Consider the following 59850-nt stretch of genomic DNA (forward strand, 5'->3'; position numbering starts at 1 on the left):
TTAAAAATTTAGAGAGAGAAAGTATCAATTTTTTTAGAGAGATGAACTATATCAAAATTTTAGAGAGATAAATTATTTCAAATTTTAATTTTTAGAGAGAGAAAGTATGCTATAATATTAAAGAGAAAAATGAACCACAAACTTTTAGAGAGATAAACTATATCAAAATTTTAGATAGAAAAACTATCATATTTTAGAGATAAAAGTACATGCAAATTTTTAGAGAGAGAAACTATCTCAATTTTTTAGAGAGCAACTATTTCAAAAATTTTAAAGAGAGAAACAATCTCATATTTTAATTTTTAGAGAGAGAAACTATATCAAATTTTAGAGAGAGTACTGAAAAGTTTTAGAAACAGAAACTATATCAAATTTTAGAGAAAGTACTGAAAAGTTTTAGAAACAGAAACTATCTCAAAAAACTTTAGAGAGAGAAACTATATCAAATTTTAAGTTTTAGAGAGAGAAAATATTCTTAAAACTATAGAGAGAAAGTATTCTTAAACTTTTAGAGAGGAACTATTATAAATTTTAGAAAGAGAAATGGCCAAAAAAAAATTAGAGAGAAACTATCTTGAATTTTGAGTTTTAAAGAGAAACAATCTCGAATTTTGACTTTTAGAAAGATAAAATATATTTAAATTTTAGAAATAAAAATTATATCAAATTTTAAAGAGAGAAACTAACTAAAAAAATTTAGAGAGAGAAACTATCACGAAATTTTTGGAGAGATAAACTATCGCAAAATTTATGTTTCAGAGAGACAAAATATATTAAAATTTTCAAGCAATAAGTTATATCAAATTTTAAATAGATAAAGTATTTAAAATTTTTAGAGAGAGAAACTATCGCAACAAAATTTAGAGAGAGAAACTATCTCAAAATTTAAGTTTTAGAGAGAGAAACTATCTCAAATTTTAAACTTTAGATAGAGAAAGTATATCAAAATCTACAAAGACTATATCAAATTTTAAAGAGAAACTATTTCAAAATTTTAGAGAGAGAAAACATCTTAAAATTTAATAGAGTAACTTATCAAATTTTAGAAAGAGAAAGTACATAAAAAATTTTAGAAAAATAAACTATCGCAAAAATTTTAGAAATAAATAAATTATCTCAAATTTTAGCTTTTAGAAAAAGAAAATATCTTAAAATTTGAGAGAAAAACTATATCATATTTTAGAGAGAGAAACTACTTAAAAATGCTTAGAGAGAGAAACTATCTCAAAATTATTAAAGAGCGGAACTATCTAAAGTTTAAAGTTTGAGAGAGAGAGGATCTTAAAATTTTAGAAAGATAAACTATATTAAATTTTAGAGAGAGTAAATAATTTAAAAATTTTAGAGAGAAATTATCTCAAAATTTTTAGATAAACAATTTCAAATTTTAAATTTTGGATAGAAAGTATATTAAATTTTAGAGAGACAAACCATATCAAATTTTAGAGAGAGAAACCATCTCAAAATTTTTATGGATATATTATCTTAAAATTTGATTTTTAGAGAGAGAAAATATATAAAAATTTTAGAGAGAAAAACTGTATTAAGTTTTATTACCAAAAAAAATGGACACAGGAGATATTTCAAAGAATCCATAAATTTTGTGTAGTTTATTCAAACAGGAGATTTGAGGAATCCCCAACAAAAATCCTTGATATTGAAAATCCATAGATTTCTTTGGATTTCAAATATCAAAGATTCCTAATTTCTCCCTATCCAAACGGCCCAAGGATATCTATGATCACGAATTAATTAGAGTTATTCTAATTTGAAAAATGAGACAATAAGGCATATATGGATGCTACAGGGCTGATTTCCCCATAAATAAAATGCAAAACCATAATCTAGGGTGAATTTGATTCATCCAAATTGTTTCTTCTCTCTTTAACTCCTTAAAGTTAGATTTCTCATTTCAAAGCAAACAGCAAATGTTTTTGCTTAAATAAAGGGAGGTATTTATATTGATACTTATAAATAGGAAACAACAGCAAAGTCTAGAATGCTGTTTGAAGTGAAAAGATTTCCTCGTACCCAGGCAGGATACTATCCATTTCCTCGTTCTGGCAAAACACATGCTATGCATATTTTTTGGTTCTCAAATTTTGGGACGTAATCTTTGTAACCTATAGAATAATTTCAATAAGAAAAATTTGGAAATAAACTCTAAATATACTAGCAAAAACTTATGCTTCAAGATTAAATAGAGATCGTCTAATTTTTGAAAGGCTAGATTTAAGTGTCACAAAAGTTAAAATTCAAATTTTTTTTTAAAAATAATCATCTAATAATTATTATCTGTTTGTCGAAAATTTAGAATAAAAAAAAACTCCTAAGCAGGTGTTTTGAGTGAGGGAAGAGATATGCAATATGTTCCCTAGGGAGCATAGTGTATGCGTTATTGCTTGAATCACAAAAGATATCTTGATATTATTCTCAAGAGGTTAAAAATGAAAAATCATAAAAAGAATTCCACTAGAGTTTAAAATGGATTAAAATTATGGGTAAATATCGCCGTACCCCCCATTTTTGCTACCTATTTCTTAAAAGACTCAAGGATCTAAACTATTTTTTAGAGTATAAAGTCTTCATATTTTTTATCTTCTAACCCCTTAAACCCTTTTGACAATATATTATTAACCTCAACGACTTATAAAATGACTCCCCTCCATAAATACCTAACGTCTATTTAACGAAATTGACTTATGCCTTCTCTCTCTCTAAACTTCGTCTCTCACTCCTCTCTATTTAAACTTCGTCTCTCTCCCCCTTTCTCTCTCTAAACTTTGTCTCTCTCGCCCCTCTCTCTCTCCCAAATGCTTAAATCGTAGAGACCCTTCTACATCTCCTTTCGCCCTCTCTCTCCCTTCCAAGCTCTAATCTGATTTTCTCAAAATAAAAACCTCCAACTTCTCTGCACCTTTTAATCGGAAGTTACTCTTGTTCAAATCAACTAACTGAACCCTAGTTCTCAGATCAGCTCTAACTTCTCTCGACTCAAAACAATCTTCTTCTTTAGCAGTAATTTGTCTTTTTCTTTCAATTGTTCAATCGGACTTCGTTTAGAAATCTTTGGGGTAGGTTTTTGGAGCTGAAATTTTGGAACAAATTATGGAAAGAGAATGGGGATTTGGTCTAAATTTTGGTATTTTAATGCAATTTTTGGGCCTATTTGAAGAAAATGGACTGAAATTTTGTTTGCAATTCAAGCATGAAGTTCGGAATTTTTTACACGAAAAGGTCTCACGAGTTTAGGCTACATTTTGAGAATTTCAGTCCAAATTTTCTTGACACTTCCACATTTTTCTTTTTTATTTTTCAGAAATTCTCCTCCATTTTTTGACACACTTTAGTTGAGTTCACCAAAATTTGTAGAATTAAATTGCAGATTTTGATTGAAAATTCTAAGATTCTTATCTATATTTTTCCATCAATCTCAATTTGGAATATAGTGCCATTACGCAAGTTTCAGTTTTTGCAAACGATTGAAACTTATTATATCTGAAATTTGAAATTGAGAAGCAAAAATACAAAAGTTTAAGATAATGATACGTTTGATGGCTTTTTTCCGTTAATTCACCATTTTTCTTCCTTATAAATGTTTGGATTAAATTTTGTTGCGTCTCTCATATGATACTTTCTCTCTGTAAAAGCTTTTGATGGCTGCTCATTGCGAGTAACCCATGTTAGTTATAACCTTGAAGGAACATTGAAGGACTTTGGAGAAAGTGTGAAACTCATCTCACTTCAAATGATCTACTTGAGGAATCAATCGGCAGCATCTCAATAACATCCTATGATCAAGCCCAAACCGATGATCATTCAAGATCATAGGAACATCCTAGATAGAGAAACGATAGGAGGGTGAATCTCTTCTATTTGGGTATTAGAGAGAGAGACAGAGATGCCGAAGGGTCTATGCAATTTGGACGTTCGAAAGAGAGATGGACTTTAAAGAGAGAAAGACAGAGGGAGGGACTGAGTTTAGAGAGAGAGAGAGAGCATAAGTTAACGGGGTTAAATAGAAGTTGGGTTTCGAGGGATGGGAGTTATTTCATAAGTGGTTGAAGTCAATAATATACGGTAAAAAATATAGACACTTTGTGCTTTTAAAAATAATTTAAATCTTTAAGTCTCCAAAAAAATAAGCAGCAAAAAGAAGGGGTATGGAGATATTTACCCAAAAATTATCTAAAAGGATTGTCTAGTAAATGGGAGCAAGAAAGCCAAATTTTCCATATGAGTGTATGTTGTGCAATATACCATGCGAGAGGTGAGCAATATTTTGAGCCTCATCAGCAGATTTTAAAGTAATCTTAACTTAGCCTATTGGAAAGCAATTAAAAGAACCCAAGTTTTTCTAAGGTTTTTCAAAGAAGGTAAACAATATATTGTTGCATATCTCTCTCTATCTCCCCTGTTTTTCAAATAAGGTAAACCCTAAATCGAATGACGAACTCTACGAAGTGGAAGAAGAAACCCAGAAGGTAAACCCTAAATAGAAAGGGCAAATGAAGCGTTTCAGCAGCTAAATCGAAAGGGCCAAATGAAGCATTTAGTCTGATGAGGTATTTGTAAGACAAATGATTTTCTTTACTCATTATTTTCTTTTCAAAATCATACTGAACACTGTATTTGCTTGATGCACACAGTATTTTCTTGCTGCACACAATTTTTGTAGGGCATTGAAATCATGCTGCATAGAGTATTTTTCTTGCAAAATAACCACTGAAATATGCATCATGTTGAAGTTAAAAAAAAAAAACATGCATTTCATTTTCGGATTTTTCTTTATGGAAATAATTTGTTCTTTTAGAAACTAGATAGATTAGGAAAATAGTTGTTTTTCTTTCTAAAAAATGACAAGTAAAAAAAAAAACACCTTTTTTTTAGTTCCTCATAAAAAGCACGTTTTTAACGGAATTATGAAAAAACCGTGTTTTTTTGCAAACTTTTCAAAAAGGCGGTGTTTAAAACGTTTTTAAGAAAATCTCCGATTTTTTTGAAAAAATCGACGACTAATCGACGAATTGCTAACTATGATGCAGGCTGGCTGCATAGAAACCCTTTCCCAAAAAAAAAAAAAAAATTACTGAAAAAAATATGGTCATAAAGGTTATATCCAACAGTAGGAAAAACCTTTATTGACCATTTATAACATTATGTGCCCAAAGTTAGAGATGATGGCATGTAGATCTGTCTATGGAACATCATGCACCACCATTCCAAGTGGAGATTTTCAATCTCCACCTAAAGAGAAATTGTGCACATTTTATTAATCTTTATAAAATAAATAATAATTTACGTATGTAATATATTTTCTTCAAAGGAATTTTTTTTTTTTTTTAACTAGTTACTTGGATAAGAACAACCACGAATGGATCCTAAGGGCGTATTTCTCAGGGGATAACAATGTGATTGTAAGAGAGATGAAAAACTTTCTTCTCTTTTTTATTGGTAAATAAGATATGAAAAACTAGCCATATCTTCTTGTGAAGGTGACGAAAGAAAGCCTTATAAGCATCCAACTTTTGAATAATCTAATAAACGAAAGTTCTACCAAATAGCCTTTGGTGATAGTATTGTTGGACTTCGTGAGATCTCGGACTCCATTCACACTAAAAAGAATTGGGGTGCAAATCCTCGTTGACTTACTACTTTTTTTCACCAAAAGTAGGGCCCAAATCCCTAATAACTTATCACTTTTTTAGAAAAAGCGCTGGGTTTGTGATGGTAGCATCACTTTTTTCACCAAAGGTAGGGACCCAATCCCCAATGACTTATCACTTTTTTAGAAAAGGGTTTGGGATTGTGGTGGTAGCATCCCCACACTCAGTTACCACATCATGGTATCCATTCCAACTAATTACCCTAAAAAAATACTCAAATAATAATAATGTTAAAAAAACACTCAAATAATGATAATATTAATTTTTATGAGCTTGTCAATTGCAATGGATTGGCTATGGCTAAATGTTTTTTTTTCATTCTCACCACGGTAAGTTGTGATTGTCATATTATTTTATTAAGTGAAGGCCCGGCTTCTTACAAGTGGTAAGAAGCCCAATTCTTAAACCTTCTTGTAATGAAGGTTATGGTGGGTTTTTATGTGTTTTAACACTTTATCTTTAGGAGCCAACTGCAATGCATGCCTATTGTTTTGAAATAAATACATATGTGACCTTTTATTGGGGAATACATTTTATTTTTATTTTTTTTATTTTTTTTATTTTTTTTCACCACTTTCTTTTAGCAAAAAATTACTTACTAGTGGGCCATCAACATTATGAAAAGTACATGAATCATTATCACTTTTTTCTAAACCATTTTCCCATCAATATATTTAAATAAAATAAATATCATGCATTCTATAAAATTGCATGATCCATGTCATATATTTCACAATGATATGTCAAATAATATCAAGTAGATAAATACTACCAAATATAAATAAGATAAGATTCATATCAATTCAAATTAATCATATCTAACAAAAATACTACAAAATAGATAAAGCCATGGTCAATATATCCCTTCGAAGCTTGACCACATGCCACAAATCAAACTAACATTAAACAAACATGCTACAAAATAGATAAAGCCATGGTCAATATATCGCTTCCAAGTTTGACCACATGCCACAAATCAAACTAACATTGTTTTAAAAACAAACCAAAGAATCCAAAGAGGGTGGGGCGTGCCACCCTTTTGTGGCACATATGGGCCCCCACCCACATGTCACATGGTGGGCTCATGTGCACTATAGGCCCCCATGGAATATTATAAAAAAAATATTATCTTTAAAATTGAATAAAACAATTTAAAATATATATTTGAATTTTTATAACTTTGTAATAACAATAACTGTATTTTTGTACGTCCAAAAATCACAAATAAAATATTGAGATATTCATAAAAATTCAAACTAAAATCATTTCAATAATAAAATGAACACAACTAAATTAATATGATGGAAAAATTATCTATATGGTTTAAGAATCAACAATCATGGGGCACTCCACCTTCAACTATGGACTCTATACCACACTTGCTTTATCAGACCACCCAGTGTTTCACACGCCCCACAGTACAAGCAGAGGCTCATTAGCGGGTCACCAAAGTCAGGTCGATGAATCAAGGGGTCGCAATCCCAGTCTGTGGATTACAAGTCCTTCCCTAGAGACGAGTCAAGGTCACCATGACCTGATGCGACCACAACTCTATGGCGCATAAGGGTATCTCTCGCACATGCATACTCTTCACCCAAAGGTGGATATCTGGCTTTCCTGAACGATCTATTAATATGCATGTCATGTGATAGAACATGGATGAGGCTTTGGCCCCCGTCTCAGTAGGCCAACATCAAACACAAGGGTCACACAATCCCTCAGCTCACTTATCCGGGCATGTTCTCCGACCTCATCAAGGGCTAACCCATAAACCCTCATCGGTTTGTTTTTCATGTCCAGGTAACATAGGTTTTTCTCAACCGACTGGCCTAGATCGTTAAGCACATATCAGTATAAGCAAACCATCATTTGCTTAGTATAGTCCACTGAGTTCATGTTATATTATATCATTTCATTTTACAAGCACTCATAAGGCTTTTAAATGACACATAAACCCGACATGTTTGACACGTCCTTCTTAATGGTGGCAATGGCCCTGGTTATCGACCTGAACATGACCTAGTTTGGTTCCAGTTACACTGCCAACATGGCGTGATCGGGCCAAGCCAGCTGGAGACCGATAAGGCCCAAAACTGCCCAGGCATGGCCTGAAAAACAATTATGAAAAGCCACGCTCAACCCACCCCAAAATAGTGACAGTGAAGCCCGGCCCGGCCCATTTAAAAGCCTTTTTTTTTTTTTTTTTTTGAGATTGTATACAATAAGACCATTTAACTTTGATACAAGGTGATCACAATTACTTTCAACTATCCGATGTGAAATTTGATAGTGTGGGTGTGTCACAAAGTTCAAGAAAATTTCTTTTGAAGTTTAAACTTGACTATAAGAATGAATGCAACTATCCAATTTCACATCCAATGGTCAAGATTAATTGTTTCCACTTTGTATCAAAAGTAAATGGTATCATTGTATACTTTTCCTTCTTTTTTTAACTCTATCGTCAAACTTTTCTTGATAGTAGGCCAAAAAAAAAAACATGTGCTAAAAACATTTTAAAAGACAGAATGGGTTTTAGAGAGATTTAGATTTTTAGAAAGAGAAAGAGACATTAGGTTTCTATAGAGAGAGAGAGAATGACTTTTAAAGAGAAAGAGACATTTGGGTTTTTAAAGAGAGAGAGAGAGAGAATGGGTTTCTAGAAAGGGCAAATAGGTTTTTAGAAAGAGAGGGATTCGGTTTCTAAAGCCATATTGAGTTTTTAGAGATAGAAAGAGAGATTGGGTTTTTCGAGAGAGAGAGAGAGAGAGGTTTGGTTTTTAGAGATAATGAGTCTTAGAGGGAAAGAAATAGTGAGTTTCTAGAGAGAGATTGAGTTTTTAGAGAGAGAGTGGATTTTAAGAGAGATAAAAAGAGATTGGGTTTTTAGAGAGAGAAAAAATGGGTTTTTAGAGAGAAAAAGAGACATTGGGTTTTTAGAGAAAGAAAAAAAGACATTGGGTTTTTAAAGAGAGAGAATGGGTTTTAAGATAAAGAAAGATTAGATTGCATTTTTAGAAAAAGAAAAAGATATTGGGTTTCAGGAGAGAGAGAGAGAGAGGTTGGGTTTTTAGAAAGAGAGAATGAAGTTTTAGAGAGAGAAAAAGAGATCTGGTTGTTAGATAAAGAAAGAGAGACTGGGTTTCTAAAAAGGAAGATAATGAGATTTTAGAGAGAAAAAGAGAGATTGGGTCTCTAGAGAGAGAACAGGTTTTTACATAGAAAAAAAGATATTGGGTTTCTCTCTTATTGGGTTTCTACAAAGAGAGAATGGGTTTTGAATTTTCTAAAAAATATTTTTTCCTTTATTTATTTATTTATTTGACTTACTACAAACAAGAAAAATTTAACATACAAAACCTAGATCCACACCCGGATAGGGTCGACCCGACCCAGTTGCCACCCCTAATCCTTCCTACCATTTCAACAACCAAGAAACACCAACTATGAGTTTTGTTGCTCTATAAATACCTTAGAGTTGGAAGGGGTTTTGATGCTTTTCACACGGCTGCTTCTCATTTCAAAAGTAAAAACCTCACTTGTTCAGTGTTCGGTTTACCGGTCTGTACATAAATTTTTCCAAGTTCTTTTTCGAACTTTATGAGTATATTTCTAAGTGCCTGGTGGTTATTTTGGATTTTTGTTCATTTCAAAAAATATGAGCTCTTTGCTCAACTCTTTTGGGTTTTTTCATTTAAATTTCTATAACGTTGCAACCTTAAACAATCCAATTAAGGTCAACCTCCAAATTTTATCATAACATGTAATTTTGTTGTAAAAAATTCTTAGGATTATCTTAAAATCTATTTTCATATCTAATTAGAAAATTTTAAATTTCAAAAATGGTTAAAATCAAGTAGATCTATAAATATATGAAAATCTTGAAAATGGACAGTCTAGATAGTGTGTTGCAAGATGCACTATTTTTTGGATTCAAATACTTTTTTTTTCTCATATCCATACATCTCGATGCGAGATGATCAATTAGAAGATTTTTCAAAATTAGAACAACATTTTCGATAGATTTTATAGGTGCATCTGTAATTTTACATTTTAAGGTTGCGACATTATATGAACTTTTCCCTTTAAAAAAATATGAGCTTTTTGCTCAAGTTAACAATATTCCTTCTTTTTTCATGCAATTTTAAAGGCTCGTTTGAGTCGTGGGGTAAACAAAACCACGGTTAAAAACGTGCAATTTTCACCACGAATAAGATGAAAGTCATATCAAGAAGTTAAATAATACTCCGGCTGTCAAGGTATATCCCTCGAAACTTACCGTTCAAGGGCCAAGGCCAACAGCTCTAATGTTAGAGGAGTTAGTATGTTCTTAAGATAATGTAAATTTTGATGAATAACTTCGGCCAATATGGCTTTGGTTGAAATTAAAGGCATGTTTGTTATGTAAAAGTTACAGTTTTCGATAACTGCAGTACTTCCTGCGTTTGTTACACAAGAATTCAGGGTTTTTATGAAAGCTGCTCTTCTAGAACAATGTCAATTCCCGATTTTTTTTTTTTTTTTCTTTCCTTCTTTTTTAATGTAGTAAGCCATGGAAGAAACAGCTCTAAACTTGGTCTTTCGCAGCCCCCTCAGGAACAGACACGCTCTAAGAGTCACATAACAACATCAAAGCTTTATATTCTAGCAATTTCTCTAAACAAAAAAACCATCATCACTTTTGAAATGCTATAAAATGCCTATGCCAACTTCAAGAATCACAAAAAACCAGTAACCTTGATAAAAATGGTGAGGTGATTCCAAGATTTCAAAAGTTCATATAAAAAAGATCTGAAGAATATCAAACGTAAGAAGATATAAAAAAGAACACTTATTTTTAGCACAAGGAGATCATAATCATGTTGTCTTTCAAATTTCAAATTTGATGGTTGTGAGTGTCATCGACTAGTGTATGACTTATTAGACTTAGTTCCAAAAAAAAAAAAAAATTGAATTTCATGACACACCGTAAAGCATCCACATGTAATACCTATGCATAATTATGATCTCTTTATAAGAAAGACAAAAAGCCTCCGAGTAGACAATCAGATAAATACACACTTCTTTGCATTTTGGCATTAGCTTTTGTCGATACCTCTTTTGGCCCAACCTTATAAAGAACTAATAGGCCCAATGGGCCATAAACGTCATGTCTGAAGCCCATATCCAAGTGGGAGGAACATGGAGCAACGAATCTAGAAAGAGTAAGTACACTCACGTTTCAAAAACAGGGGTATATTATAGCCTCCATGTGAGCAGTAAAAGTTGACAATTGAGCTGAGAATTAATATATTAATATTTTGAAAAGCCAAATTAGGTAAAGGCAACAGACTTTTTCATTGATTAAAATTTTTAAAAGATCGTGGAGCAAGCTGTACATTTGTTCCATTATGTGAAGGAAAAGTTTGTGCAAGGTTGCAACCCTAAAATGTAGAATTAAGGTGCTCCTCAAAACTCCATAAAAAAAAGTTGTTTTGATGTTGGAAAACCCTCTAATTGATCATCTCAATATCGAGATATATGAATATATAATAAATAAATAAAGATTTTGAATCTTAAAAATAGTGCATCTTGCAACGCATTATCTAAACCTTCCATTTTCAAGATTTTCATGTATTTATAGATCTACTTGATTTGAACCATTTTTAGAGTTTAAAACTCCATATTTAGATATGAAAATGGATTATAAGGCCATCTTAAGAATTTTTATCACCAAAGTTATATCTTATGATAAAATTTGGAGCTCCACCTTACTTGGATTATTGAAGGTGGCAACCTTATACAAACCACACCCTTATGTGAAACTCTAGCTAGGATTATGTTTAGGAAAACGTTTATATAAGGTCTCAACCTTATACAGGCAAGGTGTACTTAAAAAACCATAGGTGAAGGTTGTTTCAAGGCTAAAAAACCCTCAAATCGATCATCGACCTCAAGATTCATAGACATGAAAAAAAAAAGGGATTCTAGTCCTAAAAATAGTTCATTTTCTAGCATATTATATGTACCGTCTATTTTCAAGATTTTCAAGTGTTTATATATTTATTTGATCGCTACCATTTCTAGAACTCTAAATTTCATAATTGGGGGAAACAATAGATTTTCATATCATGTGGCAACGAAACTGCATTTTCGGCATAGTTTTAAGACATACCTTACTTCAATAGTATAAGGTTCATACCTTATACAAACCGCACCCTTATTTTTTGTACTTACAAACTTTAAAGATGTGACTTATTCAACCTAATGATCAACGTGAAAGAAAAGAAAAAAGAAGAGAAAACTCATACACACATCACATGTGGCTAGAAAAAATTATATCATGAAATTGAATCAACTTTTGGATGATCGAATCTGTGTTTATGAACTAAAAATAAAAATCCAAATGGACTATTTTCGAAAATACCCTCTTTTGGTGATCCTAAGTGAACCAACCATAAAATCTTACAACTCTTTCTTAGTGAATATATAATCCAAAGAGGTTATAGGTGTAAACCTTACACTATTGGAGTAAGGTGCCCATCAAAAATCCTCTGGAAGAGAGTGCTCCAATGATGGAAAATACCTCAATTGATCATCTCAAACTCGAGATGTATAAAAATGAAGAAAATAAATTTTTCTTAAAAAGTAGTACATATTGTAACAAGTTATCTAAACCATATATTTTTAAGATTTTAAAATATTTATAGATTTGTTCAATCTGTATACTTTTTAAAATTTAAAACTTTATAACAAAGACGAAAATTTCAAGCTATCATAAGGTTTTGATACCGAAACTCCATCTTCAAACAGAATCTTGAAGTGCAACTTACTTCTAGAGTACAAGAAAGGGCCCTTATATAAAGGGTATAGTTTGTATAAGGTTGCAACCTTAAACAATCTAATTAAGGCGCACCTCTAAATCTTATTATAAATGTAACTTTGATATAAAAAATTCTTAGCATGGCTTGAGAATCTATTTTTATTTTTAATTATAAAATTTTAAACTATAAACCTTGTTCAAATCAAGCAAGTTTATAACTACATGAAAATCTTGAAAATGAACAATTCAGATAATGTGTTGCAAGATAATATTTTTTGCGGACTCGAAATGTTTTTTTCTTTTCATATTCATACATCTCGATGTCGAGATGGTCAATTAAAGGTTCTTTAACATCCAAACAATCTTTGATGGATTTTTGAGGTATATATATATATATATATATATATATATATATATATATATCTTATATGTGCTCGTGACCATATTATACTATAGGGTGTAGTTGACATATGGTATACGGATGCATTTGTAGGTGTAGAGGTAAAGTGCACCATCAAATTTTATTATGGTATATAATTTTAATGTAAAATGCTCTTAGGATTATTTCAAAATCTATTTTTATATCTAATTATAAATTATTAAATTTAAAAAATGGTCAAAATCAAGTAGATCTATAAAGAAAATATTGAAAATGGACAGTGTAGATAATATGTTGTAAAATGCACCATTTCTAAATATTTTTATTTTTCATGGTCATACATCTCAATGTCGAGATGATCAATCAAAGGGTTTTTCAACATTAAAACTACCTTTTCTGATGGATTTTTGAGGTGCATCCATGGTTCTACATTAAAAGGTTGCATCCATATATAAAAAATTTCCTATACTATATGCCATCTTTATCGGCAAGAGGGCAATCTCAAGTCAAATATACAATTTGAAATTGGGCCAGGACTAAGTGCCACGTATCAACCTAGGGCCAACTTTAAGATCTAGAGTAATCTATTTTTCTAGATTTTGATGGGAACCCACATTTTTATATCGCATGCCTTTAGGCTTAGGGTCGTAATTTTGCTAAGTGGTAGATGCATATTAATTGATATTTTCAAAAATGTTTGTACCCCATATTAGGAATGGCAATGGGTTGAGTAGCCGTCCTAACCCGACCCAGCCCAGTTAGCTCAACCCTAAAAAACTAGAGCTTGGGCCACAAATGTGGCCCGAGATCCAACCTTGGGCCAAGCCTTGCCTTGCCCTACTTTTTTATATGTTTTGCTTTGTTTCTTTTTAATTTTACCAGATGTGTCCCGGCCCAGCCCAGGCAGACTCTGATAGGGCCAGGTCCATGGTCGGGCCTAGGCCATCTTAGAGAATACGGTTATGCTAGGGCCAGAGCTGGCCCGGCACATTGCTAGCCCTACCCAATATAAAAGGGAAGTAACAACTTTGTACTACAGAAGTAAGAATGCACTTCAAAAATCCACTTAAAACAATTGTTTCAACATTAAAAATGCTTCCAATTGATAAATCTTGAACTCGAGATGATATGGAAATAGAAAAAAAGATTTCAAAGTCCTAAAACTAATAATTTTGTAACAGATTATCCGTCTACTAAACAGAAGTTCATAGATTTACTCAATCTGCTATTTTTTAGTTTTAAAATTTAAAATTAAAGATAAAAATAGATCTTTAAGTCATTTTCTGATACCAAAATTACAATGTCTAGAAGTGTGTACTTTGATTGTTTAAAATGATGGCCTATATCAGCCATACCCATATAAATTTGGGGCCTCTTTTCTCACAAAAACATGAAGGGTGCAGTTGGCATACGGACGCCTTCGTAGGTGTAGAGGTACAGTGCCCTTCAAATTTTATCATGGTATATAATTTTGATGTAAAATGTTATTAAAATTATCTCAAAATCTATTTTAATATCTAATTATAAAATTTTAAATTTCAAAATGGTTAAAATCAAGTAGATCTATAAACATATGAAAATCTTGAAAATGGATGGTGTAGATCATATGTTGTAAAATGCATTATTTTTGAGACTTAAAATCTTTTTATTTTCATAGTCATACATCTCGATGTCGAGATGATCTATCAAAGGTTTTTCAACATTAAAACTACCTTTTCCGATGGATTTTGAGGGGCATCCATAATTCTACATTATAAGGTAGCATCCTATAAGGACCAAGGTTTTCCTGGCCATGGAAACATCACAGTTGTAGGAGTCTGATAAGAAGAGGGATAACGCCGCCTACGAAGGGAGAAGAGAGGCATCGCCGCTTGGAGAAAAGAGGCATCGCCGTTTGGCGGCATTGCTGCTTGGACAAGAAAGGCATCGCCGCTTGGAGCAGAGAGGCATCGCCATTTGGAGGCATCACCTCTTGGAGAAGAGAGGCATCGCCATTTGGAGAATAGAGGCATCGTGTAAGGACCCAGAAGAGCGCGCGGCGCTAGTGAAGAGCGCGTGGTGATAGTGGAGCACGTGGTGAAAGTGAAGAGCGCGCGGCGATAGTGAAGAGTACGGTGCTAGTGGAGGGAGTGTGGCAGTGTGTACATGGCAGCGAGAACGCAACGCCGCGAGTGAATAAGAGGCATCGTCATGTGCGTAACGCCGATTGCGGCACTGCCATGCATGATTAAGTGTTCGCCACTTGTTCAGCTGCATGGGAGTTGGTTGCCACCCGTTTGCTTGGGCTGCCATCTACCACTTAAGGGGACACTTAAGTTCGTCCCTCTCCCTCACGTCCTTCACTTTTCATATCTCTTTATCTCTCTCAAAGACAAGATTTGGGAAAGTTCACTCCCTCACTTTGGAGCAGCTATTGTTGAAGTTGAAGGACTGTAGGAGAAAGATTAGAGGGCACCATTATTGGCTGTGTAAGTGGATTATTACCCCCTTGCATCACGTTGTAAGAGCATGAAATTGAAAATATGAATGTTAAACATGAATCTCAATGAACAAAGTATGATGTTAAGCATGTATGTTGTGTTCTGTTTTCTAGCAATGAGGCCTTCTTTACATGATAAGTTGGGCATTGTTATCACTCTTGTGGGTCCTAATATTCTGTGGAATGATGCTTATATGAGTCTAGCCTAAGATTGAAAAAATTTCATGTTGTTATCTTGGATGGGTTTGAAGTTATGGAGTGATCTTTCGATTGTGCCATGAGTGTATTGTGATTTTCTAGGAAACTTACATGCTCCTGAAATAAGATTTTGATTGAGCAAATGATCTCCAAATGGACTCAAATCACCACCTTTTGAAAGGTATATGAGCTTACTTGGAGTTTAATGTTTATGTCTAGTTGAGATTTTTGATAATTTGGAAGATGTGTTTTATTTTGTGTACATATGCCACTATTAGCAGACTATGATAATTTTTATAAATATTACTTCTACTGTATTAAAACTTTGCTTAATCTATTGAGGTCCAAATGACCCGAAAATACATCCATTTGATAGATGCATAAGTCTTTTATGATTTTCATTTTTTCATCTTGCCCAAATTTTATGTAAATGAGAAGCTATGCTAAAAAATGCTCCAGTATGTCACTATTGAAAGATCTCATAGAAACTCATAATTTTAATCTCTGATGCCATGAATTTTGGCTAATCAAATGGAGTCCAATTACCCGAAACCACTGCCATTTGAAAGCTCTAAATGTCTACTAAAAGTTGCATGTTAAAATTGTTTCGAAATTCCTACTAGATTGCAAGCTATGTTTTGAATTGTGAACATATGTCACTATTGGCAAAATTCAGCAAGATTCAGAACGATATGTTGAACCCTTGATTAATTAAGTAATGCTCAATTACCGAATCGGAATTAGAGTTTAGTTAATTTCCCCTCACAATTTGGGTGCTATGTCTCATTCTGTACATGCTCATGATTGATAAGAATCACAATGAATTTAAGTCGCATATGAGCCATGCACATGTCATGCATCAATGTTTATTTTGAACATAGCTTAAATCCTTTTGCAAGGTGGTAAGACACCAAAATGGCAGGCTTATGATCCTACGAATGTTGGATATTCCTGACGTCTTGAAAAGAGTAAAGTACGAATGAATAAATGTTACGCATGCTTGTACACGGTACAACTGATGTATTTGATATCTGACTGCTACATAATGGGTCCTCCATTGGTAGTAAACTCTTTGTTTCTGTTACATGAATACTGATATCAACTGCTACGCAATGGTCCTCTATTGGTAGTAGACTCTTTGTTTATGTTATATTAATACTGATATCTGATTGTTACACAATGGGTCCTTCATTGGTAGTAGACTCTATGTTTCTGTTATATGAATACAGATATCTGACGGCTAGGCCACGGTTCCTCTATTGATAGTAGCCTCTATGTTTATGTTATATGAACATTGATATCTGACTAATACGCCATGGATCCTCCTTTGGTAGTGGGGTATACTGTACCTTGACCCATATGATAGGAGTGGAGTCGAGAGGTGACTGTAAGTAATAGGGAAGGTCGCACCCCCCAAATTGTCATGGGCACTACGCATTGGGTCCTCCAATGGTAGTGTAACGCCCTCTCGCCTGATAGCACAAGAGAGGGTCATGTCTTGCAAGGCCTCAGCCTATCGAAAACCCCAAAATGTGTTGGGGATATGTGCGTGAGTAGGGATAGTACGATGTGGGACTTCCAATTGTCATTATCCTCCCTCCTGAATGAGGGTAGAAGTCCCAAGTTTTAGGATTGGCTTAACCTGATCGATGTGGTTTCAACTTCGAGAGTAATTTTAATATGTTCTACTTATTTGAATTCTGTATTATATATGAACACCTAACTGTAACTGTCAAATGCATCATGATTGATGCTATATTAAGAACAAGTAATGTTATGTTAACTGAGTCGTACACTTTTTATACAGCAATTATGTACTCTAATGTACGACCATACTCTGTGTGACAAATGCGATTTCTGATGGACTATGGTATGTTTTTATGTATTTACTAATAGTGGGGAAGGCAAGGGCCGTGATCTACTTACTGGGCTTATTGCTCACTCCGCTTATTTCATCTGTGTAGAGTATTTGTACCTGATCGTGTGTGGCGAGTAGCTGACCGGTGATAGCAGGCGTTTGGAGTTCAACCCGACTCTGGATTTCTTTTTGACCTTGTAGGTGCCTAGTGGCGTAGCCACCTGTTGTTCGGTTTGATGTAATATTTTGAGATGACTGTTAGGCTCGTGAGCCTCAAACTTTATTGTAAAGACTTTTGAAGATGAATTAAGTTAATGGTTTTAATTTATTTAGTTTTTTGTGCTTGTTGGATGAGCGTTTATTTATTTCTCGTGGTTTGCTTTGATTCTGCACTCTTAACACATGCTGATGCCACTCCCACCTGAGTGATGTACGCGACCCCTGGTCGCGATCCTGTACCATGTTTCCCTTCGGTTTGGGACGGTAGGGGTCAGGGAGCAAGGTCGTTTATAGTTATGGAGCATACAGGTTTGGATTCTTGGCCTAGGGAGTTTAAAAGTGTCCTTCGAATAGTTTTGGTAGATTAATAACTGAGTGTTTGTGTCTTAGGTTGAAGATACCAAAGATGCGAGCCAACAACGTCAGTTCTAGTAATGAGAACACCGAGGCCCTCGGTGAGTTTGTTAGGACTTTAGGGGCCATGACACAGATGATGATTGAGGCAATGCCGGCCTCGTTTACCCCTACCCCTGATCTAAATGACATCAACTTGATAGAGAAGTTTAGGAGGCTGGCTCCTCTAACTTTCTTAGGGCTTGGGGGAGTAGAGAAAGCAGATCTATGGAGAAGGCAAGTAGACGAGATCTTCAAGGTATTACAATGTACAAAAGAATAGAAGGTCAAACTGGGAACCTTTATGTTAGAGGGAGACACAGAGCACTGGTGGGCCTCAGTGAAGCAATCCTGGGAGGAATCAGGGATGGAAGCAAATTGGGGAAAATTTCTTGGAGCCTTCAACGAGAAGTACTTTACTGATTCTGTACGAGAAAGAAAAGAAGTAGAATTTATCGAGCTGCAACGGGGGAATATAACTATAGAACAGTATGCAGTAAAGTTTGCTGAGCTGTCGAGGTATGCGCCACATATCATCAAGACTGAGGCGCAGCAAGCAAGTAAGTTTGTGAGGAGTCTTAGGTCCGACATAAGGGGGAGGGTGATATCGGCAAATCTTAAAACCTTTTCTCCATTGGTGGACTTGGCCATGAAGATTGAGAGGGACTGTGAAGAGTCCCGAGTTAGAGGAAAGTGTAGAATGGGCCCAGCCCAGTTTGGAAGTTTCAAAAGAAAGGCTCAACCACCCCCAAGGAGGAACTTCGGGAGAAGAGATAATCCGAGGGGTAAGAAGATTCGAAGGACCTTGTCGGGTGACATAAGGGAGAACCGACGCCCAACGTGCCCATATTGCGGAAAAGATAATCACTCGGTGGCTGACTGTCGAAAGAAGGCTGGGGCGTGCTTTGGGTGTGGCAAGTCAAGCCACCAGATTAGAGATTGCCTAACCAGGGGATCAGAAAACCAACCAAAGCCTCAAGGTCAGGTATTTGCTCTTATCGAGTGGGAAGCTAAGGCATCAACTTCAGTTATCTTAGGTACGCTTTCCTTTTGTAACATTGACACAAAAATCCTAGTTGATCCTGGATCTACACACTCTTTTGTTGCACCTCACTTTGCATGCCACATAAATGTTAAACCTTCCTTGCTTGACTAGAGATTGGTAGTGTGCACACCTATGGGAGAATCTTTATAAACTAATATTATTTTTAAACATTGTGGGGTTTTGCTTGAAGGGTGTGTGCTGCCTATACATCTGATATTATTAGATATCCAAGACTTTGATGTTATTTTGGGCATGGATTGGCTATCCACACCCCATGCTATTGTAGATTGTCGTGATAAGATTGTAACCCTTAGACGCCCAAACCAGCCTGAGTTGAACTTTTTTGGCGTCAAGGATGTTTCCCCTTTGCATTTTATTTCGACTATTAGGGCTTCGCGTTTATTAGCTAAAACATGTGTTGGGTATCTAGCTTACGTAGTGAAAAATCGAGATGACCGATCTAAGTTAGAAGAAATACCGGTGGTGAGAGAATATCCAGAGGTCTTTCTCAAAGAATTAACCTTTCTGTCCCCGGTCAGAGAAATAGGATTTTCGATAGATGTGGTCCCTAGACCTGCCCCTCATCTCTAAAGCCCCTTATATGATGGCCCCAACTGAACTAAAGGAATTAAAAGAACAGTTGCAAGAATTACTGGAGAAGGGCTTCATTCGGCCTAGTGTGTCGCCCTGGGATGCACCCGTCCTGTTTGTTAAAAAGAAAGATGGGTCTTTGAGGTTATGTATAGACTATCGGCAGCTAAACCAGGTCACTATGAAGAATAAGTACCCCTTGCCAAGAATTGATGAACTCTTTGACCAACTCCAAGGGCCCCAAGTATTTCCCAAGATTGACCTTCGGTCAGGTTGTCATCAGCTGCGAGTCAAGGAAGAAGATGCCCCTAAGACCACATTCAGGACTCGTTATAGTCATTACGAGTTAGTGATGCCATTTGGACTAACTAATGCACTGGCGGTTTTTATGGATCTGATGAACAGGGTTTTTAGACCCTTCCTAGATGACTTTATAGTAGTCGTTATATATGACATCCTAGTGTACTCAAGGAATCGAGAAGAGCATGAACGGCATATGAGGATGGTTCTCCAGACCCTGAAGGCAGAAAATTTATATGCCAAGTTGGGGAAAAGTGAGTTTTGGCTTCCAAGCGTGACCTTCCTTGAGCATGTTGTTTCGAAGGACGGGGTCGCGGTTGACCCTTGTAAAATTGAAGCCGTACTAAAATGTGGAAGGCCAACGAATGTGACGGAAGTCCACAGTTTTCTGGGTCTGACGGAATACTATAGGCATTTTGTAGAAGGCTTCCTAAGGATAGTGCTTCCCCTAACTCGCCTAACCTAAAAGGAGGTGAAATTTTTATGGTCAGATGATTGTGAGAAGAGTTTTCAAGAATTAAAGAAGATATTAACTCTGGCCCCAATATTAATCTTGCCCGAAGGAAACGAAGGCCTTGTGGTCTATACTGATGCTTCCCATAAGGGACTGAGGTGTGTGTTAATGCATCATGGGAAGCTTATAGCCTATGCCTCTAGACAATCAAAGTTGCATGAGCAAAATTAGCCAACTCATGACTTAAAGCTCATGGCCGTGGTCTTTGCCTTGAAGGTTTTGAGACACTATCTCTGTGGGGGCCAGTTTAAGATATTTACAGATCATAAGAGCCTCAAGTATTTATTTACGCATAAAGAGTTGAATATGAGGCCAAAGAGATGGATTGACCTACTGAATGATTATCACTGCACCATCAGTTATCAACCGGGCAAGAAAAATGTAGTAGTCGACACTTTAAGCTAGAAACCCTTGATATCAATAGCACATATGATGGCTCGAGAGATAAAAATGATAGTAGATGCAGTGGAGTGGTGCCCAACACTACCCTCTAGTTTTGGATTGGGAATAACTGCGAATATAAGAGTGGAACCTTTGCTCTTTCGACAGATCAGAGTAGCCCAAAAGACAGACCCCCAGCTTATGAAAAATTTGGAAGACTTGAAGCAGGAAAAAAAGAATAATTTTTCTGTCAGCAATGTTGATCTATTAAGATTTAAAGAACGAATATACATTCCAAATAATGAAAATATAAAGAGAGTCATTTTAGAAGATGCACACCTCTCCCGTTACACTGTACACCCATGAAGCACAAAAATGTATCAGGAATTAAGGAAAACTTTATGGTGAAATAACATGAAAAGGGATATGGCACAATTCGTTTCTATATGTCTGACTTGTCAGGCAAAATTCGTTTCTATATGTCTGACTTGTCAACAAATAAAGGCTGAGCACCAGAGACCTGCCAGGCTGTTACAACCCTTGCTTATGCTTGAATGGAAGTGGGAGCACATCACTATGGACTTTGTGTCTGGTTTGCCAAGGCACTGGACATTACAGTGTTTGGGTTTCGTGGACCGATTAACTAAGGCTGCACAGTTCTTACCGGTTCGCACTACCTATACCCTAGACAAACTCAATTGTATATCGAGGAAGTAATAAGGCTGCATGGAGTACCTGTGAGTATTGTGTTTGACAGGGACTCTAGATTTACTTCAAGGTTTTGGAGCAGTCTGCAATCAGCTTGGGGGACAAGACTCACTTTTAGTACTGCTTTTCACCCTCAAACTGATGGACAATCGAAAAGAAACATTCATACCTTAGAAGATATGTTGAAGGTCTGTGTTACAAACTTTAAAGGAAACTGGGATGATCACTTACCTTTAATATAATTTGCATATAACAATAGTTTCCATACCAGTATTCAAATGGCACCTTTTGAGGCCCTGTATGGGAGAAAATGTAGATCGTCAGTGTATTGGGAAGAAGTTGGCGAAAGGAGACTGTTAGGGCTAGAAATTGTTCAAGTAACATAAAAAAAGATCGCCTTAATTCAAGAAATGCTTAAAACAGCTCATAGTCAGCTGAAGAGTTATGCCGATAATCGCCAAAGGGACCTTGAATTTGAAGTAGGTGATCAAGTCTTTTTGCAAGTGTCACCAATAAAGGGAATTATGAGGTTCGGCAAGAAAGGGCCGCTAAGTCCACGATTCATCGAACCCTTTGAAATATTAAAGAGAATAGGAGTCGCGGCATATCGACTGGCCAACCGCCCGAGTTGGCAAATATTCATGATGTCTTCCATATTTCACTATTGAGAAAATATCAACCCGATCTGTCTCACGTTCTGAAGTATAAACCAATGCCAATCAGGGAAGACTTAACTTATGTTGAGCAGCCGATTGAGATTTTGGACATAAGGGTTCCAGTTTTACGCAACAAAGAGATCCCCCTAGTCCATGTTTTATGGCAATATCATTCGAGGGAAGAGTCAACGTGGGAGTGAGAAGATGAAATCCAACCTATGTACCCCCATTTATTGGATTGACGATTTTGAGAACAAAATTTTTCTTAAGGGGGGGGGGGGGGGGGGGACGATGTAAGGACCAAGGTTTTCCTGGCTATGGAAACACGCATGGCGGTAGGAGTCTGATAAGAAGAGGGATAACGCCGCTTGCGGAGGGAGAAGAGAGGCATCCCCGTTTGGGGGCATCACCGCTTGGAGAAGAGAGGCATCGTCGTTTCGAGGCATTGCAGCTTGGAGAAGCGAGGCATCGTCGTTTGGAGAACAGAGGCATCGCGTAAGGACCTAGAAGAGCACGTGTCGATAGTGAAGAGCACGTGGCAATAGTAAGCATGCGGCAATAGTAGGCGCACAGCGACAGTGAAGAGCACATGGCGATAGTGGAGAGAGTGTGGCAGTGTGCACGCATCAATGTGTGCCCAGCACTGTGAGGGAACAAGGGGCATCGCCGTGTGCATAACGCCCGCTGCAGCACTGCCATGCATGATTAAGCGTTTGTTACTTGTCCAGCTGCATAGGAGATGGTTTCCACCCGTCAACTTGGGTTGCCACCTGCCACTTGAGGGGATATTTAAACTCTTCCCTCTCCCTCATGTCCTTCACTTTTCATATCTCTCTCTCTCTCTCAAACAATTATTAGGGAAGTTCACTCCCTCACTTTGGAGCAGTCATTGTTGGAGTTGAAGGACTGTAGAAGACAGGTTGGAGGGCACCATTGTTGGCTGTGTAAGTGGATTACTACCCCCTTGCATCAAGTTGTAAGAGCATGAAATTGAAAGTACGAATGTTAAGCATGAATCTCCATGAACAAAGTATGATGTTAAGCATGTATGTTGTGTTCTGTTTACTAGCAATGAGGCATTTTTTACATGAGAAATTGGGCACTGTTATCACTCTTGTGGATCCTGAAATTCTGTGGAATGATGCTTGTTTGAGTCTAGCCTAAGATAGAAAAAGTTTCATATTGTTATCTTGGATGGGTTTGAAATTATGGACTGGTATTTGGAATGCGCCATGAGTGTACTGTGATTTTCCAAGGAACTTACATGCTTTTGAAATAAGATTTTGACTGAGCAAATGATATTCAAATGGCCTCAAATCACCACTATTTGAAAGGTCTATGAGTTTACTTAGAGTTTAATGTTTATGCCCAGTTGAGATTCTTGATAGTTTGGAATATGTGATATATTTTGTGCTCATATGCCACTAATAGCAGACTATGATAATTTTCAGAAATATTGTTTCTACTATATTAAAACTTTTTCTGACCTATTGAGGTCAAAATGACCCAAAAACACAACCATTTGATATATGCATAAGTCTTTTATGATTTTCATGTTTTTACCTTGCCCAAATTTTGTGTAAATGAGGAGCTATGCTAAAAAGTGCTCCAATATGTCACTATTGACAGATCTCACATAAACTCAGAATTTTGGTCTCTGATGTCATGAATTTTGGCTAACCAAGTGGAGTCCAATTACCCCAAAACCACCGCCATTTGAAAGCTCTGAATGTCTACTAAAAGTTGCATGTAAAATTGTTTCGAAATTCCTACTAGATTACAAGCTATGTTTTGAAATTTGAACATATGTCACTATTGGCAAAATTCAGCAACATTTAGAACGATATGTTGAACACTTAATTAATTAAGTAATGCTCAATTACCGAACTGAAATCAAAATTTAGTTAATTTTTCCTCATAATTTGGGTGTTATGCCTCATTCTGTATATGCCCATGATTGATAAGAACCACAATGAATTTAAGTCGTATATGAGTTATGCACATGTCGTGCATTAATGTTTCTTTTGAACATAGCTTAAATCCTTTTGCAAGGTGGTAAGACACCGAAATGGCATGCTGATGATCCTACGACTATTGGATGTTCCTGACCTCTTGAAAAGAGTAAAGTATGAATGAATAAATGTTATGAATGCTTGTACACGGTGCAACTAATATATGTGATTTCTGACTGCTACGCAATGGGTTCTCCATTGGTAGTAGACTCTTTGTTTCTGTAATATGAAAACTGATATCTGACTGCTACGCAATGGGTCATCCATTGGTAGTAGACTCTCTATATGTGTTATATGAATACTGATATCTGACTGCTACACAATGGGTCCTTCATTAGTATTAGTATCTCTGTTTCTGTTATATGAATATTGATATTGGACTGCTACGCAATGGGTCCTCCATTGGTAGTAGACTTTATGTTTCTGTTATATGAACACTGATATCTGACTGCTACGCAATGGGTCCTCCACTGGTAGTGGGGTATATTGTACCTCGACCCATATGATAGGAATAGAGTCGAGAGGTGACTGTAAATAATAGGGAGGGTCACGCCCCCCAAAATGTCATGGGCACTACGCATTGGGTCCCCCAATGGTAGTGTAACGCTCACTCGCTTGAGGGCACAAGAGAGAGTCATGTCTTGGAAGGCCTCAGCCTATTGAAAACCCAAAAGCGCGTTGGGGATGTGTACGTGAGTAAGGATATTACGAAGTGGGACCTCCACTTGTTATTATCCTCCCTTCTGAATGAGGGAAGCAGTCTCAAGTTTCAAGATTGGCTTGGCCTGATGGATGTGGTTTCTACTTCGAGAGTAATTTTAATCTGTTATGCATATCTGAATTATGCATTTTGTATGAATACCTGACTGTAACTGTGAAATGCATTACAATTGATACCATATTGAGAGCAAGTAATGCTCTGTTAACTGAGCCTTACCCTTTTTATATAGCAATTATGTACTCTGATGTACAACCATACTCTATGTGACAAATGCGATTTCTGATGGACTACGGACATGTTTTTATGTATTTACTGATAGTCGGGATGGCAAGGGTAGTAATCTACTTACTGGGCTTCTTGCTTACTCTGTTTATTTCATCTGTGTAGAGTGTTAGTACCGATTGCGTACGACGAGCAGCTGACCAGTGATAGCAGGCGTTGGAGTTCAACCCGGCTCAGGATTTCTTTTTGGCGTTGTAGGTGTCAGGTGGTGTAGCCACGTGTTGTTCTATTTGATGTAATATTTTGAGATGAATGTTAGGCTTGTGAGACTCAAAATTTATTGTAAATACTTTTGAAGATGAATGAAGTTAATGGTTTTAATTTATTCAGTTTTCTGTGCTTGTTGGATGAGCTTCTATTTATTTCTCGTGGTTTGCTTTGATTCCGCCCTCTTAATACGTATTGATGCCACTCCCACCTGAATAATGTATGCGACCTCCAGTTGCGATCCCGCACTCTATTGCCTTCCGATTTGGGACGGTAGGGGTCAGGGGGCGGGGTCATGATCCATTCTAATATAATCTTCTTCCAAACATGAAAAGGATTATATAGGAATCCATGTTTTATATGTTGGAATAGAATGCATAGGTGAGGATTGAGCCCATTTACATTTTGCATATTGGGAAGTATTTTCCCTAAAAAGTATATATGTATGCTTGTATTTTCACATAATTTTAAAACTAAAAATCACAAACAATTAAATGTTTATTTAACCATAGTTATCTAAGTGAATAACACCAAAGCTCCCTGTCATCGATAGGAATAACTTAGTAAAAGTAAGAAAAATGTTTTGATAGCACTGCAGCCTTATCAAAATAAGCAAAGCTTCACCTCAAAACTCACATAAATATGTAGTTCTGGTGTCAAAAAACCTTCAAATCGATTATATCAACCTTGACCATTACGATTGTGAAAAAAAATTAGGATTTCAAGCTCTAAAAATGTTGTATATTGTAAAATATTATCTACACCATCCATTTCACCTTAAAAATAAGTTTTCAAATATCCACAAGATCTATACCATTTTTTTAACTTCAAATTTCATACTCGGTATTGAGAATTTATTCTAGAGCCATCATGAAGGATTCTAATGCCTAGAATACTTTGAGAATGAGGTTTCAAGGTGAGGTTTTACTTTATTTTTATAAAGCCTAAGCCCTATAGAAACTGCATTATTCGACAATTTGGAGATCATGACCAGTTACCTTAGCATTTAATCTCCCCAAAGCATGGTTATTTTTGAGATTAAATAAAAAGGCAATTGTTGTCCCAACCTTAAGCTTTAGGGATCAAACCAAACTGCATATCCTAAAATATTGAAACATCAAAAACAAAAACTTCCGTATTGCAATGGATGGTAGATTAAGGGAGCATATGGTTACAATATTTTCCCCAATTTGGAAAATAAAGGGAAAACCGTTTCCCCAATTTGGAAAATAAAGGGAAAACCGTTTCCTAGAAGAATTTTGTGAGATCCTCTAAAATAATGATCATATAAAAATGGGTGAGGTTTGTGTAAGGTGTCAACCTTTTACTATTGAAATACAATGCACCTCAAAACTATGCCAAAAAGACAGTGTCAATGCCGCAAACTCTTGCGATGATATGAAAACCTATTGTTGTCCCCAATTATGAAATTAAAGCTCCAAAAATAGTGACAATCAAACAGATCTATAAATACTTGAAAATATTTGAAAATGGACGGTCTAGGTGATGTGTTAGGAGATGAATTATTTTTAGAACTAGAAGTTCTCTTTTTTTCGTTTATATGAATGTTAAAGTTGAGATGATCAATTTGAGAGTTTTTCAGCATTAAAAAAACGTTCTCTAGTGGGTTTTTAATTGCGCACCTTAGTTTTACAGTGTAAGGTTGCCACCTTATATAAACTTTTTCTTATAAAAATATATAGAAATACAGGTGTTCAAAACGGAGAATTGTTACTTTTATTAAAAAACACACATGAGTCCAAAATACTTAAAAACCTCCTCAATTAAATGCGTGACATCTCTCCATGTGCATCCCATTTATTCCTATCTTTCAAACCAATCGAATAAAATATATATATTTGCTCTGCACTTTGGTCAAAAGCCAATAAATTCCCTCGACCTTTTCATTCATTACCCCTCTTTCCTTTTGAATGTCCCGCCATAATTACCTATTCTTTACCATATAATAATTATCGCATCGTTTGTTACTAATGCATTGACCTTGTTAAATAATAAATAGAGAGAGTTAGACACGTGATGAGAGTTAAGGCAGGCCATCGGACGGTTGACGATGAGTTTCATTAGTAGTGGATACAGAGACAAGTTTAGTTGGAAGATTTTGGCCGTCGATCTCAACTTTATAAGGTAAAATATCACTTGCCCCAAGAAAATTTGACAATGATCTGTATGTCCCGAAATTGGTTTATACTATTTATGTCCTAAACAGACTAAAAGTCTAAAAAGTTAAGTTGTACCGCAATTTGCGTTGTCCTACCATCAAAAGATTCAGAACTCTTTTTTTCTTTTCTTTTTTTTTGACAAGGTTGACGACTTTTATTGATAGAATGCCGTGAAAGATCGCCTTATTTGTTTAGATGTATTAAAGATAGTATACAATAAAATTTATAGTAATTTTTAGGTATTAAACAATAAATTAGACGGCTTAAAATCTAATAGCATATAATTGTGACCTTGCTGTTAATAACATGGGTATACGATAGTAAAAAAAAAAGAAAAATTCATAATGAAGGTGGCAATAGACTTAACCAGATCGAGGATCCGACGAGTAAGGGTTCAGCAAGACCCGACCCGTTGCCACTCCAAAGCATAATGCATAAGACACCCTCAAATGACCGACTAGTAAATCTGGCTAAGCCGAGTAGCTCGGCCGCATAATTTACCGAGAGAGAGAGAGAGAGAGAGAGAGAGAGAGAGAGGGCACTAAGTTCCCTTGCCCTACCATGAGAGAGAAGGGGGTAGAGTTGCCGTTGAAGGGGAGGACATTCTCAATAAAGGCATGCATTTGGCTAGGAAGATTAAAAGGTACTACAATTTCCTTTCTCATACTTTATGAGAAACATGAAATGAACGTGCCTCTTTTATTGAAATTAGCTATGGCAAAACAAAGACTACTTAATTCCTACCAAGGGCAGGGCCCCCACCGCACTAACTCACCCACCAAAAAAAAAAAAACAACCGCTCCAGAAATAAGTATAGCTGGAAATGGTGCCATGGGCCCACCCGCCCCGATCAGTATACTCCACATCAATTAGAGCTTAAGCCACAAATTTTAGACAGAGGGCTAGACCATAGCCAAGTTCGGGTTGGGTTGGGTCGGTTTTGAGCAGGGCTTGAGCATATATTTTCTTCTTTTTTATTCAATTTCTTTGAGTCTTATTAGATCCGGACCCACTTGAACTGTGGTAGTGCCCTTTTAGCTCGGTCCAGGCTGGGGCGGGTTGAGCCAGCTCACTAGGGTTGGACTGGGCCCGTTGCCAAACCTAAAAATAAGATGATTTCCTAGACACAACTTTCTTTGCTTCCTAATCTCCTTTATAGATTTGTCGAAAGTGTTAAAGTTGGGCATATGAATCCCAATATTATTTATAGACAAAACTATCCTTTTAATTAACCAACTATTAAAAAGAAAAAATATCTTCTAATACAAGGAGGTCTTAGTCCTCTCAAGTGTTCTTGTTTTATATATATATATATCTATAGATATATATATATATATATGAAAAAGTTTATATAGGGAAGCAACTCAATAATGTAGAGCTACGAATGCACCTAAAAAATCCATCGGAAAAGGTAGTTCTAATGTTGAAAAACCCTTTGATTGATCATCTCGACATCGAGATGTATGATCGTGAAAAAAAAAAAAAAAATTAAGTCTCAGAAATAGTGCATTTTACAACATATTATCTACACTGTCTATTTTCAAGATTTTCATATGTTTATAGATCTACTTGAATTTAACCATTTTTTAAATTTAAAATTTTATAATTAGATATAACAATAGATTTTGAGATAATCCTAAGAACATTTTACATCAAAATTATATACCATGATAAAATTTGAAGGTGCACCTTACCTCTACAGCTACGGATGCATCTGTATGCCAACTGCACCCATATATATATATATATATATATATATATATATATATATATATATATATATAAACACTGCAACACTTCTATTAACAAGGCATTTGGCTTACGTAGTGATTAAGGAAATGGAGAGGTGGAACGAATTGCATATTCAAAAAATCGGTTTGGATTAGTGGATTGGCAGTCTTGCCGAGAGAATTGGCTAATAAAAGAATAAAACAATTAAAAAAAAACAAAAACAGTGGGCCTCATTGACAAGTTCAAAGAACCAATTGGTTCTAGTGAGAACCACTGTTTCAATATATTAAAATCCTATTTGACTAAGGATATTCTGATACAAGTCAGCATTTTAAAGACCATGGGCTTAACAATGTGACACAAACCCTGCAGGAGAGAGGTCTATGGATGGAAACAACTTGCAAATAAAAGCAACTCAACCAAATCAAGATATAGAGAAAATTAAATTGAAATCCTATTCGTAGTAACGCATCATCAAATGCATGTATCACTATTCTTGGGAAAAAACATTGAATGCCCAATTAATTTTAGATCAGGCGCAGGCTTAAACCAAATATTTGCTGCCTGTGATGACTAGTGAGGAAGGATCCAATGACAACCATTTGGGCCTAGAAGATCCGAGTCGATCTGAACCATCAATCCTCATGGACACAAATGATTTGGACCATTAATTAACGAATTCTAGGCCCCTTGACTGGAAGATCCGAGTCGATCTGAACCGTTAATACTCATGGCCACGAATGATCTGAACCGTTAATTAAGGAATTCTCGGCCCCTTGACGAGAACGTGGCGACACCGCGTATCTGAAAATCCAGAACATTTCTATCCCTCCATGAATGTCTATAGTTATCTAGATGAACTTGAGCACCAAACTCCCAATAACCAGTCTAACTACATCATTTCCCCATTTACTTAAACAATAGATGTAAAATCAAACACTCAAAAGTTTATGCATAAAACCGACAAAGACTACCATCGTTTACTTTGAGGCTTGAATGGATGAACTCAGTTTACCTACCCATTAGGAAAATGAAAATACTTTTGAGGCTGATTGGAGGGGTGAGAACTTGAAGTTTGGAATTTTAACCAAAATTAAGTCTCTATTAGAACTTATTTAAGATTCAATAATTGTAAAGACTTTTTTATTGGGTGTCAGTGGGGAAAAAAACCCTGCCAATTTTTTCATTAATAAAAAAAAAAGAATACAGCTCACAAAATTACAACCCCTAGCACATGGCATTTGTGCCGCATCATTAAATAACACAAGAGAAATAAAATCTGATGGTCTTGCAAGATTTATAAAGATGGTTTTCTTTGCAAGACAAATTTTCTGTTTTTATTGTCACAAAAAAAAAAAGAGAATTTTTTTTTAATGTTCAAGGCAATTTTTTCTTTCTTTTGAGTTTTTTTTTCCTTCTTTTGATAGGTTTGCTGGAAAGCTGACAAAGTTTTATATAAATTGAGCTTTTAGGTTAATTGAAAAATATAAAAGGCTCATTTATGATGAAATATTTTGAAAACTCTTATCCTTGGATCATTTGGTCCTTCCTGGTAAGAATAGGACACTTACCCATTTCTTACTGTGTCCCAAACAGTACCATATTGTGTCTCTCTTCCTCTCCAGCCTTTTGCATTGGATCGGAACCCAATTCTGTGCAGCTTTTGCTTTATGCTTTTCTGAAAAAACTTCTTTGGTTGATTAATCCCCATCGTAAAAGTTTATTCTTTGGACTCAGATGATGATCATCTTTGAAAGCTGCTAAGCATGATGATGATTCATAAAATAAAACACCATTTCTTTCTCTAGTTTTTTAGTTGCACTGCAAAAGCTTCAATCCAGACCCCCCCCCCCTCTCTCTAAGTGGGTGGGCCTGAAAATCCTCTCTCTCTCTCTGGTCTTCTTAATGGGCTACCTCTCATGTAGAGCCGACTCTTCTGTGGTGACCTGCGATTCCTACAAGAAGGAGAAGAAGAAGAAGAAGCCCCTCAAAATCCAACAGTTCCATTACAAAGATCTTGAGATTGCCACCAATGGCTTTTCCCCTGATACTCTTCTTGGAAAAGGAAGCCATGGCTGTGTCTACAAAGGAATTCTGCATGGAGGTAAGCTTGTCGCCATTAAAAGAGCTTCCTCTGGTCTCCGAACCCTTCATGATGATACGGCCCTAGAGAATGAGATTGAAATCCTTTCAAAAATCCAAAACCCACGTCTCGTTAACCTCTTAGGTTTCAGCCATGATTCGAACCAGAGGATATTAGTTGTTGAATTTATGTGTAATGGAACCCTCCATGATGTTCTCCACAGGCGAGCTCGAAGCCCCAATTGGGCTCGGAGGGTTAGGCTTGCTCTTCAAACTGCTAAAGCCTTAGAGACCTTACACTCATCAAACCCACCTGTTATTCACAGAGATGTGAAATCTTCAAATGTTTTGATTGATTCGAACTGGAATGCGAGGCTTGGGGATTTTGGGTTAGCTCTACGTGGCCATGTCGAAGATATCAGGTTAAAATCTACACCCCCAGCTGGTACGATTGGGTACTTGGACCCTGGTTATCTTACCCCAGAAAATCTTAGCACAAAAAATGACGTATTTAGTTTTGGGATCCTTCTTTTAGAGATCATCAGCGGGAGAAATGCCATTGATGTGAACCATAGCCCACCTTCGATTGTCGATTGGGCGATTCCCCTCATTCGAAAGGGTAAACTAATCTCTCTCTACGATCCTCGAATCGGTCCCTTGCCTGATCTCTCGGCAAGGAAGCAGTTTGCTTTGATCGCGGCTCGATGTGTGAGGTCCTGTAGAGAGAGAAGGCCATCGATGAGAGAAGTGGTCGAAGGGCTAAAGCTTGTGAGCAAGAGTATTCCTTTTCCTGTTTGGACCAACATTAGGAGAATTGGGTTGCCCAATGCTAATCCTTGCTCGTCTGTAGATGTAGAGAGAGAAAGGGGTGTTGTTGCAGAGCGTAGACAGGGGAGAAGGACCATTGTTCCTGATGGTTGGCAAAGAGAAGTAGTTAGTGAAGAGAGAGGAATACCGATGGATTTCGGAACTTCAGGGAGAGTTTCTTGCTTGACTTTAGAAGTAGAGAGAGAAAAGGGTGTGGTAGGTGCAGAGCCTACACAGGGTAGAAGGACCATCACTCCAGATGGTAAAGAGGGAGAAAGACCCAAGGATTGGGGGCTTTTGGCTAGAGGTTCTTTGTGGAGTAATACTAGGGCCTCCGATGAAGATTCGAGTTTATGTACAGAGAGCAGTGGTGTGGTGAGACGTAGTAGAAGTAGGAATTTGATGGACCTGATTGTTGAGGCAGAGACAGATGGTGAATCCATACCGCTGGATTGGATGGGCTTTACGAAAATTGGCAATAGTTCAAATGGAGATCTTGCAAGTTTTAAATTGAGAAGTGGGAGAAGCATGAGTAGGTCGAAGACACAGTCGGGCTCTCATGAGAGAGATAAAGAAGATGGGACTGTTCAGTTAGTTAGGAACCCATCTCTTGGTGGATTTAGGATGCAGAGACCAATCATGGTTCTCACCACCAATTCAAAGCACAGGAATTCTATTCGAGCATCGAACCCAGTTTAGCACCCAGCTTTATCGAGACAATGCCAACTTTGTACTGAGAGGAACTTTTTTTCTTTCTTTATTTTTTTCACATTTTTATTGTTGTACTGATTTCAAGATCTTGAAGGCACCAATTTGCAAGCTTACAGTTGCAAGTCTTGCCTTCTTGTATCCCAGTTCTGCAAATTGTTCTAGAATAGCTCATTCTAGTGTATTTCCTTTTGAGTTCCATGTTAAATGGAGTAAGCTTTTGCGGTTTTTGATCCAGCAAAATTCAAGACCCTGTGTCATAATTCAGTATGTTTCAAAGTTTTCATTTTCTGACAAAGCTTGTTTCAGATTTGTAATAACTGGAAGCCTGTATGGGTGAAGGAGAAACCATACTTGGTAACTGATTTTGATACTTCATTAATAAATATTTCCTATTAAAGCCGACTCAATAAGGAGTCTTTTTTTAATGTTTTGATCCAGCAGAAATTTCTAGACTCATTATAGTCTGAAGCTACTTAAATATTTCTTTTCTTTTTCTATTTTGCTATTTTTTATTTTTTGTTTGTTTGTGGAAAACTTGTTTCAATTTAAATAGGTATTGGTATTTTGATACTTGAGAGCAGCAGACAATATACTTGGTAACTGGATCATTCCCAGATCTGCATTTGGGATTGGAAACATCGGTTTGTATCATTTCAAGTTAATGTATTTTTATTGTGTATAGCATTGTAGTGAGAAATCTCAATAGACAATTGTTTCCTGGTCAATACCCAATGACTGACTAGTTTTTCCAAGTGAAAGATGAACAGGATTGGCCATGGTCCCTGAAAAAGGCAAAGCTTCTTTTCCATTAAAGTTGTGCTCACTGCTACATATAACTTTATTCTGAATATGAAGTGGATGCCCAATTGTTTCATTGCTTCTAGTTCTTTGAAAAACTTTGAGGAAATGAATTTTTTCCTTGTCTGATAAAATGAATTTCCTTCTTTTGATGGATTGGGACATTTCATTCTTTTGTTGGCGTGTCTATTGGTCCCAAATGTATGAGGAAGGGGCATTCCTTACTTTAATGGAATCACGATCATTCTCATCCTTGTGCAGTTACTGGAAAAAAAAATGGGAATATGGAATTCTTTGTTTTCACCAATAAGGCGAGTATTCTTATATCAACAAAGTCACACTATGATTAAATGTGTTAATTTTTCTTATTATTTCAACTAGTATGCATACGAGCTTGAAATCTTTTGCTTATGTTATCAGGTGTTAAAGGCTACTAGTAACCATTCTCTGAGAATCATTTCTAGTTGAACATCTGCTGCCTATAGATGCCAGGCCTGTATTTTTACTCAAATTGAATGTTTGAGTAAACTAGATGAAGACGCTCAAATTGTCCTAGGATATGCTAAGGCAGTGTTGGATCTAGTACTCAAATTTCTTATGAATATTCAATATTCCATTTTTTCGAATGGGTATATACTCAATATACTATTGGGAAGCTGCAATTGCGGAACAGTAGTACAAATTTTTTTTTGAGAAATGTTACTGAACAGTAGTACAAATTATAATATGTTGGTGATTATTATTGTACATAAAGAAAAATCATTATCTAGTCTTGTATGCTTTCTTTAATGAGTCTTGTATGCTTTCTTTAATGAGTGAATGAAAACCTGTCACCAATAAATAAAACATGGTTGAAGAACATTAAGCTTTATAGGCTGGCTAAACATTGTTTGACGGTACATAATTGTGTTCAATACATTGACCCAGAAGAATTAAATTTCACTGTCCCTTCGTCATTTTACCCTGCAAAAAGTTTCTTTTAGATTTGATGAGACATCAATGGTATTATAGTTCGTTCTTCCTGTTTTTGGACACATGTGGAAATATAGAAATAATTTTCCTATATCTTTTATATGTTTTGTGAGGATTGTTACATGCAAAGAATATCAGACCAGTTGTGGAGTGATACTATGTGAATGATTTTGAGAGTCTGAGGGATCATATTCAAGCACCATGTGATAGAATGAGAAATGAAACTTCAATGGCATAAGACTATTGCCTTTACATATAGGAGTGGGGATGGTCCTCTATGGATATTTAAATTGGCAGTGGAAGGGAGACAAAACCAATATGTTAATCAGTTTTGGGTGGGGAGTTCAGCAGAAGTTAAGGTCAAGGATCATTGTTATGGAACTGTATTCTACATCGTCGGGCCTCGCATACAAGTTGCATGTGACGCATCATCTCCACCATCCATCGACCTTAACTAGGCTTGATAGAAGGGTATGCAGTGCTGGGGTTGAGGTTGGGGTTGGGGTTGGGGTTGGGTTTGGGGTTGGGGTGATGCCGAAGATCTTTGAGAAAGAGACCTAAAAATCAGATATGGATGCATCTTTTCATGGAACTTAGGAGAAGTTAGCAACAGAGGAGGGAGGAGCCCTCTTAAGTAATGTCAAAGCTCTCTTACCCATCTATTTAGTTTGACACATTCTCTCATATTAAATATACTCAGATGATTAATACCAACAAAAAGAAGTGATTTGAGTGCATAACCCTTGATATAACAGGGCACTAAAACATACAGCGACATTAGTCCAATATTCTCTCTAGAAAACCATTTTTTACGTGTGTTTCAGAATTTTTCATGGACATGTTCATGGGGTCAAACAAATACCCTTAACATCATTTTATCAAGGGGTGTACTTTACGTCGTTAGCACAGTGGCTAACATAAGCTCTTTCTTTGCATAAATAGCCGGTGAAAGATAATATATTAGACAACGTAGATTGAATCTCAGTGATCGTTGTATGTTAGTTTTGTTCTTTGTAAATCTCGGAGTGAAATTTTGATAGTTAGAAAAGGATTTTTGTTTATTAATGATGTCAATGTTAGTCTCCAAGCACAATAATATATTCTTTAAATTTATTTATATACTTTGATGTCATATTGGATGGAAGGAACTTAGTCTGTTATTTCATGTTCTTTTTAATTAGATAAGCTGGATTTGGACAAAAAACATGAGGTTGAAACAACAAATGCCTTTCAGTTTAGCTTGGACTATAAACTTAGGTGGCTTTTTTTTGCCCATTTACGACAATAATGATTTTAATCAGGCAATGTCGTAATACCATTTGTAGATTGGAATCTATGAAGCAATGAAAATTGGAAATATTAAAATTTGTAAAGAAAACATTGAAACTCAAGCCAGTTCACATGAAAGCTAGCATGCTCATGCTTTGAATTTTTATGTGGTTTATGTTCATACATTTAATATATGTCGTACTGATATTTTATAAGACTTGCATTAGATAGATTGCAGCAAGAAAATCTTATTCAAAATATGTATTTCGCGTATAGGTCAAAGTAATACACAATGAAAGGTTAAGATAGGCAGTTTTCAACTTTTCCATTTCCAAACAAGTGAAAATACCAGCACTACATATTATCAAAAAGGGTTCACAACTTTCAAACTAGCAATTTTCGCCTTCTTCCTAGAGTCCAGGAAATTTAGCTGCAAGGATTTTTTCAGGGAAATTGTCGAGAAAGCTATCAAACGCCACCAAAATTGAATTTCCACCCCAAGGAAAGGTCCAAATGGGTATGGTTCTAACAATAAATGCTTGTCATCAGTCTGGTGGGTATTTAGATTAAAGGGCTTTAACAACTAAAAAAAAATATTTATTTATTTTAGATCGTTCACATAATGATAATAAGACCATCCACAAAAGTTAACCCTTAACCAACCCATCGAATTGATGGCCCGAGTATGGATAGTGTAAGTCCATTGTGTTTGAGAGAAGAAAACTATTTTTTAAGATGCATTTTCAAAAAAAATTATTGTGCAAACGAAATTCAAGGAAATATAAGTGTCCATTCACTTCTTAATTAGTATGTATGCCATATTTTCTACTAGGGATTGTATATCATGAGACGATCTCTTTTCTGTATAAAAAAAAACCAAAATCACTTCTGGTTGTCTTCTGTAAATTCAGGCTATCTTGTGTAAATTCAGGCGGTTCGGTTTGTGTTTTCTATACAAAGTTTGAACAAAATTTCTGGACTCTTGAGTGCATGCATAACTGTCAATACATTCAAGCACATAACTAGCGGCCTGATGTCATATCTAATGGCCAACAATGATTGTAACCTCTTAGAACCAAAGATAAACACCATTATTATGCATTGTCGAGAATTGTTTTTATAGAGAAATTTATACATATTTCTCTCCGATTTAAAATTCTATCCCAAAATTTTGTTATTATGTTCATATCTTTTATTTGCCTTTTACTTCTTCTTTTTTTTTTTTTTTTTGTAAATTGCCTTTATTTTGGACTTTCACGTCTAGAGTTGAGTTTAAGACAACTTCAAGCTGAGGTTTTGGACAACTTTAGAGATGAAGTTGTCATCTTCTGAGCATTCAAAGTACAAAGTTGTCCCAAACCTCAACTTTGCATCTCATCCAAGAAGTTTTTCTCATTAACATGATTTTGGCCTGGAAGGTCTGAAATTGTTGACAGTATTCAAGCTTTGAAAGAAAACAATTAGAGGAACAAAAAGGGAAAAAAAAAAAAAAAAAGACGGAGGAATGAACATAAGATGGACATTTAAAAGGAGGATTTTAAATATGGGAATGGTTTTTATACTTCCCCTACTGCATAGAAGATATATGCTTCCCCCATCCAGCCGCTTAATTTAAATCAAGTGAGCCACTGACCATTGGATCTATATTCGATACCTCAAAATATTCGATTTTTATTTTATTTTATGCAAATTATATGAAAATATTTTTTTGATAAATTATAATAACCAAAATACCCTTTGAAACTTTTAAGGGTATTTTGGTTATTTTATTTTATTGAGTTTTTTTTTTTATATTTTTTACAGGTGCAATTTTAAGAGAGGAGTGGATGTATATCAAATTTTTTTTAAAAAAATGTAAAAAGTAAAATAGTGCTGAGACGTGACATTATGATTGGGTCATCTCGACCGTTCATTCAAAATGGACAGTTGGATAGGGCATATACAAGTTTTATATAGGGAAGCGTATAAATGCTTGCCCTTTAAATATTGAGAAAGTATATAATGAGACCATTTACTTTTAGTAGAAGGTGGGCACAATTAATCTTCACCATTTGATGTGAAACTCGGTGGCTGCATTTATTTCATTGACCAAACTCAAAGTTCAAAAAAAAAAAATTAGCAACTTTATGACAAACCCAAGCTATCAGATTTCACATCGTATAGTTGTAAGTAATTGTGACCTCCCTATACCAAAAGTAAAGGGAAAATTTTATATAGGGCCGAGGCTTTTTTTTTTCTGACAAACATTCCAAATTTTATTAGATCATACTAAACAAAAGAAATTACATCGTTAGAGACCACAAGGGAAGGCAAAGACGCCCCACCTTTAGTGAGGGAATCCGCAAGAGCATTTGCTTCCTAAAAAACATGAGAGAAAGAAACATACAGGGGGACAGAGAGATCTAAAATTTTCAGCCAGATTGACCACAATTTCCACGGGATGCGTAACTCCTTGTTGTACCAACCAATAGCATTTAAAGAATCTCCTTCAAAGATGCAGCTATTGCCAATATTGCTAGAGATAAACAGTTTTATCCCTTGCAGCAAGGAGGCAAGTTCCGCATGGTTAGCTGTGGTAGAGCCTAATAGACCAGCAAAGGAGAAAATGACCACTCCTTGCTCATTGGTAGAGCCTAATAGATCAGCAAAGGAGAAAATGACCACTCCCTGCTCATTGCGTAAAACACCGCCAATACCAGTTGGCCCAGGGTTATCTAACGAGCTGCCGTAGAATTCAACTTAAATCGACAAAGTTCCAAAGGAGACCATAAGCATTTGGGTCTCATCTTCACTTTCCCCAATAGGAATAAGTTCTGCAAATTGAGCATAACATCTGCTTGGGATACACCCCAACCCCCCATAGCGACTGAGAACCACTGCCAAATCATACGTTTGCCATCAAAAGTACACCTATTCCTTTCCTTCCAGTTCTCCCACGCCATTGCACCTTTGGCAATTTCCAAACCAGAACTCCATCAGAAGGAAGATGGTCGAAATCAAACTGAGCTACAATGTTGACCATTGAAGACGGAAGAGGAGCACTAGCCCCAAGGAGTCTGAGGAACCAGTACTAAAAATTGGATGCAACTCTACAATGAATGAACAGATGGTGACCAGATTCCTCATCAGATTTGCACATGAGGCATACATTTGGTAACACTTTCCCTCGCTTAATCAGATTATCCACTGTTAATGTTTTGTTGAGTGCGGCCAACCAAAGGAAGGCTTGCATTTTATGGGGAATAGACCATTTCCATACTTTAAACACTTGGGCAAGAGACCATCTCCATATGTCATGGAAGAAAAGTCTATAGCAAGACTTGACCGAAAAAATACCATCGTTCTCAAATTCCCAGATGAGCTCATCCTGAGAGCTCTGGGATATATAGACAAACTCCAACCACTTCAACAATTCTAACCACCCTCGATAAATAATTCCATTAAGCCTATCATACAGGAAAGAGATATGCCAAACACCTGGGATCCTCTTACCTCCAATACTTCAGAAATCAAGGCATCAGGATGAAGAACCTTGGCAAAGAGGTCAAGAAAGCTAATTTGCAAGGGAGCATCGCCCAACCACTTATGATGTCAAAAGCAATCGAGGTACCACTATCAACAAGCCAATGAAAACAACTAGCAATCATCGGTCTACATCTGAAAAATGGGCTTCCACAAAGAAGACGCTACATTAAGGCGTCCACCACCTAACCACATCCCCTGCCTATCTTTGCTATAGTTCGAAAATAAAACCTCCACCCACAATTGGTCGAAACACTGAAAGTTGTGCCACCATCATTTACAGAGCAGAGCTTCATTCATAAATTTTAACTTACAAATGCCCAAACCCCCTTCACTCCTAAGGGTGCAAACCCAATCCCATCTGAGCAGATGAAATTTCCGCTCTTCACCAAAGGACCCCCACAAAAAATTGCAAATTGGCCTTTCAATTTTCTTAATAACCGAGGCTGGCATGCGCATAAGCGACATAAGGTATATTGGCAAGTTCGCTAAACATGACTTCAGCAGAGTAATCCTCCCTCCCAACGATAAGAATTTCGACTTCCACAGATCCAACTTAACCTGGACCCTTTCCACCACTTTATCCTATATCGAAACAGAAGGCTTAGAATTAGAAATAGGCATGCCCAAATAGGTAAACGGAAACGACCCAACTGTACAACCCAAACATTGAGCCAAGGAAAGGCTCAAATCAGGGTGACAATTAATGCCAATCAGTGTAGTCTTCTGATAGTTAACCTTAAGGCCCAGGGCAGCTTCACAACAATCCAGAAAACACCTAATATTAGAAATTTGAACCTTTGAAGCTTCACATAAAATAAGAGTGTCATCTCCGTACTGTAAATGGGAGATTCTAGGGCCATGCTCTGAAACCAAAAAGCCAGAGAACCTTTCGCACACTTCCACCCTCTGGAGCATGAGGCTAAAACATTCCGCATAGATTGAGAAGAGAAAAGGGGAGAGTGGGTCTCCTTGGTGGAACCCCCTAGTAGCCTTGGAAAAGCCAGAAGGGCTACCAAAGTGGGCAGAGGACAGCAACCATAAATCCAGCTCCTCCATTTTTCCCCAAAGCCCATAGTTTTAAGAATCTCCAATAACACTCCCCATTCCACTCGATCATAGGCTTTTTCCAAATCTAGTTTTAAAATAACACCAAGAAGGTGGCTCTTCAATCTAGAATGGATACACTCTCATGCCACCAAAATACTATCAGTGATCCGACGATTCTGGATAAAGGCGGATTGGTTTGGAGCAGTGTTTAAAAAAACGCCGAGTCGAACCGGACTCGCCCGGTTCGACTCGGGAATCGCCATGGACGGATCGAATCGACGAAAAAAACGGAAATCGTCCGGTTCTAGAGAGAACCGGACGATTCTGTACAGTGACTCGCCGATTCACTGTACGGAATCGGTGAGTCCGTACAGTGAATCGGTGAGTCCCGTACGGAATTTTTTTTTTTTTTTTTTTTGTAATCCATAATAGATTTTTTTGTAATACTTGATCGATTTTTTTGTAATCCATGATCGAATTGTTTTTTTTTTTTTGTAATCCATGATCGAATTTTTTGTTTTTTTTTTTTTTTGTAACCCATGATCGAATTTTTTGTAATCCATGATCGAATTTTTTGTAATCCATGATCGAAATGTTTGTTTTTTTTTTCTTGTAATCCATGATCGATTTTTTTGTTTTTTGTTTTTTTTTTTGTAACCCATGATAGAATTTTTTGTAATCCATGATCGAATGTTTTGTAATACATGATCGAAATGTTTGGTTTTTTTTTGTAATCCATGATCGAAATGTTTGTTTTTTTTTTTGTAATCCATGATCGAATTTTTTGTTTTTTACGTTTTTTGTAACCCATGATAGAGTTTTTTGTAATCCATGATTGAATTTTTTGTAATCCATGATCGAATTGTTTTTTTCTTTTTTTGTAATCCACGATTGAATTTTTTGTTTTTTTTTCTTTGTTTTTTTTTGTAATCCATGATCGAATTTTATGTAATCCATGATCGAATTTTAAGTAATCCATGATCGAATTTTTGGTAATCCATGATTGAATTTTTTGAAAATTTGTGATTTTTTTTTTTTAATCCATGATCGAATTTTTTTTTGTAATCCATGATAGAATTTTTTGAAAATTTATGATTTTTTTTTTTTAATCCATGATCGAATTTTTTTTTGTAATCCATGATAGAATTTTTTGAAAATTTGTGATTTTTTTTTTTAATCCATGATCGATTTTTTTGAAAATTTGTTATTTTTTTTTTTTAATCCATATTATTCAAAGAGAAAATGAGAGAGATGATGATTCAGAGGCCACCCTATCCCGGCCATATTATTCACATATCGAGTCCCAACAGCAACAGTGTAGGGTTGAGCACGACAGTGCAGGTGAGCATGAAGGATGGACAATCTTCGGGGATTTTAGATTGGGAACACAACAAAACACTAACACTCAGGGATTTGGGAATAGTCAGACGCCTGCTAATATTGATGATTCGTTTTTAGATCGAATCAATGAATTGTTAAATGAATTCAATCAATGGCACCAGCGTGACCAAGAAGAACAATAACGTCGTCTATCATTTTATTTTTAGATCATATGTTACTAATTTTATGCTTTATTGTAGTCCATGTATGTTGATATACTTATTCCACGATAATTATATGTTTATCCTTTTGTGTGATATAAATTAAATGCTGAATGGCGGTTCATGCAGGGAAAGAACATATCAATATTCGCATATTCATTCAAAAACATGAAAATTCTTAATGGAGTACCCTCATTTCTTATTGAATTCTTAAAAAACAATATTTATAATGAATTTTAATACATTTTTCGGATTTTTTTTAAGCTTTATTCTGACCGATTCACCCGATTCCCGATTCGGATCGCCGATTCGCCGATCCGGATCGATTTTTTGGAAGCCCGATCAGGTCACCGATCCGTTTTTTAAACCATTGGTTTGGAGAGATAAGATCAGGGAGAACAATCTTCAATTTGTCAGCTAGAACTTTAGCCACTATCTTGTAAAGGCTAGACAATAGACTAATAGGTCTAATGTCAAACAATTCAGCAATTACTAACTTTTTGAGGATAAGAGCAATAAGGGTGGAATTAATCCCTTTGAAGACCTCGCCTCTAACCATAAATTCTCTAACCATCTTGATGAGCTCTGATTTAACCAAGGCCCAAAATCTATGAAAAAAGGACAAAGGGAAGCCATCCCGGGCTTTAAACAATCAAATTTGAGCCTATCTAAAAAATTTCACTAAAAGAGGTTGTTTTGATGCCCAAATATCTTCAAATCGATCATCTCAACATCAAGATGCATAGACATGAGAAAAAAATATATTTCAAGTTTTGAAAATAGTGTATTTTGTAATACATATTTGGACCATCAATCTTCAAGATTTTCAAGTTTTTATAAATCGCCGATCTATACTATTTTTGAAGCTTCAAACTTTATAAATAAATATAAAAATATATTTTAAGGCTATTATAAAGATTTCCAATATTAAAACCACATTTTTCGACACTATTTGATGGTAGGCTCTAATTTGATTGTTTAGAGCCTAGGCTTTATACAAACCACATCCAAAGTAAAAGGTCTCTTTGTATACAATCCCTTAAGGGTGCAGTTGGCATAAGGATGCATCTGTAGGTGTAGAGGTAAGGTGCAACATTCAAATTTTATCATGGTATATAATTTTGATATAAAATGTTTTTAAGATTATCTCAAAATCTATTTTTATATCTAATTATAAAATTTTAAATTTCAAAAGTGGTTAAAATCAAGTAGATCTATAAACATATGAAAATCTTGAAAATAACCTGTGTAGATAATATGTTGTAAAATACAATATTTTTAAGACTTAAAATTTTTTTATTTTTCATAGTTATGTATCTTGATGTTGAGATGATCAATCAAAGGGTTTCTCAACAATAAAACTACCTTTTTCCCATGGATTTTTTAGGGGCCTCCGTAGTTGTACACTATAAGGTACCATCCTTATATAAACTTTTTCCATCCCTTAAATATTACTTATCCAAGAATGGGTCTATTCCCACCTCATCACCATCTATCCTTGATTGATGGCGATGGACACTTTAGCAGAGCAAATAAAATGAGCTCGAGGCTACTGCGTAGAGAGAGGCAGTGACAGAGGGGGCGCGGATACTAAACGGCGCAGGAGAGAGAGAGATGGTAGGAGAATCGAAAAGGTTTTGATTTGAAAAGCCCAACAAGACGAAAGCCGCCCCATAACGGGCTGCCTGCAATGGCAATGGGGGCAGAGAGAACAGTGTTAACCCTTCCTGTGAATGAGTCTTTTGAGCTAGAGAAGGCAGTATGCAGCCATGGCTTCTTCATGATGGCCCCAAACTTATGGTTCTCCTCCTCCCAAACTCTCCAACGCCCCTTACGCCTAACTGATCGATCCTCTGTCCCTGTTCGCATAACCCAACTTTCTCTCTCCTCACAAAAATCCCTGCAAATCCTTGTTTTGGGGGCAAGCAAACTCTATCAACATGACCAACAATATCTTCTGGTAATTGTAATCTCTCGAACCATTTATGTTGTTCTTGGTGTTTTTTTATTGAGCCTTTGCATATATTCCTTTGGCGCTCTCTCTCTCTCTCTCATATGGGTTTTATTTCTGTTTTTCTAATATGGGTCCTCTCTCTCTCTAGTCATCTCTCATCCACTGATGCGGGTTCTCCCCCTCTCTCTCTCTCTTGTTGGTTTCTAGGCTCAAGTCGCTAGGATGCTTCGGATTTCAGAAGAAGATGATTTAAAGGTGAACAAGTTTCATGAGATGTATCCTGTTGCCAAAGAGACAGGTTTTGGGCGGGTTTTTCGATCCCCCACCTTGTTTGAAGATATGGTGAAAAGCATCCTTCTCTGCAATTGCCAGTAAGATGGTTACCAATTACTTTGCTCTTGCTTCTTGTTGAAACTACTTCTTTTTTATTTTGTTTATGTTTGCGTCACGAAAGAGTGGTAATTTTCACAATAAAGAGTGTTGAGGTTGCAATAAGAGAAATAGAGGAGAGAGAGAAATAGATCAACACAACATATAGGTTCGGCAATGGTACCTCCTACATCCATGGAGGGTAAACTAGTATTTCATTCATAGGATTTACTCTGTATATAGAGTTACAACTCTTATTTCTTAGGAAACAAATCCCATTACAATTGTAATCTCACAAAATAGGAAACTCAATATAGGAAACTGAATATCTTGTAATATACAAGATAGAAAACTCAATATTTGCTTTCTATAACTATCAACCCTCCCCCTCAAGTTGGTGCGTATATATCAATAGAGCCCAACTTGGACAATATATGATAGAACTTTATCTTTACAATAGCTTTGGTAAACATATATGTAAGTTGGTCTTCACTTCGAACATAAGGATAACTAATAATTTTTTTACTGAAAAAAACTAATAATTTTTTTACTGAACCTTTTATCTCACAAAGTTACAGTAAACTTATGCTTGGTTTTTCATGAAAAATTGGATTGGAGGCTATATGGTTTTTCATGAAAAATTGGATTGGAGGCTATATGCATAGCTTCTCGATTATCACATAACATCTCCTTTGGATTGACCATTGGGAACCCATATTTCGAAGTAGCCATTTTAGCCACATCAATTCACTTGTAGTGGAAGCCATAGCTCTATATTCGGTCTCTGCATTGGATCGAGCGACGACATTTTATTTCTTGCTTTTCCAAGTAACTAAGTTTCCTCCAACCAATGTACAATAGCCGGTTGTGGACTTCCTTTCAATTGGACTACCTGCTCAGTCAGCATCAGAATAACCAATAATATTAGTGTGACCATTCGGTTTCGACCAAACACCTCTACCAGGTGGTTGCCAACCTAACAAAACCCTCCATTCTCATCTGGGCGTTGGACTGGTAATGGCGGAGTTGGAATACTCAATGAAATTAAAATGAAAAAATCACTGAAGTTTTTTACTAAAATCTAAGTCAGACTAAATTACAATTGAGGATATTTTCCTACTTAGGCAACTGATTGAGAAGTTTAGGTAGAAGGGAAGAGACCTCCACATGGTCATTATTGGTTTAGAAAAAATACATAATATTGTATTAGAGAGTTAATTTGGTGGTTGTTGGAAAAAAAAGAGTTTTCAGATGATATATTGAAATGGTGAGAGATATGTATGAGGGGGTATTAACTAATGTGAGGACAACTAGTGGAGAGACAAGTGAGTGTTCAATGACATTAGATCTACATCATGGGTCAACATTGAGCCCATATCTCGTTGTTTTGGTTATAGACGAGTTAACTAGGCATCTGCAGAATGAGGTATCATGGTGTATATCGTTCACAAATGACATAGTTTTGATTGATGAGACTAGAGGTGGTGTTTATGCAAAGTTAGTACTTTGGAGGGATGCTCTAGAATTTTAAAGGTTTCAAAATTAGTCAGACTAAGACAATGTATATGGATCGCAAAGTTAGTAATATTAAGAGTAGAAATGAGGAAGCAGTTAAGATTGATGGCCAAGAAATATCTAAAAGAAATTATTTTCGATATCCTTGGTCAATATTCTAGAGAATGAAGAGATTAATGAAGATATCGTGCATTAAATAAGGGTTGGGTTGGGGAATTGGAGATATGCATCCTTAGTTTTATAGGATCGTTGCATACCAATAAAACTGAAGGGGAAGTTCTAAAGGCTGGTTGTAAGGCCAGCCATGTTTTATGTGACATAATGTTTGGTGGTCAAAAAACAACTATTCATAAGATGAATGTAGCTGAATTGAGGATGTTGAGATGGATGAGTGGCAAGATAAGAAATGATAGAATTTGGAATGAATACATCAAAGGGAACTTAGGGATGGCTCTAATAGGCGATAAGATGAGCAAAAATAGACTTAGTTGTGCTGACCATGCGCAACATAGACCAACACCGGTGAGGAGGGGTATCTTAGATCAAGTGGAAGGCTTTGAAAGGGCAAGGAGAATGCCCAAAAGGACATGGATAGAAGTAGTGAGATGAGATATGTTGACTTATGGTTGACTGAGGGTATGGCCCTTGATAGAGCAGAATGGCACCCAAATAGTTGGAATAAGGCGTAGATCATGATGATGATTCTTGTTTTTAAATACAAATTTGAGTCTGAAGCATCTCTCAAACTATAAACATATCTGAGGATATTGTCATTGAAGGAGCTTTGTAACCTATTCCCTTCTAATGGTATTTTCTGTACTAATTGCTCAGCTTCATCCGAAAGCCCAGCCTACCTAATAGGTCAATCATGTGCTCATAATACTCAGCTTAGGTTCAACTCCCAAATTTTCTCTCTCAATATACTCGCTCGTGCTCTCTAAAGTTCATCTTCTCTTCCTTGACATCAAGAACAACTCCCATTCTTCTCTCATCACCTCAACTTTGCATCCCTTTGGTTTGTCTACTCTTTAGGGCCTACCACTCCACCCCCATATCCTCTCCCACCTTCATCTTTTCTCTTAATTTCCCAAGTCATCCTCTGACAACCTCCCCTCACAAGTTGTCCAAACGTTTCCTCCCCCTCCTTTATCCCTTTACACCCCCCATTCATATTTCTCCAAAAAATACTGTTCCCTTCCTCCAACAATCCCGCATGTGTGACAGCCTTCAGAATTGAAATAGTTATCACCCCTTTCTGTTTTTATCTAGGACAAACCTGCTGAAACCTCCCTTGCTTGCTAACCCACAGATAAGGGCATTCGAAATCATCATTTCTCTCTCCCCGATCCCATCATTCTTGACGCATTGTTGCTCTGACAGTTCGCATATATATTCGCCAATGCAATACAAACCCTATTTCTTATTGAGCCTTGGCACATCCAGGTCCCTTATGGCTGATGCCTAGCTCATCACCATTGATCCGATCTGGGCTGATGCTTGATTTCACTTACAAGTCTCTAAGGGAATGTTTGAGAACTAGAATTGGAAGTTCCCTAGAAGATGGATGTTTCTAACATCTTATGTCTTGCAATTGCAAATAATATTTTTGATAACCGCTCTAGAAGTGCTAGGAAGTCTAGGAACCTATATTCGATTGAATCTGAAATTCTAGACACCTGGAGATCTGAAAATTAGTAAATTTTGGGCGTTCATTGAAGTTTCATTGATGAGAGCGTGATATTTGCTAAATGAATGAGATTTCGGAATCATATCTCGTCCATGGTAGGTCTAACAAATTGGTTTATCAATCCAAATATCCTTCTCATGAATGACACCATAGCAATTATCTTTATTCTTTTGATATGTGACAAGGAATAGAAAAGTCATATCGAGTTGCGAGAGGGATGCAAATGAAATTATAAAACTCAAGGCAGGAAGCATCAACATTCATCTTCATTCTCATATTCTAGATTTGGCATTTTATGTTTCATCCTATGGTGATATAAATTGGGAAGCGTATGGACTCATAATTGGCAAAGATAGAATAATATTTTATTGAGATTGATTTACTGTTGAATATATGCACGTTGTTTGCATATGCTATTGTACATTTCCATGCGCCTAGACAATCTGACCATATATATACATACACATTTATTTGGAAGAACATATACCCTTCCTGAAATACAGTTATAGTCAAAAGTCATTTTTGAAAATATAAGGGAATTTCATAGTATAAATTGTTGGAATAGGAAAATCTAAGATCACCATTAAGTGGTATGTTCTAGAACAACTCTCTCTCTCTCTCTCTCTCTCTCTCTCTCTCTCCATCTATCTATATACTTATCTATATGGAAGAAAAAATATATATATATATATATTGAATGATTCGATTTTACTGTTTCATTGTAATATAGTGAAACTGCTCTTTTGAACAAACATGTTTTTGGTATTGTATGATCGCAAAATTTGCACACGGCCATACAGAAGAAAATTGAATTTGCCCCCTAGAAAAGTTCAAAATGGGTCCCTCACCAACTATGTATCCAAATCGTTCATTTGGTGGACATTGAGATCTAGGCCTTTTAGAATTCAAGATCAATTTTCAGCTGTTTAAAATTGTTGATCTAGTGATGACACAACTATCTACAAATTTTGGTATATAAAAGATTCCCTCTAAGGCCATTTAATCGCCCTATCAAATGGATGTCTTATGTTTATTGGGTGAACAAAAAAAATTTTAAAGTGCGTTTCGGGTTTTTTTTTTTCTTGAGATTGTTCAACATAACAAAAAGGCATATTTAAAAATTAGTGTCAAACAAATGCCCGCAGTATGGTTTTTGACGGTGTGTTTTATTATCTTAGGGCACGTTTGATAACTGGAAGTTAGGGGGAAGAAGATGGAACTTACCTGTTACTATTCATGTTTTTTGTTGATAAAAAGTCATGTTCCCACCTTTACTCATAAAAAAAGTTCCATGGAAAACCACGGAACTTGAAAAGTCAAGTTTTAATTTGTAGTTCCTGAAAAAACTGCACCCTAAAAAAAAGTTCTCCTCACCACTCTCTTCGCACCTCAGCCGCTTGCCTGCTTCACCCCTCTCTATGCAGCTTAGCCGCTCAGCTGCAACAACCAGCCTCTCTTCTTCCTTCCTCGCCATTTTCACCAGGTAAAGCAAAATCTTAGAAAAATTCATTGCAGTGCGCTTGACAAGATATCCATATCGCTTTTAATATTGTTATTTACATGATCTTTAAGCTAATTGCTATGGCAATGTTTCTCAGAAAAGAAAAGTGCTAGACTACCTCCCAACCCAACCCTCCGCACCACCACCACCCCTCCCTCCCCTCCCCGCACTCTCTAACACCAACCAGAAAAAAAGAAAACACCACCCAAAAACACACAAAAAAAGACGAAGAAAGAAAACACTCCTTCCCTAACCTTTAATACCCTTCTACTATCTCTTAATGTCTCCTCCATCACAGTCTCTACCCTCATGCCGGTGACATATGAAGCTTATATTATTCTAATGTTCTTTGTTAGAACTTCACCTAATAAAACTGCACATTGGTCAAGTTATGCAATTTCTATGCTGTTTATCAGCAGGGTTCTATAAATTATTCATGTATTTACTCTATTTGTTGAAATTGTATCTTACATCTCTCCATAATTCACGATGGTGTGAGTGGCTGCAACCTATTTGATTTCTTTTGTGTACTGAGAGATAAATAATGTTATACTGCACATGGAACTTCATTTTTATAATGCATATGAAACTTTTTAATACTTTTCCCCATCTTATGTGATTCATGCTTCAACTCCATTTCAATGCTCTGAACAACCTATAAGTGCATCAAAGAACAATTCTTCACTCTATTATAAGCTGATTAAGATTGAAATGACACTTCAAATTTCTTAAATTTCCTCACTGTAAATTTCTAGTGAGACGCTCTTTCTTGTACTTGTATTTTTAATTCTGATATGTATATACTGCTTTGCATCTGTTGTTTAGGTGGACGAGGACATTGTCTATGGCAAGAGCTTTGTGTGAGCTTCAACTAGAACTGAATGGAAACTCTCTCAGACAATCAAATAAAGACACTGACTTTTCAAAAAGTGTTAATCTTTCTCCTGTAACTCCGATGCAACTAGAGCACAAGAAGAGGCGGAAAAACCCAAATCAGAATATCATCATGAATCTAATGACAAAGTTCTCAGAAAATGAAACTCATTTAGCAGCTGATGAAAGCTTAAGACCCATAGATCTTGCTAAGGACTTCTCCAAAAATAGCCCAACTATGTTCTCATCTGAAGAAGGAAGAAATGGGAAGTTAAACTATGATCAAGTCTCTGAAGAAAAGTTAGGGGATGGGGCGATACTAGATAATCAGTTATTAGAAAATAAAACACTAAGTTTTTTTCTGGAGGCTGGGAATTTTCCATGTCCCGAAGAACTTGCTAATCTTGATGAGAAGATCTTAGAGAAACGTTGTAAAGTGGGATTTAGATCAAAGCGCATAGTAAAGCTTGCTCAAAGCATTGTGGAAGGCGCACTTGATTTGGGAAAGATTGAGGTTTTGAGTCAACAAGACCCGATTCATCTGGATGGATTGATGAGGCAATTGCTTAGCATATATGGTGTTGGTCCTTATGTGTGCAACAACGTGCTCATGAGCATGGGAATTTACCAGAGGATTCCTGCAGATACTGAAACCCTTAGGCATCTGAAACAGGTCGGTGTAGATTATTAAAGGACCCTCTCTATAAATGTAATCTCAAATAAGTCCTCGGGTCTATGGGAAGCCCATGGACCCCCTCCCCCTCTAGTTTAAAAGAAAATGACATTTAAGCCTCTTCCTACGGGAATGATAAAGAGAAGGGTAGCTTTTTTGGACAACAGTATTATTAAAAGTAATAAGGGTAAATATTGTAATTTGGATACACAAAAAAGGTAAGGAGGTGGTTAAAGGCCTTTTTCTTTTAATTTGAAGGGGGCCATGGGCTGTCCTTGGATTTAAGGGTTTATTTTAGGTAATAACTACAGGAAGGGAGGTTAAACAGGCTGAGAAATATATCATACACATGCTTTTGTGTGCTGTATGGCACAGCAGGTTACCCACCTTCCAATCTCAGCGATAGACAGTGGAGATTAGTTCTTGTCAGGTGAACATCCATTGCCAGGAAGTACAGATGATCTCTACTGTTGTAGTTGATCTCCATGGTGAATGGATGACTGATGAATCCTCAGTTTCTTCCCTATGAAGAACAGGTTGTTATAACTGTGTAAGATAAACTGTCATCATGTGTCATACATTTACTGCTATCTCTGTTATGGGTGATGCTTTTTAATTTGTTTATGCAGTTTCATGCCAGAAAGCAATGCACCATAGGAACTATTCAGAAAGATATTGAAGAGATCTATGGGAAACATGAACCATTCCAATTTCTTGTTTACTGGTACGTCATATGCTTTCAACCTCCTGAACTTTTCACCATGTTTCTCGTGGATGACCTTGCAGCCTTGTTTTATAACCAGAGCATTTTGTGAAAACTTCTTTAAATCACAGGTCAGAGATGTGGGAATTTTACGAAAAGAGGTTTGGCAAACTGAGTCAGATGCCTCCCTCAGATTACGAGCTTATTACTGCACACAATATGAAGAACAATATTCCAAAAAGAAAAAGATACAAATGAGACAATGCATACAATGGTTCAGTATCTCTTTGTTTATTATCCCGGGCCAGTTTGGAGCATGTCTTAAATTAAAGTGGTCTTCTATCTTTGATGACCTTGAGGCTTTTTTATAACTAGAGTATTTTTGTGAAAACTTCTTTAAATCAAAGGTCAGAGCTGTGGGAATTTTACGAAAAGAGGTTTGGGAAACTGAGTCAGATGCCTCACTCAGATTACCAGCTTATTACTGCACACAATATGAAAAACAATAATATTCCAAAAATAAGAAGATACAAATGAGACAATCATACAATGGTTCAGTATTCCGTTGTTTATTTTCTCAGGGCAGTTTGGAGCATGTCTTAAATTAAAGTGGTCTTTTATCTTATTGCTCAAGTGTACATGAAGAAAAGAAAGAACAGGGTGAAACTACGAATGTAGAGAATTTGTATTGATTTAACTGAAGCTTACATATCTTGAATTTACAAAAGAATAAGTGGAGACTAATAAAACCTTGGGGAATTGCACCCAAATCACAAGAAGGAATCCAGAGCTCCCATTTTAGCTCAAGTATTGAACATGAAACGAGAAAGCAAGCTGTTTACGATAGCCCAAAGAACCATGGCAATAACCCTTTTCCACTGCCATCTGGAGATATAGTTTGAGATTAATTGTTTGTTGTTTATTGGCGGTTCGCTTCAGTTAATATCCAGACAATCGATATAGGAACAAGTCTGGAAGTGGCCTTGGAGTGTCATATATCGTAGTCCATTGGACTACAGTATACTTCGGTTTTTAAGTTCGGAGAACTAGGGTGTATCCAAATTCCAATAAATATTCAGGTGGCTACAGTCCACAGACTTTCTGACCCTATCCAAAGCTGTTTCTCTGTGCTTTACCACTGGAATAAAGTGAAGATCAGATTGCTCTCCCTCATTGGCGTGGTTTCGCTTTCGAGGAAGCTTCCTTGAAATCGTCTTCCATTTTGATTCAAACTGACAAGCTAAGAAAGAAGAAACATTAGACCAAATAAATAAGCAATTACACAAACGTATCGTACTAAGACAAAATAAGCAAAACAAAATGATAGCCAGAATTTTTTTCCTGTGATTATCACTTAAAAATGGTTCAGTAACCTTGCCTTTCAGTTTGTTGTGGATTTCAAAACAGTCTCATTAAGTAATGGTATAAAAGCAATGATTTAAGGACCAAATATCCTTTGAAATAAAACCAGAGAAGGCAAGAATTTCTTTGGGGAGATAATATCAAAATGGTATAATACCAGTGAAAGATGCACTATTTAGCATTTTACACTTTTTGACAAAATTCCAACTCATGATCATGTATTTTATGGGTCTTTTGAAATTAAATCAAAGAATATATGTACAATGTTAAATAGTTCATCTCACATGGGCGTTTGATAATTTTCCCATTTCCTTTTTCTTTGTTTCCTTTAAATGAAGAAGGTAAGAATATTAAAGGTGACAACAAATCCTCACCAAAGTTCATGTCAAGCCCTATATCACAATCACAGTTATGTTACCACGCGAACTCTAGAAGTTCAGAAAGAAGGCATGCTTGAAGTATCTAATATTTATATTTTACAAAAAAAAAATCCAAAAGAATATTTGTATCCAGCAACTAATCTTCAGGGTGAATTACAAAAATATAAACTTAAAATATCTACATTAGATGGATGAAAATCTATCCCCCATATGCAACATTATAAAGCCAGGATGCATTATCTTGTGGGTAAAGTTCTCTCCTAACAAGCTTTGAAAGTGTTCATGAACTAACCATTTAGAAAATAACATTGTCTTTATTGGTGCAGAAATGCATCAATTGAAATGTCAGAGTAGATGAAGCTCAAAAACAAATTTTGCAAATCGAATCCCATTTAATTTATCCAAAAAACAAACTAATCCACCATGGTATGTAATCACAGGCCATCTGTTACTTCGAAAATAATTTTGATGAGAGGGCCAAGTCTCATAAATAAAGGAAGAAACAGTGGTTTCTAATTAAGATTTAACATCTAGCAATACCTTCACTTCGGTCTATGAATCCCTCGATTGTGCATACACGAGCCCATGGCCTTCCCGCACGTGATGCTTTTGCCCCACCTCTAAGTTCACCATTATGTTGTTTCAATCTACAAGACAATAGAAATCATTACAAAGAGTACACAAACTTGAATGCTTACAATGAAAGCCACAATCGTCCTGTAACTTATCACAGAGAAACACATAACGTTGTGTGCATTGATCAGGTGGGACATGCGTACGATAATGATCCAAACCCTAAGGAGATGAAGGCTTGGTCATCCCCACCACCTGACCCATAATGAGGTTTATCCTATTATATATAGAGTACTCAACAATCAGGTCCATGAGGGCAGCACATGGCAAGGCTAGGTGCTGTACATTGAACAATAAATGGCCCTCTAGGGCTTCACCCATGCCAAGGTGTTTGTTATGGAGGTGGTTGAGGTGGCGAGGAAGAAAGTTTGAAGTGGGCTCTACTAAACCAGCTTCTCATCTCCAAAAAGGCAACTCTGATCTTCTGGGAAAATTGAAAAGGAAATAACTGCATACTCAGTAATGTAAACTTTATATTTTACTCATTTTTAGTGAATGCAGGTGCCACCTAACTAAACCATAGAAACATTGGAAAGCAAAGGTGAAAACAATTCTCGAAAGACAACGGAAGTAATAAAAGAAATGAAGAAAAATAATCCATTGTTCCTGCTTCAGTGCAAACACATGGTTACGTGCAGTATACCAAAGTTTGAGTGGAATCAGATTGGAAGGTGCGGTCAATGGGGTCAATAGAAGGGCATAATCAAGGTGGAGATGCATGCACAACAGATATAGGTGATTTTTTATTTACCACATGATGTTATCTTCACTCACACCTATCAAGGAGGCGAGTCACAGTGATTAGCTGGAAGAGGCCTCACTATGGATGGTTTTGTTTCTTGGAAGGAACCACCTCACTTCATCAAAGAGAAGTCACAGGTGGACTTTCTTTGTAAATTATTCTCCATAATACAAAAGGTGGATTCAACAAAGCCCTCGCTAAATTAGCAAACAAAAATTCTTCCTACAACTATGATAGGGAACTGCACACAAATTTCATAATATAAACAAAAAGAATATTAAAACAATTTAGGAATATGAGCAACAACTAACAAAGATGTTTGTGAAGGCATAATTATAAAAAAAAACATGTTCGCGTGCAATTTCACCAAAAAAGTTTATTATATGAATGACATTTAATAAAGAACATTTCCACAAGAAGCAAATCTAGAGCTCGACTTGCAAGGTCTTCTTTAGAGCTATGGAAACAGTCTGTTAGCCATGGATTCTGGTAAAATGTTACTTATAAAAGATTTCTAAATCCCATTCCAATTACCACAAGCAGGAGCATGATTCCAAGGGCATACCTGCAGTCTCTGACATGACAATTTTGAACATTTAGTTGCTCTTTCAATCTCTCAATTCTACATCTTAGTGACAATTATCATTATCGGGATATTATCGGCAAGTGTTTTTGTCGAGTTATTATTGTGGCGAGCCCTTTTATCAGAAATTTACCAGGAATTTAAACTATTAAAAAGCTACAATTATTTTAATAAATAATAACTGAATATTAACTAAAAGTATAAATGTATAACAAATAAAACTTATAGTATCTATTGCATCAAATATAGTTGTTATAAAAAAGACTTTCAGTTAATTATAATTGATAAACCAATATTTATATATTGTTACCAAAATAAAAGATCAACTAAAAGATTGAGAGATGAGGTAAATTTCTGTGATCTCATCCATGAAATAAAATCTTTTCTGTGAAAAAACCCAATATTCTTGGAGACCTTTCATACTTCATGTTGACCATAAAAAAAGTTAAATCTTCCTTCTTTTTTTATATATTAATTGACTAAAAGACCAAAACGTCTTTTTAACATAATCCTTTTACTTCATGATTACCATAAAAAATAAAAAAAATTCAGTGCAATCCCCTTTATACAGGAATTAGCAATCAATTGAATTCTATATTGGTAAAACTGTCTTTTTTAGGCAGTTTGACAGTTTAAATCAAGTCCGATATTATCGGGAAGATTACTTAACACAATTTTATCAGGGAACTCTTAAGTATCTCATTAATTTCATGTTATTGGGATAATATCACAGGTAATACCTCCTTCCAAAATTATTGTGAGAAAAATCCGATAATTTCATATTATCGGCGATAATTGTCACTAAGCTCTGCATTCTATCCAAAATATCCTCCTAAGATACCAAATTTACCAACCCCCTTACTGTAGTTCCAAATTCTGACATTCTAAATCAAGAAGCCATGCTAGAGAATCAAAATGTTCACAGTTACACATGTACAGCAAGACACCCGAGGTACTATTGAAACTGTAACTGCAGATGTGCTTGAGCTTGTTGAGGCCAATTTTAGAAAGCTGACAAACTTTGATAGTCCATTCTCATTAAATTAGGGGCCCCTAATTACATACCAGCCTCCAAATCTATCTTCCACATTAAACAATGGGCTACCAAGACTTCTGACAAGTAACAACTTCCAATTATAGAATGACTCGCCTATTAGCCATATTCTATCATTATGATTCCAGTTGCACTCTCAGCTATTATCAACAGGAATCAGATCCAAGATTTCACAATTAATCTTAATGGCTGTATCAATATTACACATGTAGATCAGCCCTTTGTCACTAGGGCAACTCATTCCATCATACAGGTCCCCCTTTTCATAAATGAAGCCATCTTGTAGACCTTGATCAACTCTGAAAGAGACTGCTATCCTTTCCTTCCATTCTCAATTGCACTACCCGTAAAAACAGATCGGTCCTGCAGATTTTATTACTCAAATACTACAATTAATGGCCTGCCACATTCAGCCTATTACATTACCACTTCGTCTGATCCATTTCATGGTCAGTGTAAGCATGTTCACAAAAGAATTGGTATTCTCTGTACATGTCAAATAAAAAAGAGGTAAGATTACGCTATTAATGTTGTGGGTCATCAAAGGTCAAAGTGCAACAGATAAAAACATCTTGGAGATGATAAACAACCTATCCCTCACACTTTTCTGATATTAAATTGCAGCTTGACTCAAATTTCACTTGACTCGAAAGCATTAGGTGTAGGTCTTACCATCATAGCTAAACAAAAGTATTCAATCTATGGGGATAGAAGGAGATTCCACATTTTGTATAAATCTTTGGTGCATAGAGATTCTCTGGCCATGGAACATCCAAAATTATTATTTCCATTATTCAAATTATCCTGCCTAAAATCCATAGGACAGTACAATTTTCTCTAAGTTCTGTTTCTATTAAAGGGGTACTCTCTCGCAGTTATAGTCGCATTTGGCTTGCCTCTGCCTAATGGAGGGGCTAAATTTCCTTCATTAACCCCTAATTTCTCATTCATATCCTCATCAGTTCATTGCACCGGTATCATTAAACAGCAGTACAGAATTATCCTAATGAATCAATTTGCTTATCCATAAAAGAAAAATATGCTATCCAATGCATAACTCAAAAGAACTATAACCATTTAATAGAACTTCTGTGGAAATTTATGGGGTCTCACGAATCAGAACAACCCTTTAACAGTCTTTAACCAATCCAATGATTCATGCGAGTAGAAACAAGCATGTGAGATACTAAAATCTAGCAATCTTTAGGATCAATTTGATCTCTGAAAACAAGCATATTACATGGGAAACACCAAACACTTGTGGGTTCCGTGCAGATAATCGAACTTTGAATACCATCACATGCTTCTTCAATATATCACAACCAAATCAAAATTCCAAATCATAAGGCGTTATATTTGACCAAATATCTGCGAACAATAAACAATTAATCCTCTGTCTATGATAGGGAAATACAAAACATATTGGGATTCAATTCTCCGAAAACTATAGTTTGGCATTGAAAAATTCCAAAAAATTGTTGGCTTTAGCTGAAATCTAGGGTTCCAGTAAATTATAGACTGTAATCCTGTGAAACTATGGTTCGGCGTAAAAAATGTCAAAAAACAATTGTGGGTTTTAATCCTCTGAAACTTGGACTCATGAAAACTTCGATGTTATGGTGTTTTAATTCTATCAAAACTGAGATCTAGAAAATGGGAAAGATCCATATATATGTTGGATTATTAGCACAAGTTTCGACCCAATTACCGCTTATCAAAATTTACGGTGACCCCAACATATGTCTTGCTCAGGTCGCTTGAGATGATGAGGTAAACGCACCATTTGCTTTGTGCTTTAGAGGAAGAAGCCAGGTTCAGAAGATGGGTATTGGGCTTTGTAGGTGAAGAAAACGAAGCTTTAATGGCAATAGGTTTCCATGAGATGGGTTTGAGAGAAGGGAATTTTTCGCTCAACCTCGTATCGAAGAACCAGAAGCAAAATGGTGATGAACAAGTACGAGGAAGAGGGATGACATGAACGCCGTAAACCCTGATTCGTGCTTGCGTAACGAGCATCACACGTTCTTCAGTTTACGAGGAACTCGTCCTTTCTCCTTCGTAGCTGATAGCCATCCTTCTGTGTTCTCTCTCTCTCTAGACCTATAATGTTGATCCTCTCTCTCTCTAGTTCAGGAGGAACTCGTCCTTTTCTCTCTCTAGACCCATAATATTGAAGATATCTCTCTCTCTACTTCGATCTTGATACATGGTAACTGTCCAACTGGTCGTTGGTTCCGGCTTCTTGCGGTAAATTTAGGATGGCAGTGAATCCAGACCTGACCCGGAATCCACCGGCTATATCTAATATGGGTCCGGGTATGGGTCCAATATTTGGGTCCGGTGGATCGGATCCGGATTTAGGTCAAAAACTCGGATTCAAACTCTACTCGGATTAAAGTTGGGGTCGGTTGGACCTAACCCGCACTCATAAATTGTTGGAAATAAAATACTTCAAGCCCTATTCATTTTGATATATTAAAGATAGTATATAATAAGAACTTGTAATCATTTGAGTATTAAGCGAGAAGTTAGATGGCTTGAAATCTAATGTCCGATGATTGTAATCTTGTTGCCCATAATATGGGTATATAATGGTAAAATAAAAAAGCAAAAATAAATAAATAGACTTTATGGTGAGGCGGACAATGGACCTGACCACATTTGGAACCCGACGAGTACGGGCATAAGTCAAACTTTTGCACCGGACCGATTAGGCTCGAATCCGAATCCTGGATCATAATATTATTCTGGCCAAGGTCTAGGTCCAGGTCAAGCTGGACCTAATCGGTTGCTAACCCTATGTAAATTCTCCGTAAGAGTATATTGTACCCCTGGTCAAACCAAAATTACATGTGTTGCTGATCCCGAAACTTTGCAATGTGGCCTTTTTTTTTCTTTTTTATTTATTATTATTATTATTATTATTATTATTATTATTTTATTTTATTATTATTATTATTTTTAACTAACCTCCGCAGGTAAGGAGAAAATTCAATTGGTATTTGTGAATGTTTGTAAAGTCACGTGAAAATATTGAACACCATGTAACAATTTTATATTGAAAAAGTCTTCTTAAATGCCTCTTTTCCCTAGGAAGTAGACCATTTATGTTATGCGGAAAAAGTTTACATAAAGGCGCCAACTTTATACCGGTAAGTGTGGTGCATCTTAACCACTTATTGAAAAAGGTTGCTTCGTCACTATAAAATTTATCAAATGATCATTTTGACCTCGATATACATATATACGAAAGAAAAAATAATTTTTTAAGTTTTAAAAATATTGCATCTTGTAACACATTATTTAGACCGTCTATTTTCAAGATTTTTTAATGTTCATAGATATGGTAGATTTGTGCCATTTTTTGAGCTTTCAATTTCATATTGAGAGTGAAAAATATACTTTTACGTTATGATAAATGTTTCGATACCGAAAATACATCTTTTAATGAGATTATCTTATATTTTTTTAAGTTCTTTATAAATGTCTAACCACAAACTCGTTTGTTTTTCTCAAATATATTTCTAGATTGTCAATTTGGACTTATCCAAGCCATAGCAGTTCGGTTATTTGGCACGCATATGTGGGTTGGAGAATCTACCCCACGGCTCTTGAAACACTAGTTAGAACCCACAATAAGGTAGACTGCATTCAATTGTACTAATCAAGGCTATTATATATTTTATAAAACTATTTTTCAAGTAAAAGAAATAACAAAATGTTAAAAAAATAAAAATTTAGAATAAATAA

The 59850-nt window shown here is 36.0% G+C and overlaps 4 protein-coding genes across 4 annotated transcripts; 3 read left to right on the plus strand and 1 right to left on the minus strand.

The window, feature by feature from the left end:
- The first annotated feature begins 18295 nt into the window (after positions 1–18295).
- On the plus strand, positions 18296–19627 carry LOC110007981 (uncharacterized). Its single transcript, XM_020672606.2, has 2 exons — positions 18296–19028; positions 19227–19627. The coding sequence occupies exons 1-2, from the start codon at positions 18296–18298 to the stop codon at positions 19625–19627; spliced, it is 1134 nt and encodes a 377-aa protein (XP_020528265.2).
- Positions 19628–30608: 10981 nt separating this feature from the next.
- On the plus strand, positions 30609–33159 carry LOC18442765 (Protein kinase superfamily protein). The gene has a single exon (XM_006852977.4). The coding sequence runs from the start codon at positions 31225–31227 to the stop codon at positions 32905–32907; it is 1683 nt and encodes a 560-aa protein (XP_006853039.2). The 5' UTR covers positions 30609–31224; the 3' UTR covers positions 32908–33159.
- A 10475-nt stretch (positions 33160–43634) lies between these two features.
- On the plus strand, positions 43635–51891 carry LOC18442764 (uncharacterized). Its single transcript, XM_006852976.4, has 5 exons — positions 43635–44031; positions 44233–44396; positions 49923–50643; positions 51273–51367; positions 51478–51891. Exons 1-5 carry the CDS (start codon positions 43762–43764, stop codon positions 51602–51604), a joined length of 1377 nt encoding a protein of 458 aa, XP_006853038.1. The 5' UTR covers positions 43635–43761; the 3' UTR covers positions 51605–51891.
- Positions 51892–52007: 116 nt separating this feature from the next.
- On the minus strand, positions 52008–58537 carry LOC18442807 (Excinuclease ABC, C subunit, N-terminal). Its single transcript, XM_006852975.4, has 3 exons — positions 57809–58537; positions 53629–53735; positions 52008–52586 (listed from the first exon to the last, which is right to left on the minus strand). Exons 1-3 carry the CDS (start codon positions 58114–58116, stop codon positions 52393–52395), a joined length of 609 nt encoding a protein of 202 aa, XP_006853037.1. The 5' UTR covers positions 58117–58537; the 3' UTR covers positions 52008–52392.
- Positions 58538–59850: the final 1313 nt, after the last annotated feature.

Source organism: Amborella trichopoda, chromosome 1 (genome assembly GCF_054954075.1).
Source record: "Amborella trichopoda isolate Santa Cruz 75 chromosome 1, AtrichopodaSantaCruz75HAP2 v2.0, whole genome shotgun sequence".
NCBI classification, from domain to species: domain Eukaryota; kingdom Viridiplantae; phylum Streptophyta; class Magnoliopsida; order Amborellales; family Amborellaceae; genus Amborella; species Amborella trichopoda.

What these genes read in the sequence shown, in the direction of transcription:
- LOC110007981 (XM_020672606.2), top strand. Translation starts at nt 18,296, where the DNA reads ATGTTAGAGGGAGACACAGAGCACTGGTGGGCCTCAGTGAAGCAATCC. An exon ending in ATCAACTTCAGTTATCTTAG is followed by an intron (nt 19,029 to 19,226) that starts GTACGCTTTCCT and finishes TTTTGCTTGAAG; the next exon opens with GGTGTGTGCTGCCTATACAT.
- LOC18442765 (XM_006852977.4), top strand. Translation starts at nt 31,225, where the DNA reads ATGGGCTACCTCTCATGTAGAGCCGACTCTTCTGTGGTGACCTGCGAT.
- LOC18442764 (XM_006852976.4), top strand. Translation starts at nt 43,762, where the DNA reads ATGGCAATGGGGGCAGAGAGAACAGTGTTAACCCTTCCTGTGAATGAG. An exon ending in ATGACCAACAATATCTTCTG is followed by an intron (nt 44,032 to 44,232) that starts GTAATTGTAATC and finishes GTTGGTTTCTAG; the next exon opens with GCTCAAGTCGCTAGGATGCT. An exon ending in TTCCAATTTCTTGTTTACTG is followed by an intron (nt 51,368 to 51,477) that starts GTACGTCATATG and finishes TTTAAATCACAG; the next exon opens with GTCAGAGATGTGGGAATTTT.
- LOC18442807 (XM_006852975.4), bottom strand. Translation starts at nt 58,116, where the DNA reads ATGCTCGTTACGCAAGCACGAATCAGGGTTTACGGCGTTCATGTCATC. An exon ending in ACCGTAAATTTTGATAAGCG is followed by an intron (nt 53,736 to 57,808) that starts GTAATTGGGTCG and finishes ATTGTCTTGTAG; the next exon opens with ATTGAAACAACATAATGGTG. An exon ending in ATTCATAGACCGAAGTGAAG is followed by an intron (nt 52,587 to 53,628) that starts GTATTGCTAGAT and finishes CTTCTTTCTTAG; the next exon opens with CTTGTCAGTTTGAATCAAAA.